Raw genomic sequence first — 60,948 nt, 5'->3', positions numbered from 1 at the left:
GCTTCAAATTCTCCTTCATGGCTCATGATGTATAAAAACTGACCAAACAGCAGGTTCACTCCTCCTCTTTTCACCGTGCATTAGTTTGTGTTTAATTGAGTGCTTAAGTTCTTGTACTGTTAATTATGAGACATCCACTCAATCTGATCCTTTGTAATCTGGGCAGTTCAGTTTGTCAAAATTAATCCACTAGTCCAGTTGTTCAATTGTTAAGATTAATTAGCACCACCTAGTGCCAGAACTGTCAGTGGTAGAAAACGGTGACCAAACTGCAATCATCTCACCAACAAAAGCAAAACAACATCTGCACCAAACTATAGCAGCTCATAAAATTTTGTAAATATTACTTTGGGCTAAATAGACAACATCAGCAAGTAAGTCAATGTATACAGAGCCTAGACCAACAATACAACAGCGAGAGGCTGTCTAGTAGTTTTTGGCAATTTAGTTAACTGTGCAAGAACTTGAACCACTCAATGTAAACTACAATCACCTATTGGAATGGCTGTTTACCCTCATGGTACATATTTCTAAATAAAGTGGCAGTTTATATATATAAAAAAACAGGTAAATCCTGCCCTCCATCATGTTACTCTGGTGGTGACTGTAGGTATGATTTCCTGTTTTTAGTCCCCATGAAGAGTATCTATGATGGACATCCATGGTGGGCCAGAATTGGACAAAAGTTGCATCTTCCATACGTCATTATTGTCGCCTCTTTTCACTGCATGGCAGTCTAATAAATCAAAAATGTTTATAGAAATAAAGTCTGTAAAAAATAAATAAATAAAATAAAATGACTTGATTTCCGTAGCCAGCGATGCGTTCTCGCTGAGTCTCTGGCTGTTCACATTATAATTCACACCTGGCACTCCTTGGGTGTCAAAATCGTGCCACAACTTTAACATCCAGACCCCCTGCACCACCTGCACCAGAACTCTGAGCCTGCTGTGGTCCCTGGTCCACCTGGATATGATGAACGCCATTGTTAAAGCTGGCACACAACAGATTGCTGGAATCACTCGGTGCCAACGAAACCAGTGGACCGGCACCTTCCAGAGACAGCGTCCCTAAACAAACTAAACAGAGGACAGGAGAGACAAGGTTGCAGCAAAGCCAGCACAGAGATAAAAAAAGGCAGAGTGGTTTTTCATTATTTATTTTGTGTTGAAATGGTTTCATCAGTGAGTAGAGGTGTTACCTGCTGTATGTTGATCCCAGATTTTGACAGAGCTGTCATGGGAGGATGTTCCCACTCGAGCTGTGCCACCAGGATGCATGGGGAGAAACACACTGCAGGCTGTGGTTTGGAGGTGGCCTCTGTACTCCACAACTTTGCAGCCAGGCTGACGCAGGTCCCAGAGCTAGTAACCCACAGACACAAGTCCACCCATCACAAATCTCAGTGTTTTATGTTCCAAAAGCATCGGCAAAATCAGTGGAGTGTTTGAGATACTGTGAAAAAAATAATCTGATCCATTTTTCATGAGGGCAAAACCTCAACCTATATTACTTTGTATTATACTCACTCTAAATCTCTATATTAAATTGGAAGTTGGAAGTGAAGCCCGCAAGAAAATCAGTCAAAGACAACAAACACACAAAACAAATTGTGCTGCATCAGTTCATAATTTTAAACTGGCAGAGCAAAAGAAATTGTTCATTCCAATTAGTGTGTCTTTCACACCAACGTAATACAACCCAGACAATAAATAACCTAATGACAGCCTCAATCTACCCAATATCTGTGCATTTAGAGCTTTACAGACAACAACAAACACATATCTCCAGAGGTCTTACTGTGGCTTCACACCCCTGTCCTCCAAAGCCATTGCTACTGGACACCAAGTAGTTTCCATTTGGAGAGACATCACAGTGGGTCTGGATGTACTGCTTAGCTGGAAAAGTATTGGTCACCTGCCATACACGGCTGTCCCACACCCTGTATACATAAGCAAACCATTACTAAAGAAGGACATTTAACACACGTGTAAGAAAATGCTGTGTTTACACATGAGAGTGCATGTCCTTAGGGTCTTCTACTTTTCAGGGTGAATTTTCCAAATAAATCGCAACACATGCTGATTATCCCCAGAACACATCCTAAGTCTCTAAATGTCTTAACTGCATCAAATGCTTAGGGTTCAACATGATCAAGGGGTCATGGATGTGTTATCTAAGTGTTAGGCTCTGTAATCACTTTACTCTCCCAGGATCTTGAACAGTAAAAACTCCAAAAATGTTGGCTTTGGTTTAAAACATTTTCTAAATCCCTTGATTATACATTATATATGACTCACATTTATAGCCTTACTAAAATAAAAAAACAAAACAAAACAAAAAAAAAAACAAGCAGTATTGCTTTGTGTGAGTTTAGGTTCAATGCCGAGGCTTAATACTGTCTCTGGTGCTCTAATTGGCTGCTGCAGCTACGTTTTGGCTGACTTTATGTGGACAACAGCAGTAAGTCCTTCAGCATTAAATAACAGGATAACAAGGGTTGCATAAGTTCATGTTAAGGTTTGTGTTACTGTCTGATTTGCTGTCTTGGTGTACTCACAATATTATCTTTTTTCTTCTATGGCATTTCAAAGGCAGAAAGCGTGTTAGCTCCCAAAGACACGAGGTATTTTTGAATTTCAGCAATAATTTAGAGATGGGGTCAGGTCACGGACAGGAAAAGTGCTACAAAGTAAAAACTAGGTGAACGGTTTAATTTCCCAATCCAAATTTTACCACCAAATGGGACTTGAACTCACCTTTGACTGATTGAACAGTCAGACATGATACTGACTTAGCAGAGAAAATAGGGAAGGCATAACTGAATCTATTTTTTGTGCCACATAATTCAATAATAAAAGCTGTAGATTGACATCAAGTATATCTTTTTCAGTGTTACCGAATGAGAAACATCCCACTCCTGCTATTAATTACACATAAAAAATCTGCACTCATTTGAGATTTAAACAAATCATCATATTTTACAGCATACAAAATTTATTTCCACTGAATTTCAATAATAATACAGCAAAAGAAAATCCTTCTGTGCCTTATAGTCTTATCCTCGGAGGTCTGGACAATAGAGGAGCTGGCTGGAACCCAGCATACATGAGTCACCTGGAAAGAGACACAGGAAAGTGGAAAAATCTACACCCTGCGGACAAAGGATCTAAAAGTCTGATTAAGTAGCTTGGTGATCTAATTATTTCTCTCATGTGCTCAGGTGTTTATCTAAAGCAGCCCAGTATGCTTAGTACGCAGATGTGAACACATAAAAATATAATACTGTTACTCTTACCAGGTTTCTAGATATGTTGTGTCTCTGTTCACATTTTGCAGATTCTATATCCCACAGGCACATCCAGTTGTCACGAGAGCCAGTGCACAGCTTTCTTCCATCTACCGACCATAAAAGAAACACTTATATTTGGTGCAAATCGTTAACCTGAAATAGATGTTGGTGTGCAGCCAGAAGTGAAAATAAAAACTCTTACTTCCAATAAAATGAGAAAATCCGACATTCCAGGTAGTGCTAACTTTCTACTAATTAAGGCAAATTATTCAGTCAAGTTGAGAATAGCCATTTATCATACCACAGGACACGCAGAAGAAATACTTCAACTATTATAGCTGCTATATGAATATGGGTTCACTTCAGGGATATTTCATCTTTCAGTATGATTTGGTTTGCTAAGAAGTCACATTTCACACAACACACGCATGAAAGCTGTGGTCAAAAGTTTACATGGAAATGACTGTCATGGTAATTTTGGTCTTTTAATTATTCCAGGTTGAATCATTGTACAGCATACATGTTTAATGATTTTTATAAAACAAGCATTGGGTGCACAAGTTTGAACTTATTTTGGATTTTCTCTAATGCACACAGAGTCAAAGATACGAATACACCCCCACTAACATTTAGTTAAATGTCCCTTGGAAAGTGCACTTTGACCAGACACTTTTGGCAGCCATCAACAAGCTTCTGGCTGGATATTTGACCACTCGTCTCGGCAGAAATGGTAAAGTTCTTTGAAACTGGTTGATTTCCTGGCACAGACTCAGCTTTTAAGCGTAGTCCATAAATTTTCAATAGGGTTAAGTTCGTGAGGGCCATTCCAGAAGCTTAATGAGCCGTTCCCAAATAACAGCAGGTTCCAGGATCATCAGATCAACAATTATACATAAGTTACTAAGATGTATTACAACTTTGCCATCGTCTAGAAGAAGACCCAGACTTTCAGCCTAAGATGAGAGGAATTTGGTTAGGATGTTTTGGAACACAATTTGGGTATCTCCAAATTCAAATTGCACCCAATTCTTTTTTAAAGTTAATAAAGATGTATATTGTACAATCACTCGACCCTGGAAAAACAGTTCATCAACAGATCATTAAAAGCCCAAACTTATCATGACATTGACGCCATGACTGTAAGTTTGACCAGACCTTTACAGATGAAATGTGCTTATTTTTGTTTATACATTTATAGTAAAAGTGTTCAAAAAGTGAACAACAGAAAAGACCAAAAACAATACTAAAACTGATAAAAATGTATCCAAAACTAAACATTTTCAAACAATAAAAACTAAACTGAAATGAGCTAATTCATTCTGCAAGTTACCTCTAATTAAACTGAACTGGTAACAAAAACTAGAGCTAATTAGGTTTTATTTTGTTTTTGTCTGTTTTGTTGTTGTTTTGTTGTTGTTGTTGTTTTTGTGAGGGGGGGTTGCCTTTGTTTTTGTTTTAATTACACCAATTCTGCTTTTTATTTCATGCTTATGAAATGTCTTCTGAGGTACCTTTGTTTTTCTTGAATTGATTGTCTGCAACTGCAAAAAAAATACTTGGGGATAAATAAGAAGCTATCTGTACAAAGATATGACAGAATACACTTACTAATTGTGTTTTATCATGCACTTTAACATACTAGAAATCAGAGACTGGTACATTTACCTTAAGCAATATAACCTTTAAGACAACACTTAAAACATTTACTCACGTCTGAGGAGATTCATTGTGTGTGAGTGCCTGTGTGTATGTACCAGGACTGATAGCTAGTCCATTGACCACCAACTCATGCCCACAGAATTCCTGAATAGGTTCGTCTCCCTGGTTGAGGTCCCACATCAGTACAGTTTTGTCCCGTGAGGCACTAAAGATCCATGTACTACCTGGATAACAAATCACCTGGTAGAGGACAGAATTCACAGGAGATAAGAGGAGACTGGGGAACGTGAAATGTGTCACACGTTTAAGGCGTCATTCCTTTATCAGTTTGTGCGCACACGGTATTGATGTTACCTTGGTAACCTCTCGGTTGTGGCCCTGGAAAGACTGACACATCCGGCCTTGTTTCCAGTCATACACCACCACAGCCTACAGAGGTAGAGATGCTAATCACACCATGTTTAAGTGTAGTTTTCACAAAATCTATACCCTTAATTCATGGGTTTCTAATATAACCTGTATCATACCTTAGATCCAATATTGTGAGTCTTTTTTGAATTGGGCATTTTACTCTGTGAGCTCTATGATTTAAAATCACTTAAAACCATGATAAAGTTCAATTTGTGGCTTGAACATTTATAATATTTAAAGAGACTTAATAATCAGTACAACAGTTCAATTTTTGGCTTTACCTGGTCACTCCCGCCAGAAACACACAGGTCTGGACTGAGAGTGGTCACTGTGTTAATGGACCCATGATGTGCAGGCTCATACTGCACCACCTGACTGTCAAAGGTATTATCTGTCTTCTCTGCCTGAGATGCCCTGTACACACACACACACACACACATAAAAATACACACATACATAAAATTGCAAAAACTTTAATATGTAATAATATATATAATACAGACACACACACACACACACACAGAGAGAGAGAAGGCCTAGCACAAGTCTCACCTGTAGAGCTCAGACCTCTTGCGGAACTTGCTCTGTAGTTTGCCCATGTCTGCCTAGGAACCTGCAGTCACACTGACACACACAGAGAAATGCCATCAAACTGAAAAATCACGCTTCATAACAACTAAACGCACATGTTGTGGTAGTAACGATGAGGGATAACTACTCGGACTTCACTACAACCCTACAGTTCACTTAGTGATTGTCTATCCCAGAGCAGTGCTTAATGCAATAGCTACATTAGGCACACACTTTCTGTGCTTCTCTTGCAGCTAAAAGAACAACAACAACTAACTACTTTGTCTGTTTTTAGTGAGTTAGAAGCCTTGTGTGACATTTTGGTGGAAATCATTCAGCAAACAGAATACAAACAGTACTTTCTCACACACGCACAGCTACGCCCCACCCTCGTTATCCCGGTGTACTCCACTCCACAAACAAGCGACAGGAAGGAGAGGGCTCAAATCCTATTACAGCGGCATCATTACTGTCACAAGGTATTAGTCACTGGAAAACACCTGCTAAGAACTTTGCTGGCGATCATTATGCAACGGTACTCGGTGGATTTTAACCGTAGTTAATAAAGCTGAAAAATGGATGATGACTCGCGCACACTTGTAGTGCACAGAAGCAGGGTTTCTTACCTGTCACTGGCAGGTGTCGTCGCTGGGTGATGCAGAGGCTGAGGAGCTAGCTTGCTAGCATGCTAACTAATCTTTATCTGTCATTCTAAGAAAGATCAATGCATTAGTGGCAGTAGAACATAGACGGGCACGCGTTAAAGCTTGGAAAAGTTGTTATTTTAACAAAAGCGAACCGTTTCCCACACACTGCCATGACAGACCGCTGTCCTAACTGCGTGGGAAAGTGCACAAAAGTGTCTTTTTAACTGCAAAACACCCATCCCTCCCTCCGTAGCGACCAGGGAGCGACGCTTTCTCGTAACCAGGCGAGGACGAGGTCACGTGAGAAACAGAAGGAAGTAACCGGAAACTTACAAAAATAAAAGCCTGTTCACTGTTTGTTTCTATAACTGGACAAACGTGAACACAAATGAACACAAAAAAACACAATTTTTTAGGAATGTTTGTTTTTTCAGGAGTAATCCAGGTGAATGTACTGGCTTTTGGGTATATTTCACCACAGGGTAGCTTACTAAAATCCTCTTTGTTCACTGCAGTGTATCCATTGCCCAAGCTCATCATGTGCACCAAAAAATGCAAAACACTGCCTAGAGGGAACATTTTCTTTTCCAAAACCAGGACTTAAACTACAGTGGTATAGACCTATGGTGGACCCTAATAATTTTATTTTCACATTAAAGCAAAAGCAAAGATGGCTTTTTTCTTATTCTTTTCCCCATGTATCCCCAGAGGCATTGGTTGAATTGCAAATCCTAAATGAAGATATTATAAAGTGTATATAACACACACTTAACTAGCGACAGCATACGACTCCTCTCAGTCCCCCCCCCCCCCCCCAAACAAAAAAACAAAAAAAAAAAACAAAACAAAACAAAAAAAGCAAAAAACAAAATTCCATCCAAAATACAAGTTTGCATGTTTTTAGTGGAGGAATTAACACTGGTGAAGCATTATGGTTTGGCAGCATGGAACATGGTTTGTTTTAAGTGAAATCTCCTCATTAAAATCAATTAAACTTGACAGGTTAGAAAGTCACTGACCTGTGGATGACTCTCCCTTTAGAGGGCCGGTTTGTAGACATTTATTATAGGCACAGGCTGAATAAACTCCCCAAGCTGCAAATCTGGGACACCTCAGACAGGTCTCTGGACACATAACATTAATTCTACTACTTGAAACAGTTCTCCTCTTTACATCTTTTATTCAGGTTCTTCTTCAGTCCTTTCTTTCCCAGTTGCAGTGAGAAAAGATAAGATCAGCGAGGCTTCATAAACTAGATTTGAACAAATACATCACATGCAATTAACCACTGAGTCACTGGCACGCCCCCATTTAAACGGTCTAAATAGGCCACTTAGTTAGGTTACAATCAACACTGCTCAATACCTATGTGAGATGACCTCAATTCTAACTTTTTTTGCTTGCAGCAAAAGGCTTAATTGTGTATAAATATAGTTACACTTTTACAATATAACAAATAATCCATGTTACTCCAATGTTTAAGAGTTTTCTAGTATGAATGTGTATATTTTTTCTCTTACTTTGTTCTCTAAAGAGCCATTATCTTTGTATATACGGAGATCACAACCAAACGTTGCTATTACATGTATTTTCATATTTAAAAAATGTTTCGAGGATTCCTTAGCTTCCTTAGAAATTCTTCCTTTGAAGTTCCTTAGCTCACATGTACTATAATTGCTTTAATGTGTTAGTGGAGTAAGGCAAAATTTTAAAAACGCATAAGGTGGCTTCACTTTGCTATAATCCCTAACTCAGACTTGATGGTGCAAGGCCCATTTGCTTCACCCATGTTACGCATTGCTGAAAGCATTAGGAGTGTACTGTACAGTTCTTTTTATGAGGCAGTTAAAAAGTCACAAAATCTCGGCAAAACGGCCACTCATGCTTTCCATTTTAAGGTTTTAGATAATGATAGTGGCATGTGACTACATGGCTCAAATTAAGAAGTAAAATGGAAACAATGCAGAAAAGAGATTTAGGCTCAAGATCTTGATCATTGTAATGCTTGAGACCTCAATTCTAAACCCATTCTCATAGGCAGAATAATAAAAAGTCTCCTGTATGCTCAGGAGCTACTTAAATGACAAAATTCAGTTACTGGAGATATCGTTCATTTATAGCATTGAGAGAATAGTTTTGTTGCTCAATAGTAAATGGACTGGTTCTTATAAAGCAGTTTTCTACTCTTTGTGAGCACACAAAGTGCTTTACACAACTCGCCTTATTCACCCATTCACACCCATTCATACAAGCACTTTTTCCTATGCTTTTTCTTTTTCTTTTCAATGTGACAGCTTTTGAAGGTGCTCCTGGTTTTGATGTCTAATTGCACATGATTCACATGTGTGCTTTTCATATGTCTTTACTAAATGCCAGCTGAATTTGTTTATTTACTTATGTTGTTTTTATTACAGCTTCTACTATCCTCTTGGCCAGGTCTCTCTTCAAAGAAAGATTAGAAAAAGGATATAACAAATGAAAATACAGAAAAAATAACACCTGCTGCATAACTCTCCAGATTGTTTGAGGTATATACAAGGGCTTGATTTAATATAAAAATTTGTTTGGTGATCTGAAAAACGCAAGTGTAACAAATATGCAAAGAAAAAAAAGAAATCAGGAAGGGATCCTTCATATTCAAAGTGGTGGACATGAAGGATCTAACATGTCGAAAAGCGCTATATAAATGCAATCCATTAAATACTGCAGACAGGCCTGGTTTCCTTTGAATTTAGTGAAGTTTTAGACTAAGATTGACACTATTGTTCTTAGCAAGGGATTAGACCTAGAATTGATATAATAATGGCTGTAGGTCAAGAGGTAGAGCTAATAATTGGAAGATTGGTGGTTCGATTCTAGGCTGCATGCCAAAGTATCCATGGGCATGACCAAGTTGTGTTCACTGGAGTGTGAAGTTACATTGAAAGCACTTGGAAGAAAAAAAAGGTTTTGTGTAAATGAGGAAATTTGTATTAAGTATTTTCAGCCCTCAAGTAGAGTATACTCTATGCTACAGTATGTATACAATATGTTTTTGATAGACTGTAAGTCAAAGCTTGGGAAAAAAGAAATGTACCACAATTACACCACACCACAAGAAGACAATATTGAACAAAACACAAATGTAACCCTCCAGTTGACTTAAAGGTTAGCTGGAGATCGCTCTAAAGCGTAGTGATGGTGTGACGGACCATTAGTTTTAGACAGGTATAAATATGTGAATAAAAACTGCATTTTAATGACGGTGTCAAAGAAGCTCATAAAGAGCAAAGAGTCTAACAGCTAAGTTAAGTTAACGCCTCAGTGCCTCGCCAAAAATAGCACAAAATGACCTTCAGAGTTTACTGCAGTGCCGTTTGATTGCATACTGTGTAACTATATTATGTCCACTGAAACACAATCAGAGTGTGCAAGGTTAACTTCCACTAGGCGCTCATCACGCAATCACTAAAACATAAACTGTACTTCCTATGGCTCTCCATAAGGACCTCCTCCCACCCAGTGAGAGCACACACACACACACACAAGAAAAAAGAAAAGAAAAAACAGGATTGAAATGGAAACTGTACAACAGAGATATGAAGTCCCAAAATATCCCGTCATACGCATTTTCTATTCCACAGGTTGGTGTATAAATGACTTGTGTGGCGCTTGTTTGACGTGACACTCCCCCTTGGTCGATGGGAGGCCGACGTCACCCTGCCAGCGGAGGAGTGGATGGCCTGTGCAATAAAAATACATGAAGAGAATTGAGGAAAAGGAGAAGATTGGCCGGGGGAAAAGCAACAACACGGCTGTTATTCATTTCTTTACGTTCCGCTCGTGAACCGTGGACTTGAGCTCCCTTCTGAGGCGCACTGGGATGTTTTTTCGCCTCTCTATCAAGAGCTCGGGCAGAAATGCTGTGTTATGTGCGGCTTTCTTGGCTTTTTGAGCGCACCGAGAGAGATAACTGTACTGTATCCCAGCCTAGCGGATTGGAGTGAAAGTCCGCCATATTCTGCCTTACCACGCCCGGGAGTCGAGCCATTGGAAAATAAACGGACAGCCTTATTCATGCGTTTTTCTTGTTGCCCTTATCCGCAGACGGTAACCTGAACGCGAGGGATTTCGTTTAATGAAAAATATCAACATTGACGACTTTGAAGAGAGGGTGGCCCGGCTCGGATGACAATGCTTAACGAGATCACACTGAGCAGTACGGAGGATGTGTCTTAAAAGGATCTGTTGATCATATTGAGACGGGAAAGCAGATTACACCTATTAAGATTGCACAGATATTCCACCGAAACCGCTTTGGACTGTTGTTTTGAAGCTGTCGGGAGGCCCCAGATAAGCGAAGCAGGGGGAGGGGGTGGGGGGGTCAATAATTTCTCAAATATCTAATTTTCCTTTCCACCACAATCTGTGCGCTGTTGGGACTCACTATAAGGGCGTCCACGCGTTATTTCACCACCAGTAGGCCTGTATGAGGACGTTATTTGGCATTCACAGGCCTGTTTTTTTTTTTCTTTCTTTTCCTTTCTTTCCTTCTGCCCCTGAAATCTGGATGAATCACTAAGAGGGGAAAGGAGTGCGAGTTTTACAAAAGGAGAGAGAATGACCCTGGAATCCATAATGGCGTGTTGCCTCAGCGAGGAGGCGAAAGAAGCCAGGCGGATCAACGACGAGATCGAAAGGCAGCTCCGCCGGGATAAGAGGGACGCACGCCGGGAGCTGAAACTGTTGCTTCTCGGTAAGCTCGACGGGGAGAGCAATGCCAAGCCCGCATTCCTCTCTCACTAAAAATGCCTTTGTCGGCTGTAGGGAGTGGGGGTTAATGGGGTTTCCCCACCTGAGTGAAGTTTGGGTGGTAGGGTAGAACTATCTCGGTGTTATGAGTCGAGTGCACAGATTGGCAGGTCAGCAGAGGGAGGAGATGCTGCCCAGCAAGGCCTGCATGGCTTCCACTATATTAAAAAAACCACCTGATTTGAATAACTGTGACTGGCTAGTGTCGAGGAAACAAATGAGCGCTAGCTCTCCATTGACTCCTCCATGCTCTTTACAGGTTTGACAACAACCTGTGCAGCCAGATCTTAAGGAGCCCATCCAGGCGGTGTGCTTATAAGAGTGCGGCTGGGCCAAAGTCTGCGCTTTATTGGGCACAATCAAGACAGTTTTGCAGCTTAACACATAACCCTGGCAATCATTATATCCCAGATATCGATGTAGAGTGAAAGCTTGGCCACTTGATGTCCTATAATATGTGTAAACCTGTGTGTGATGGTATGCTCCTGCATATTATATTGTGGAATATTAAATTTCCAGACTAACAGCAGTATTCGGTGCAATACAGTGAGTAATGCATCGTGGTTTTAATAGTAACATTCTAAATTGTTATTTAAATTCTTTAAAAAAAAAACCTAAATAATGACATTCGTAACTGTCTTTGCAGTGTTTGGTTGTAAATGGGGGAGAAGGGGGCAGATCCTGTTAAGCAGCATTAGTCATACTGAAGAAATGTGAGGAAAACAAGTCATCTACTTACCATCCCGGTTTTAATTAGGTTTTCAACAAAAAGCCCATTAGATGTGATGACTGTGGTCCTGGTGAGTGGTGCCAGAAACCTCGCTTCCTGATCTGCTGCTCTCCTCACTTAGTTCCTTAGAAAATGCAAGAAGGCAATGGTCTAAAGTACATTTAGGCCCTTAGATCGCAACATTGCCTCCCGAGTGATGCTTAAGAGGGACTGGATGAGAGAAGTTTACACCTTTGGCTGCTGGTTAAAACAAAACAATGACATGAATCCTTCTTAAATGGATTTGAAGGAGCTCACTGCCACCACCCTTGTTAAATAACTGTGCTGCTGTTGCCCCTTAATCTCTCATAATACACCACAAGTTCATTGTGCAAATTCATAAGCAGTCAGTGACCTTAAACAACAAAGTGTGTGCTATTTGAGGGCAGCTGTTTCTAATAATCTTGTATTTATTTAATCTTTAGTCAGTAATGTGTGAAAATTTGTCAGCCCAAAGTGAAAGGGTAGGCTGTTGTATTTCAGAGGGATTTACTTTACTTTAAAAAGATATAAAGTGAAATGGAGCATGATTATATAGAGACAGGAAAACAAGAAACAGCAGCACAGATTTTAGACGGTAGTAAAGACTTTTTTCTGCTGTGTGGCTTTTTCCGGAGTTATAAGAAACATCTAAGGTTTGAGCATGGAGAGGCCGATTAGAGTATGAATAGGAAATGCGTTATGCTCAAGGCTAACCTAGGACAATAGACCTTATTAATCCTTGTAGAAAGTAGCGGCATTCATAAATACAATAGGCAGGCATATGCTTGAGCATCTAAAGCAATCCTGGATAAATTAACCATTTTATTTTTGGACCTGATTCAGTATATCAGCTCATATGCAGGGCTCTCAGTTCACAATGATTGTTTATTTATTTATTTATTTGCGTGTGTGTTAATGCACACAAATACCACTTCTATTACAAGTGGTCAAGTGAAACAGAGGAAGTTGTGCATATGTGAAGATGTGTGCTCTATATGACTGTGTCACCACAGATGCTCTGTGAACTATTATACAGTGACAGGATACGGGTATTCAGTTTTTCAAGCTTGCTAATTGCTTAATTTCCCCGATGGATTTGACCACTAAACTCTCCAAGTCAAGTTCACTAGTTTTCAGGATGACCATCAGTGGGCTTTTCAGAAATCATCTTGGCTTTTAAAACATCACTTATAATCTTTCAAAACCACTAATTGCTTTGTGTCTACTGGGATCGTGTATGTTGAAACGCAGGCTACACAGCAAATGAGAAGATTGCAAGTTTTTAATCCATTCCTCAAGTATCTCATGTCCATTAAGAGCTAACCGGATAATGGGAATGTTCTGAAATTAACACTCATTTAACCTTATTGGATGACTGAGAATACATTAGCAGCAACAGTGTAGATGAGTTGATTCAGTGGGAGAAGGGCTTGATATGTTTCTCTTAAAAGCTGTCAAGTATAGATGTTGTTTAATGATAGGTCAAATACTGGAGAAACCGATGGTTTCTCTCATATAAGTGACTAATAAAGACTCTCTAGTTAACAAAACATTGAGATATATATATTGTGCCTGAATATTTCATCCATACATCTATCAATCAATTTATCCATATCCATTCCCTGCTGCTTATCTGGGTTCAGGTTATAGGAACAACTGTCTAAGCAGAGAAGTCCAGACCCTCTCTCCCTCCAACCGCTTCCTTCAGCTTAGCCTGGGGGACAGAGATATAATCTCTATGTCCCCCAGGCTGAGTTGCTCTGAAACCTCTCGGTAGTACGTGCCTGAAACACCATACTTAGGAAGCGCCGAGGAGGTAATTTAGTCAGATGCCCGAACCTCCTCAATTGGCTCCTTGTGGTGTGGAGGAGTACCGGTAGCAGCTCTACTACTCAACCTGTTCTGAATGACTGAGCTCCACATCTTTATCTAAGGAGAGCCCAGCTACTCTTTGGAGAAACCTAGTTTCTTCTGCTACCATCTCATCTACAGTCTCATTCTTTAGCTCATGACCGTAGGAGAGGGTAGAGACATAAATCAGCAGTTTTGCTTTCAAACTCAGCTCTCTCTTCACCACTACAGACTGTCACGGCATCCACATCGCTGCAGACATGACCCCAATCCGCATTTTAGTTTCCCCAATCAACTCTCGCCTCACTAGTGAACAAAATCCTGAGATACTTAAACTCATCCACTTTCCAGCAATTTGTCCCTGATTCAGAGTTGTCATTCTTTTCTGGTTGAGAACCATTGCATCGGACTTGGAAATGCTAATTCTCATTCCTGCTGCTTCACAAGATCTCATCTTTAAGCCACTCAAGCAGAAACTATCCATCACTTGACTATGCCTTGAAATTGTGTCTATAAAGGTTACAGTTAGTTACAAAAGTTAGAGTTATTGGCAAAGTCCAGCAGTCGACCGGGATGGAGTCCAGTTTATTAGCTGGTATTATACATCGAGTCTTTGCACTGCAACTGGTATTTTTCAAAATCTACAGTTTTTACTTTGACAGCAAATGGTTTCCATTTATGGCTTCTGTTGCACTTTTCACAGTTTCTCTACAAGTTGGAGAGTAGCTGGAGAGTATTTTTAGACAGGTCTGCCTTTTTATGCAAACTACAGGTAACCGCAGCAGTATGCTACCAATCAAAGTAATCATGTTTTTGCCAACTGGTTGGGGAGTACATGACCCATCTGTTCCCTAGAAAAAGGTGGGTCCTGTGAAAAAATGAGGGTCACTGTCTATTTCTAGATTCTAGGCCTGTAAGAGTGGGCCTTTTAGCAATCATTTAATCAGCGACTGCTATCAACCTCATGCAACCACTTTAAGCCACCTGATGAGTTCTCATTTTTTATCTTAATAACTATTAGTTGCCATGGACCAGTCTCTAAGCCTGTGTGACTAGGACCTTATTCACTTTAGCCTATATAGTCATCACAATTGTCATACAGCCAATATGGCTTACTAGTTAATGTCATGTGCTTAGTGGTCTTGGCTGTGTATACCTCAATAGTCAAAACGGGATTTAGTTTTGACTATTGCTAAAAATGTTTTGTTGAGTTCAGAGGAGAATGACCAGACTGTTTCAAACTGTTAAGAAGACAACAGAAACTTAAATAACCTCTCGGTACAACCAAGGTGTGCAGATGAGAATCATTGAATGGTCTACAACAGCAGAAGACCGCACCACGTGTCACTCCTGTCAGCAAAGAACAGGAAAGCCTATGATTCACATAGACTCACCAAAGCTGGTTAACAGAATATTGGAAAAACATTGCCTTGTCTGAGTGTTTTTCTGTTGCAACAGTCAGCTGTCAGTTAGAATTTGACTTTAACATGAACTTATGGATCCATCCTGCCTTGTATCAGGCTTGGTAGTGTAATGGTCTGGGTGATATTTTATTGGCATTGAACATGAATGAACTCACTGTATTCAAACGGTTTCTGTATCCCAATCCAATAGAACACCCTTTGGATGTGGTGGAAAAGGAGATTGAGATCATGGATATGCAGCTGACAAATCTCAGGTCAATAAGGACCAAAATCTCTGAGGAATGTTTCCATCACCTTGTTCATTCTATGTCAGGATAAGTTAAGGCAGTTCTGAAGGCAAAAGGGGGCCCAACCCAGTAGTAAAGACTTTAGCATCATTTTATGGAAGGGGGCAAGATTAGTGCCACGCATTTAGCGTCTGATCCAGTATGAAATATGATCACATTCTACTCTTTCGTTCTGTTATTGTTTTTAAATAATGGCCAGTTGGCCTTTGAACTGCTGGATATATCATGTCATCTTTTTTTTTTTAGCTTTGTACTCTATTAGATATTTTAGGAAATTGTCTTAATTGGCACATAAACTCTTGAATTATGGCAGGAGCAAAAACCTGTTTTGCGTTACATTGCTGGTTTAAGGTCAAAGACAAATTGTTATCAGCTCCTCCCAGAGTCCAAGTGGCCAAATTTGAAGAAACCCATTCAAAACTCTTGGGCTGTTGTGGGAATCTAGCCATATTTACTTTATCTAGAAAATAATTTGTAGATTAATAATAGATACCACTAATAATAGGCAATTCTTGTTTTATCATTGAGGTCTGAAGCGTCTGTTGACTCTGAAATGGGTTAAACATGACTAATTATTGGGCTTGTCTACATTTGCTAAATTAATTTAAAATTGCTCAATTACAAAAATGGCACGACCCAGCTCCAATCCTTAAGGGACCATTGAACCTAGTTTTTGGTGCTTGTCCCCCTTTACACACTTTCACATGCATGCCGAAAATTAATTTGTAGACAAGTGGGATGGACTCGAAACACAAGATGCCTTTACAACTTAGGTTATAGATTTACCTCAACAAACACAAAAGATATATTCTACAATGTCCATTTTGAACAAATAATTTTGAAAATCATTGCATCAGTGCTGGTGTGACTGGGTGAATGAGGCAATTTGCGTAAAGCGCTTTGAGTGCTCAGAGTAGAAAAGCTCTCTGTAAGAAATGGTCCGTTTACCATGTTGTGTCATGGCTATGACTGAACAAAGTCCAGCCCTACTTATAGCGACTCTTTCACCAGCACATGGTTGTTATTGTTAGAGGAATGCCTAAAGGTGGCTTATGTTTTGATTAACGTATCAATCAGTGTTTAAGTCATTTTTATTCATTTCAAAGTCATTGTTTAGCTTCCAGATTTTATGATAGTTGGGTCCACTTTTGGACAATTTTTCAAAATTTTGCCTCCAAAATAGATTTTTAAGTTAACGTGGATGTGATTGAAGGGCAAAATTTCTACTTGAGATCAAGCGACTGACTTGGCCATTGAAGAATATCCCATTTCTTTGCCTTGAGAAACCTTTGGGTTGCTTTTGCAGTATGTTTTGGGTTATTTTCCATTTGCACTGTGCCCGATCAGTATTGCACCATCTGATTGAATCTGAGGAGATAGTATAGCCCTGCACACTTCACATTTCATCCTGTTGCTTCTATCAGGAGTCTCAATAAATCAATAAATACTTGTGACAGAGTCAACAAAGTCTATTCAGTGAGACAAAGACTTCAGTGAGACTGATTGTTCTTGAGTTAGTCAGAAGTTGTATCGTAATCAAGGAAAAAATGCAGTCATGCACTTTATTTGTTTTCTGTGGTCTTTCAGGTCTCTTGGTGTATCTGAGCTTGTCAGTTACGCTTTTTGACTTAAAAGTATTTGCAATGCAAAAGTGCTGAAGAAATTGAGAATATGGTTTAATACGGCACCTTGATACACCCCAGCAGTTCTACTGAATTTGCCTTTCTATGGAGTGTTTTGGCTCTTTTCAGTCTCTGCCATTAACACCAAATTGATCCGACTCCTATAGGAGTGATTTTCTTTGGAACCGTTAAAATATAAATATATCTGTTTATTGTTCAAGAGTTTTAAATTCTCTTAATAAAGTAAGGTTTATTTTATGTACTTTCCTGTCATCCAGTTAAGATTGTTAAACACAGTGAAATCCCTGGTCTGCAGTGGTAGTCCTACTTACAGCAGTGGTCAGTTATGCACATGTATAACTGACCTTAGTCAGTCATAAGGAACTAAATAATGAACTAAATATTCACTTATCATTTCCTGAAAGTATTTACTCTCTTGCATTTAGTGTTAATGTATATTTTGAATACAAGATGCTGTTAAAATTAGGGAGCTTCTGTTATTTGGTTAGTCAAATAAATGAAATGTAAAAGCTCCTATCAAAGTAACTGAGAGGGAGAAGATTGAAATCCAAGTCTGTCACTCTTGTAACTGTACAACAGCTGAATAGTTTTCGCTTTCAAATTTAGGACCAAAGAGCGTCTGAGTTTTGTTAAACTCTCATTAGTAGCAAGGCTGAAAATCAAGGTCCAATAATCTATGCCGATGAGGAACAAATCGAAAGTATTTGTAAAAGTGAAACTGGCACTCAGCCTTCGTGTCTTAACTCTACTTAAGGTGCTGCTAAGAACTTGGAAGTGAGTGACTTTCTTTTTCACTCATAGAGTCAGTTTAAAATGAGGTACGTTCTTAAAATGTCTGCGCACTGCAGACAGTAATGGAGTTTGGCGAGTCTTGAAAGCACAAAGTTCAAGACGTCATTTGGCCAGTGAACAGGAGAACTTTTAATTATCCTTTTGATACACTTAACCCAAATAATAAGCACATCTTAAGTGTGAGTGCTGAGTATCTTCAAGTCAAGTTTTAAATGTCCAGGGTATTTAATAATTAAAGGAAAAGGAAGACTGAGCAGCTTGTTTTTTTTTCCTTTGGTCTTTTGTCATATTGTGCTTTTGCTTCTGAGTCAGACAACTTTCATAGAACCCGTGCCATGGCAGATGTAATGCTGATCCATAGACACCATTACAAACTTGGGTTAATCTGGGGTCGCTTCATCGATTGGAAACGTGACTCAGCAGCCACTAATGGCCAGAAGACAGTCATACAGAGCATATTTGCTGTCTCCCTATCTTTTTCAGTGCCTGTTATACTCATTGGTATAATGGAAAAGATCCATTAAGACAGAGATGCGGTCAAGCGATTATGATTTCTTTTCGAGTAATTGTGTACAAATCTATGAAGTAATGTGTGTAAAAATATAGCATTCTTGTAGGAGAGTACTTTTTTTCTGTGACAACCAGGATGATGTCATCGGCATCCATCCATTTTGCTACCACTCATATGGATCCAGCTAGGCATGCTAGGAAAAGCTGCCAAGACCTCACTACTCTCCACCACTAAAGTTCTTTGGGGGCTTTCCCATGCAGGCAGGCCGGGCAGGGTCTCCACCCAAAGCATCTTACCAAGGAGGTACTGAGAGTGTATACTAGACCAAGCCTGGCGATTGGGATCCTCACCCAGAGCATCCACTCTACCCACCTCAGACTCTGAGGTGCTAATTCTGTCACCCACTTCACTGGTGTTAGGAAAAAATGTTTTGAATGTATTATTTCTTAAAATTAGTTAAAGAATTACTACCCATTATTTAGGTTATTGTAATTGTTAACTCCCAGTCATTAACTGGAACAACAAGGTAAATAACACTATGCTGTTTGGGCAGCAAATACAAATCCAAGTCTAAATCATGAAGCATAGGCTTGTATGAGTTTTGCCTTTCACCCAATTACAGCTTAGATGGGCTTCAGCCTCCAGTTGTGACCCTGACCTGGATAAGCAGTTGAGAAAATGGATAAATGGACAGATGTGGTTTTCTTTGCTTTGTTTAGTGGAAAAGAAACCATATGCATTGTGGTATTCATCAAATTAAGTTGAATATGCATGGAAAAACAATGTATTCTAATACCTTTCCTCAAAGCGACATTTATTAATTTGGAGAATGATTGCTACCTCCCTGCAAGCTTCTATTGGACTACACTAGAAAGCCTGCTTTGGCTTCACTTTTGTTACAAAGAAGTGCAGCATATTCAGACTTCTATAAGAGAGACGCTCAGTTAATATGCACTGCAGCACACATGCAAAACATACATGTGCACTCCTTTCTCTTGAAGTTATCCAAGAGGTACTAGTCAAGACTGCTTCACTGGTCTGCCAAGATTCTCAATGAACCAAAGGGAAATCACACCCCCAGTTCTTCACACCCAAATAGTTCCTGTCACCGCTGAGAGGACAGAGATGTTGTTCTTGGTCTATCACCAGACTAAGCAAACAGGCTGGGAGGAAGAGTAACCAGCACATAATATCATATGTGTGAGTGCATGAGTGGATGCGTTCATATGTGTATGTCCGTGTGCATGTACTGTTCATCTGGGTGTATAAATGTTTATTCCAAGACAGGATGTTGTTGCAAAAAGCCACGATTCATCTTAGGATAGGAAATATCCCTATACACATATTTATGTTTGTAATTCTGCAAGAATCCCTTTCATTCACCATAGTTACTTTAATCAGCTTTTCATCATTAACAATGGACCCAATTACTGGGCAGTGTAAAAGGGGTTGCTAATAGCTTTGTACCCATAAGAAAATCATGGGTGGATACTGAACATGGACATTTGGCTTTGATATTAAGCAGTTTATAAACTACATAGTAAAAAGGTTTTACCATCTGGTTGTGTCCATATCAAAGTAGAGCAGTCAGTAGTTGGTAAACTTAAAGCAAATGAAGCAGGTTATCTCTTACTGTCTGCTATACTGGGAAAGAGGTAATTTCAGACAGTATCCGACTTGATTCCTCCAGCACTGTCTGAAGTTTGAGGACTGAGGACTCCTTAATATGCAACACGAGTATGGATATCGTCTTCAACCAGCAGTTTGTGTTGCTCCATGTCAGGCTGTCTCTGTTACAATTTTATAAAGTAATCCTGCCTGTTTGCTTGTTCAATCTTTGTCCGTGATGTGAAATATAATAATGCAGCTTGAATAAAAAAGGCTGTTAGACAGCGGCGCTTCGGCGTTTTTAAAAACGTTTTTATTTCTTACTGTGGGTGGATTGCTGTGGGGTACAGGTAATTATGGAATGTGAATGGAAGCGTGTAGTTTAAAAAACGAATTTAATGCCAACATCACAAGTTTGTTTTTGTCATTTTCAATGAAAACAAATGCTACACTGCAGAAGTCTATATGGATTTTTTTTCTTTTCTTCTCTTGAAACGCTCTGACAGCCAAGTAAGGATCTTGCAGGGTCCCTTCTTTTTTTTTTTTTTGCTTTGGTTTATAGCAGCTAATTATGATCTGTACTTGGATTTCAGCTCTGCCCCTATAAATGGGGCAAATGCAGTGCAATCAAATTTATTTTCTATCCATACAGCTATGGCAATCTCATGGTAAGGACGTTGTACAATCAGTGCCGCCTATGTTCTGTATTTAGACCACTGGCTGTGCAAGAAGCCTCCCCTGCAAGGTTTTAATGCCTTTTTCTCTAGTTAACAGCAGTGGATTAATTTTTAACAGTGAAAATAGTCTGAATGTCCATTTAAGAAGCATGACTGCCGACACAGGAGACGACACGCGTCGTCTGGTTAAATGACACTTTGCACAAACCTACTGTATAAATAAACTCTGTGTTCCCTTTTCCTGTGTACTTTCTCAGGCACTGGGGAAAGTGGGAAGAGCACATTTATCAAACAGATGAGGATTATCCACGGAGCCGGTTACTCTGATGAGGACAAAAGGGGCTTCACCAAGCTGGTCTATCAGAACATCTTCACGTCCATGCAGGCCATGATCCGAGCCATGGAGACGCTCAAGATCCCCTACAAGTATGAGCACAACAAGGTAAATGGATTCTTTCACTCCAGCTTTTCACGTTCTCCAACTTAAATGGCAGTTGATGGTGTCAAACAATTAGAGAAAGAGAGAGAGCGAGACTCTACGATGTGTTACATTGTGCTTGAGTATTTTTAGAGTGCCGTCTATCTTATTTGTAACAGCCATCCATAATCATTTCCTGTCCTTTTATAGACTTCCTGTGTCCTTAAAACACTCAAGTACTCATCACGCCCTTTTGAGTATTTGTGTTTGCATATTTCCTTGAAATCCACACATGCATATGTGCACACCATCCCTGCTTCTACACTACTACCATACCCCACACTACTCGCTCAAATTTCACCTTGCTCTCTGTACTTAACACTTCAGCAGAGCCTCTTTGTTGTAGAGGAGTTACCCTGGTGTTCACAGCTTTGGGAACTGGTACAGGGAGTTTTTGCTCAAAGTTTCTTCCATGTGAAAGTGACAAATTAAAGGAAATGATGCTTAGGAGTCCACACCTTGGCACAGCTACTGTGGTCTTCAGTTTCTCTGTGTCAGACTACAGTCCAGGCTGATGTTTAATGAAAGCCTTTTTTAGAGATGTTGTGTTTGTTATGTCAGTGTTAAAATCAGGTGTTTTATTCATAATGCACAAAACCAAATGTGCACTTTAATGTGAGAGCATTTTTGGTCTGTCCCATTTTATCAGCGTTGTCATTTCCCTAAAATACATGTGCAAGTAGACCACGGGATCCCATTCATTCCATTAGAGGGGTGCAAAGTTGTTCCAATGCATTCTTTTTGGGAACCGCTTTAAGCGTTGCATAATTAATACTGATCTGGACAGCTTAGAACTTTTTGACTGATTGCACAGTTGCATCATTTATTTGTATTTTAAAGTGAGATGTGTTCACCCAGGTAAGAGGGTTCCACTACGTGTTGTTCAATTATGTTGGCGGTTTTCAAATAGCACGGAAATCTTCGAAAGTCTGAATAACAATGCTATTCTAAAGACATTAAATTCGTAGTGCAAAACAACACATCTTTTCCCCAGACATGCAGACTGTAACGAGCGAGGAGCCCAGCCACTGCTGTCGACCAAGCGCACATTATATGACAATCAGTGCAACCTGCGAGATTTAAAATGACATCGCAGCCGTGCATGTTTATGCAGATGTGGTGCACGGCTGTTTTCACTTCCCGTCTCGTGTGTGCATTTTCATGAGGAATGAAACTGATTGTGGTATATCAGTTATGCATTTTCACCATTATTTTGCCCACTTTAAACACTATAATTCAGAATATGCTGAATAAATATAATGCTTTTATGATCTATTTTTATGAAACTAAATGCAGGTGGGTTTCTGCTTCAAAATTTCTTCCTAAGCTTTTGGTTCATTGTACAGTTCTCATTCCAGTTTACCACCATGTCTTGCACACTGCACATCCGCCATCTAATTTATAGTAACAGTCAATTTGAGGTTGATGTAAAAGTCTTTTAGGACCTGTACTAAAGGGTAGAACTGACTGTCTAATGAAATCAGAGCTATGTGCACAATGGAACCGTGTAACCTGTCATAATTTGTACCCAACATCCCTCTACTCTCATATACATACGGGTAAAATGGGAAGTATTTTATCCTTGACAAAAGAATTGACTGACATCACAAGGGAAGTGAAAATGAAAGCCATCAATTGTGTTTACAGTGTCTTTCTGGGCTTTTATAGTAAATGTCACTCTCACAGTCTTTCAGGCCCACCCTTTTAAATAGGCCTCAATCTTCAGACCCCAGTCTTCACATGTCCGATGTATGCACGTCTCAGTCATGTACTGTAACTCTGTCTCACACTAGGTGATCCACACTAAAAACAGAAACTGTGTTTGTGCTGGACTTCAAGGCTTGTAGTGGCAGGTTAAGAAAAAGGTCATGCTGTGTCTGCATGTAGACGGTCACTGATTTGTAAAGGTTCAGCACGAGTGGTTAATCTGCTGGTAAAAAGACTTGTTCTGTGGCTTTATTTATGTTTTCAATCTGCCAGTTCTACAGTCAATCACACAATCGCTGTAAGCAAGGACACTATTTTCTGATTGTGTCCAAGTACTGTTTACCCTTATCTTCATGAGTATCACGTGCAGTTTATTGACAGGCATTCTTGTGTGTCTGCTACTGCACAAACTTTTTTTTTTTTTTTTTTCACAATCAGGAATTCAGTCTTCAGTTAGAATGCACTGACTCATATCTGTGTCATCACAAAAGATTTACTCAGCCATATTAGATTTAGGAACTTGCTGAATGGTTTTATCCAAATAAATATGACAACTGCAAAGTTAAAAGTAAATCTATTCTTTACATCACTGGTGGGGCTAAAGCCACTGTAGACAATATAATTGATGAACATGTGTCCCACTTTGAAGCCTCTGGATGACCTTCTTTTGTAGTCTCCATTTGGTTTAGAAACTGAATTTTAAGGAGCGAGTCTGAAACTGACTGATTGTCAGTCATGAGTTGTTAGCCAGTGAGTATATCCCAGAAAATCCTTATTTCCAAAACACAATATGACCAAAATTTACAAAATGGACAAATTTTTTGATTTTAATGTGACCTGAAATAAATGATTGCGGCTGTAAACCGGAAAAGTGCTTACAGAGCTCGAGTCGGAGAGCTGTTCTTTATGAGACCAGAAAAGTATTTGCAATCACACGCCTCGCCCCCTGGTGGCCATTGAGAAAAATGCAGTTTTAAGGCACTACTGCTTTAATTGAGCTCCCTTGTTTAAAAGACGTCTAACCCCACTTCTTTTATGGAGGTTTTTGTCCATATTACATATGGAAAAACAATACAATTTAAATTTAGAAAAATGGATTCCTCCCATGTACCTCAGAGTGGTTTGTTCTGTTATTTTTACCCTGTTTACAGTTAGTAAAGTAAAAAAGGAAATGTGAGGCACTGATATTTACATTTACCACACAGTAAAATTAAACAAATTTAATATCTTGTATTACAAGCATTTATTAGCACATTGCATCACCATCTTGAGTGGGATCTGGCAACCTCCAGTTGCTTGAGGAAAATGTGCATCAAGTCCTAACTCACGTTGATGGAGGCAGAAGGTCTGTTCATCTTAAAATCTGAATAGTTTTTAAGTTTTTTGTTTCTGTATTTCACTTATGATTGAATTTTCAGATTCAATGCCTCCCCATTTCACACTTATGGAAGCACCCATGCATGACATACACAATGCAAACATTACGTATCCGTCCTAATCATCAGGAGTAGCTGTGCTGCACTGTTGCTCAACACTTCAACATTCAGTCACGTGTTGATCTCTTGCCATAGGACACAACTCTGCTGTGGGAATCTGGGCCCACAAAACTTTCCGCTTAATAGGCCCAGTGGGATTTGTGCTTCAGATATTAGGTCCATGCTGAGCCCCGGGGTGCTAAGAAATTTCTGCATATAGAATAAGCGAGTGAGAGCAGAAAATACACCAGTGATAATTAGGACTGTGTAACCTGTGCAGTGATTAATTTGTGTGTCTCTGTGTGTATGTGTGAGAGATACTGAATGCTTGATAAAGTTTTGATAAGTTTCTGTTTTCCACCAGGCTCACGCCAACATAGTGAGAGAGGTAGATGTAGAGAAGATCAACAAGCTTGAGAATCCCTACGTCGATGCAATCAAGAGCTTATGGAACGACCCGGGCATCCAGGAGTGTTACGATCGAAGGCGGGAATACCAGCTCTCGGACTCTACTAAATAGTGAGTACAGCCGACAGCAGTTCAGGAAACGGGCGTCAAACTGTTCAACAGATTTCTAAAAGATCTCAGGAAAGAGATTTCTAGTGTCTGTGAGGTGCTGGATTGTTTTTACTGCCTGCCTCCTCAGTTACCTGAACGCACTGGATCGGATCGCTGAGCCAGCCTACCTTCCCACCCAGCAGGATGTGTTGAGGGTTCGAGTTCCAACCACAGGCATTATTGAATACCCATTTGACCTGCAGAGTGTCATATTCAGGTGAGATCGGATTGTTATTTAAAAAGTGAAAATGCAGTGCTGTGTCATTATGTATAACAAAAGCACAACCACTGTTCACTGAAATGGTGTTGTGTGACTTTGTTAGAATATCTTAATAACTTGATGGAGCTATCAGCTGACCTCAGGAAAGGAAATGAAAGTAAACAAAGTGTTTTCGAGATGGGCTCTCAATGCAGCGAGAATACATGAGTGCACTCACTCTGTGAGAGTTTGAAGATGCTCAAGTAACCTGTGGACTCTACTGCCTTTAGAAAGAGGTGCACATCATCTGATGGTTATACTTACAAGTAAGACTGGGGATTAATATTTTATATGCAAGGAGTTAGATAAGCTTATAAAATATTTAAAAAGAATATTGTGCTTTGTTAATGCAGGTATTAAACTATACTCGATACGTAATGGACTCGCAGGTTTGCCTTTTAAGTTTATCAGATGTTTTCCTGATTATTTTATGTTAATAATCTGATTGAAATCCACTGAATATCTGATTCAGAAGTGGTCAATGGCATCATCACATTTGATTTGTCTTGGGCTTTCCCTTTATTAAACAACCTGCATCAAGGGGATTAAGTCAAAAGGACAACCACACAGACACTCCCTGTGCTTACGGTGACGTTGTTCTCTCTCCTGCCATGGCAGGATGGTGGATGTCGGAGGTCAGAGGTCAGAGAGGAGGAAGTGGATCCACTGCTTTGAGAACGTCACGTCAATCATGTTCTTGGTAGCCCTCAGCGAGTACGACCAAGTTTTGGTGGAGTCGGATAACGAGGTGATTTGTCCTTTTATTTTATTTTTTTAGAAAGACCAAGAGAAATTTCACCAAACTACCGAGAGATTAAATGGTTTAAAGGATGCTCTCATAAATTCCCATTTGAAAATCCTTATTTCATGTGACATAGGAGATTAGTTGTTTGTAAAGATAAAAGCTTTCCCTATTTAAAACAATGGAAATCAGGTTCTCGGGCTGCTCGGTGGTGCTCCAGCTCTTTTTCCCTTGTAAATGATCAGCCAGCTGTTTTGAATGCCGCCTAAGGCCACGTCTCTTTCTTAAGAGGAATCGATGTGTCAGGGTTTTTTTTTAAGTGTATTAATGAGCAGGTGTGCGTTCATATGTGTGTTGCTGTTTTGTTTTTTTTCTCGCGCCCATCTGTTTTCCTCCTTTTTTTTTGCCTGCATATTGTGAAAGTAGAAGACTGACCAGCTTCACGACCTTTATAATCCAATAGCATTAGATAGTTTTTATTATATAATATAAAATAAGGCATTCTGCTTTGTGCTTTTGATAAACAGCAGCACTGAGAGGTGTAAGACTCGCTATGAGAAGGGTTGCTTGAAATGAAGCGCGAGGGAGAAATTAAAAACATGATTGCCCTACTCTCTCATCTTTACTGCTCTCCCTCTGGTGCCGTGAAACGGTTATTAAAATCTGCACTTAATCAGGTTGAAGGACTGGTTTTTAATTAAGAGACTAACTATCTCTCTGTTTTCTTTCTTTATTTCTGTCCTTCTGCCCCCTCCCATTCACATATACTCTGTGTAGAACCGGATGGAGGAGAGTAAAGCTCTGTTTAGGACAATAATCACATACCCCTGGTTCCAAAACTCCTCAGTCATTCTGTTCCTCAACAAGAAGGACCTGTTGGAGGAGAAGATTATGTACTCTCATCTGGTTGACTACTTCCCAGAGTATGATGGTGAGTGTTGAATGATTGAAGAGTGCTCGTACCAAAACACTGACAGAGCTTACACGAAGCCCCAAAATCAAGACTGTCGAGGTGTTTTTGAGTAAAGACGTCATGTTTTGTTTAACTCTGAAACATGTTCACAGATCACCTGCTGTGCCATTATTTTTGTTAGGCTTCAGTCACGCAGCAACTTCCAGTCAGGATGGAAAGATGTGAAGTCCCCGACTGGATGGTGAGAAGTGGCGGAGGTAGCTAGGGGCCCTGTTGATTGTGTCGGTCAATAACAGATGTTCGTAGATGTAGAAACACTTGCAGAGCGGTCGTAAAACTTGGAAACAAGTGTGATTCAAACTGGGAATAGAGGCTGTTAGTCTCCAAAGTAAAAGTGCCTCATCACTGCAACCAACTTGCTTTCAGACTTTTACTTTGAAGGCAAACAGTCTTGATTTCCTGTCTGAGCTGTGCTCATAGTTTCAGTATCACTCAGCAAGTAAATGCCAAGCTTTTGCAGATAAGTCGGCGTCCTCTATGAATACTACGGACGGCCGTGGAAACCTGCAAAGCAATGACAAGGTTTTCGGTATAACATCTACACCTCATTACGACCGTTTTCACCTAGCCACTGCTAGTAACTGCTCACCACCCAGTGACCGGTGGTTGTCAAGGGGGGTCATTGACAGCTCTCCATGCCAGTGTGACTGGGGGTCCATTAGAACTAGTTTGTAGAGCTGACAGGTTAACCATGGCAGGAAATTTCTGCTTACAGTATAATATCTGATACACAGCTTTTAATGTATCAGAGTAATCTCTGCTATTTTTGTCTTTTTTTTTTTTATTACACATATTTGATTTAAGGAAATAAATGCCGAAAAAATATTTCAAACTCGATATCAAGTGATGCAGATTTCAAGTGCTTTAAAGTGGCCCTTTTGTGCTAATGACAAGGTCATAATTTTATTTCTGGAGTGCACTAGAACAGATTTAATATGTAATTCTTGCTCCACATTAGTTCCTGTCTATTTAAAGGCCAGCTATGATTGGTCACAATGACAAAAGCATTGAGTGTTTCTCACGTACTGCATCATTGGTGCTATTTCTAACTCTGTATCTGGAAGATCGTTCTAACTGTAAATGGAACTTTGAGCACGAACATTTGTAAATGGGGATTTTTAACAGATTACAACGTCTTGGATCAAATATAAGACTTCAAGCAGTGCGGAGAGTTGATGGAAAAATGCCTTCAGCGTGACAGCTTGTTTACATTAGTCATACATAATTTGACAGCATTACAGCAAACAGTGTACTACGCTACCACATTTGCCATGCACTGTGCACCATGGACTAATTGTATCGGTATTTTACTGTTGTGGGGACATGATAAAAGTACATAAAGAAAGTGTTACAGCATTCAAAGCTCATAGCTTTGGTATTTTAAAGTGTGCAGCTTTAGAAAGAAAAGAAAATGATGTTAGACTGAAGCTTAACTGGTTGCCCCATGATATTCTCTTTCTTATGTATATCTGTTAGTTTTGGGTGAGCCAAATAATTAAGCCACAGAAGAGAGGTGTTGACTATAAGTGAAGCATTCCGTGCAAACATTTCTTCTGGGAAAATGTAACAGTATTTGCTTTGAATTTTGCCCTTTGTAGTTTTTTGCACCAGAAACTTACTTATAAGATCAGTAATTTGCGCTCCTGCCATTGACTCAGCATCACTCACATACATGTAGAGCTTAAAAAAAACAAAGTGTACCAATTAACACATAATGTGAAATGTGCACAGGTAGACATTTGAGGGCACGTCGCTATACTGCAGTGAGTAAAGTTTTCTAAGTACTACCTGAAGCTCCACAATGTTTTTAGCTTGAGCTCTAGGGCAAATAAAAATCTTCGGCTGGCAGACCTGAGATACAGTCGTGGTGCGTAAATTGGAATGATCCGACAAGTATGGCAGGGAAAAACCATGAAAACAAAACATGGAGGATCTCTACACTGATATTATGAATGATAAACAAGCTGTAGTAATTTATAGCTGTGCATATATACTGATCCACGATATTCCCCCATGCAGGTCCGCAGAGGGATGCCCAAGCAGGGCGAGAGTTTATCCTCAAGATGTTTGTGGACCTGAATCCAGACAGCGACAAGATCATCTACTCTCACTTCACCTGCGCCACTGACACAGAGAACATCCGTTTCGTCTTTGCAGCCGTCAAAGACACCATCCTGCAGCTCAACCTAAAGGAGTACAACCTGGTGTAGAGCAGGGAAGAGCAGGGTGTTCCGACTGCAGGCCCTCAGCACACACTGACTGACGCAATCTGTGAAAAGATAGATCATATATACACACACACATTTAAAAAAGAAAATATAATGGTTGCATAATACTAATTTATTTGCTGTCTGCTGATCTCTTGACTCCTCGAGGGGTGAGCGAAGTAAATGTTATCTTGCTATTTAAGAAGTGATGAAAAAGTGGGGACAGGATATTCGCGAGGGTTGGGTGGAAGGCGCTCAAATGAATGCAGTGTGTTTCTGTCCCTCCTGCCTTTTTTATAAAAAAAAAGAAGAAGAGAAAAAAAAGTTTGAATTCCTTTTTTTAGCCTTCTTCCTTACCTGTTGTTTCATTCTGAAGCTTCATCACGGGCGTTTACCTGTTTGCCCAGCAGGGAGTGATGAGTTAGATGGCTTCATTTTTTAATTTATTTTTTTAATCTGATAGACTGATTGGCAAGTCTTTTGATGAGTAGGCAGAATTTGTGATCTCTTTTCAAATGATTTAAGATTCATTTAATATATGCGAGTGGCTTAGATCTTTATTAATCTTACTTTGCATTGGCTTTTGGTGCCATTCAGTGAGTCGAGCATGTGTTTGGAGGGAACAACCCAAGTCGTGTGTCAAGTGACGGTCGTGTCATGGGTTTTCAGCTGTCGATAGAACCGTTCAGTTGAGAAATGTGAGTGAAAAAGGCTTTGAAAATTAAAAAAAAAAAGAAGGAAAAAAAGCTTTGAGCAACAAAGTGGGGAAGCACACAGGGACTTCTGCTTTGTCGTGTAAAGATGAACCATGGCAGCGGTCACTTTACACAAACTGAAGGGAGCCGAGGAGGTAATAATTTATCAGACGATATGTTTAAATGATTATGTTCAACTGTGCCACATTAACGCTTTTTATTATGGTAACATGTATATTTATTACCAAATGCCAAAAAAAAGAGTGAATGAGTGAGAGGGACAGAGGCCCAGACTCCACAGCTGTTCACTGAAATGAAAAGTGTTGCAGACAGGAAAGAGCAGGGCTAACAAACACTGACTCTACCGACCCGACGTATCGACCCTGGAGGTTTTCTTTTCTTTCTTTTTTTTTAAAATACATTTATTTCATATTTTTTTGAAGTGTTCAACACAATCTGCGGTATTCTTCCCACCCCCGACACACCGACCCAGCATGGACTGACCTGAGCTACAGCGAGCTCGTGGGTTCTGAAAGAAGGGGCAGCTACACCGGCGCAGCTAAACCCGGCGCGTTGAACTGCCTAAAATTATCCAATCACAACCTTGCGCCGTGGGCTGCAGGCCCCTCCCTCCAAGCCCGCGCCAGCCTGCAGACTTATCGAGTCGCATTTTAGCTGTATCTTTGTAATTGTCCAATCACAGCCCGGCTGTCTTGACTGTTGTAGTTGAATAGCAGTGGAGAGTAAATCTGGCTAGTTCCTGTGTGAAAGGTAAAGTCTCGACGTTCAGTTGTACCAAAGTGAGTCCTTCTTGTTTCTAATTGGCATTTCTGATTTGCAATCCTTCATTCCCCGACTTACTTTGAGTACTTTTTTTATTTTTATTTCTTTCGTAACACTTCCCTAGATTATAAGCCTGTAATTAACATTTATTGAGGCATAGTGCAATTATGAATGCTATAATCATTGTACATACATCTCTCTCTATATATATATTGCAGCATCTTTGTTGGCTTTTTAATCATTACTTTTTTTGTTGTTGTTTTTATTTGTTTTGTTTGTTTGTTTTTTGGCAGATTGAATGTGCGGTATTGAAAATATGTATCTATGTAATTGTATTGTATGTCTAATGGCTAATTCGTTTTTGGAAGGAAAACAAAGTTATTTACATGTTTGTTTTGATTGTTTTTTGTAAGAGGAGAATGTAAATTTTGTGTTATGGCAGTTTGATTTCTCAGCGACGAAACATCGTTCAGCTTCAGAACTGCAAAAAGAGGAATATTATTATCCGAGAACAGATCAATTGGTGTGCCAGTACTAGCAGTTTTGTTAAATTGATTTTTATATGGGAAAAACACACAAAAAACCCCAACTGCAAACTGAATCTAATCTACAGGGCTAATTGTAATAGTTTAGTTCTTAACTGGCTTCAGGAACAGAGCGCTCGTCACATACGTGTAATGACGTCTTCTCTCGCCCATGTCTTTTACGTTTCGTTTCTTTTCACCGCTTTTCAACCAGTATTGATTAACAAGCCTTGCACTTCCTGCACACTTCTCATCCCCACTTCCACTTCCACCACCACCAAAACCAACCTGCCTCCATTTGTAGCCAAACTGTTTTGTAGTGCAGGAGCAGGAGGTGCGGGCAGGCAATCTGTCGCTTTGTGTCTGATTTTTTGATAAGAAAAAAAAAACTGTTACGAAGTTGTAATTATCTTTTTGTTTATGTTAATGGGAATGCCAACATGTTGTTGTTGTTGTTGTTGTTGTTTTTCCCCTATTCTCCCAGATACTGTTAAAAACTCAGTACTAAGTCCGTGTACACAAAAGTGCAAGAAATGACTTAACCAGTTGGCCTGATTAGCAAGGTGCTTTGTTTCATTTTTACTTGTATTATTATTAATTTTTTTTTACTTCATTTCCACCTTTGATTGCCACAGTTTCACCAGAATGTACAGTATTATTTTAGACTTTATTTATGAAACGACAGCATAAGAGAAAAATACAGTTCATGTGTACATATTGCCTTACTGAATAAGCTGTGCCTCTGACGTCCCATGTGAGGCACCTGTGTTTTTTCGAGAAGTAAAGCTAGTGCAGCCGATATTGTCCTGTTGTGCAGCTGGAGGATTGTTCGGGGTGTTTTTTTTTTTGGCTCGGTGGTCTTTTCCACCGTCACTCTGTGCTGAAAAGAAACAGCTTTGAAGTGTAGCTCTCATGTAGCTAATGTCACATAAATACATGATATTTTAAGCACATTGTGACTGAGTTGTAATCAGAACATGCTTTCTGTTGATTTCATGATGTTGTCACATCAGATTCTTGTCTTAAAACCCACAGCAGGGTGCGTCTTAAGGCACTGAGCTGCCAGATTAAAGCAGCATTTGCTCCTACGCATCAGGATGTGTAGAATGTGCTTGAAAAGGTGTCACAATCTGGACTCAACCGACCGGCGGCCACCTGCTGGGTGTTGTGTTTTTTTTCCACATTTGGCTGTGTTTTGGCGTCTGCCAGCCACTCTGGCAGGTTACCAGCCCTCGTTTGGAGGTCCTGTTGTTTTCAGGTATTTCAGCTGGCTGGTGAAATTCACACATGGATGGTTGAGTTTGGCAGGTGACAAGTTAATTTTCAGTCCAGTCCTCGGTGTACTTGAATTCAGTGAAGATCTTACAGTAACCACTTATCAACAGCCAGGCCTAACAGGACTGATATTTGGGGCCAGTTTGTGTCAGATGTTGCCAGGGATGAATGTTTTGAAGCTGAACTAAGATTTCAGCTTCATCAGTGCTAATGATCTTCAATTATAGATTTGCAGTGATATCTGATTTTGTTTCCCTGCTGTCAAAAGGTGGCTGTTCACACAAACCCTGCTACTTAAAGGGACAATCCTTGCTTCAAAAATAAACTAAAATAAATAAAAATAAACCACATTTTGCTTTCAGCATACAGAACAGCAACTGCACGCTTATGCGAGCCTTAAAAAAGGATCTCGGATCAGCTGAGATTTCAGCTGATCCGAGATCTCACGTTAACGTTTAGATTTTGTCAGACAGTGAATAAGAAATATATCTCAACTTGCAGAAATGCACATTACGGGCTTTGTCATAAATGTGAGCCACGCAGGACTTGTTTCCAAGCTTTGCGAGGGTTGGCGCTCCTGTCATTGTTTGGAGTGAGCACACGTGAGCTATGCTGAGCCTGGATTTTCCCCTTTAAGAGAGCCAAGACTCCAGCTGACGTTGACATGGTGACACACATTGTCGGCCACCTCCGCTGCTGTTCAGAGTTCATGCAGTATGTTCAAGAGCAGTCCAGTGTTGTGTACAGTACACTGAGAACTACATGGTGGGAGGTGGGAGTGAGAGTGGGGGAAAGCAACCCATAAACTCTTCTTTTACTGAAGTGTCAGACACATCATTTTTATTGCTTTCAGCTCTGTTTTTTTTCTTTTGGGTTTATTTGCATCCAAATCCTTTAATATATGAAGTTTGATGACCATTTTTGAAATAGTGTTATGATGATCTCCAATCATAATTGTGTAAAATTGTTTCCTGTATTCATAAATTCGCACTCCTTCAACTTGTTTCTGAATGAAGCAACATATTTCTTTTCAACTCTTGTCGACTGTGATTTTTAAAAACCTTTTTCCTGTGATCACCTCTACACTGTAGTTTCATTTCGATGTTTTTGAATACGTTTGATCAGGTCACCCGAGTGGTTTTGAATTTTAAATACAGTTTGTATTACAAACTTCTGCAAGCACCAAGAGCGTAGTTTAAGTGAATCTTGTAAAGTAGAACTAAACCCTACAAAGGCCAGTTTAATGGACCGAAGATACTGTAAGCCTCACCACTGAAAGGATGAAATATGAGGTCTTTTTCTCTGTCAGATGGTTAAAAAAGATAGACGGGGAGAAAAAATCAGATGTGGTCTTAATTCACAATCTTCATTTTAAATGGGAGCGAAAACTTTGTTCTAAACTGTTCCCACTACATGCTCAGCTTTGATGATAAATGGAGAGTAAACTGCCTGAAGACTGCTTGTGATTTTTTTTTTTTTTATCTAACACTAATTTACAACTTTAGTTGTTTAGTTTTCAACTTTTTCTGAGAAAAAGAAAAGGGTTGGTTAAGTTCAGGGTAATGTTTTCAGAGAATGCTGTTTTATGATTATTAATTATAATCTGGGGCCATCGTGGCTCCACGTGTGTGTGTGTGTGTGTGTGTGTGTGTGTGTGTGTGAGAGAGAGAGAGAGAGTGTGTGAGAGTGAATGAATAGTGGAATTGTAAAGTGCTTTGAGGGTCCCGAAAAGTGCTATATAAATACAATCTATTATTATTATTATTATTATTATTATTATTATTAATATTAATGAGACCCAAAGAGCGAGAAGTGTTTACTGGCTCTGTTTCGGGGAGAAACTTGCTTCTTTTAAAAGCACCACTTGAAGGGTAGAACACACTTATTTAACTTCATATCCACAGTCTTAGTACTTCTTTCTTTGTGAACTGGAAAAAGTTTTCCAGAGATCTTAAAGTAAAAAAAAAAATCCTCATATTTTAATTAGTCGTTATATATGTGAACTTTTCGCTACTTGTGATCATTCGACATATATACTGCCACCACTGACTGCTTATACTGTGGATAAATGCTGTGATTACCTCGCTTATATTCTCAAAAACCCTGCTGCAAGATCACAAAACGGGTGCAAAACACTCATTCCTTCACTGTTGGCCTTCCCGCCCTCTAGCGGGCGTGAAGGCCAGCCAGAGGGGCCCTCCCTCCTCCCTGCTGCCGAACTGCTAAATGCGTTTCCTGTCCCTGGATCTCATGAATTACGAGTGTGATATTATAGAAACTTCCAAGGAAAGCGAGCACAGCGTGGAGCACTTCTAAGAATGAGCCATGGCACTCCATGTCCGATTAAAACTCATCTACAGGTGAATTCCTCATCGCTCACCGTTTCCACTGTTGTGGCAGCGAACTTCCCATTTTATCCTTTTCTATTTGTAGCCGGTGCCACGCCCTCCCGATTCGTCAGGATAAAGCTGAAGTGTCGTCCAGGTAGAGTATAACTGCAGCACTTTGTCCAATAGGAACAGCTCGTGGTGCACCTTGTTGTACACCTCGATGCTTAAGAAAATCAGAGAGAGAGAGCTTTGGACTTACCCCTGAAATCTAGCACTTTATATTTTAGCAGCAAACTTTTCTGTTTCTGTGGAAGTCAAAGGCGCAGTTTTGAAGATGCTCTGTGCCTTTTTGCGTCTGAAGTTGTGAAGTGCAAGAGGGGGCAAAGGAGCATTTTTTTTTTTAACACGTCTGAGTTTCCTTTTTTTTTCTGTCTTTAATCAAAGCCTGCGACATTTTTACAGCCGAGTGGTCGTTGGAGAGCAACCTGGTGACTTTCAGCGATGGCTGGATGCTGTGTTTCAGCGGAGGAGAGAGAGAACCAGAGGATCAACGAGGAGATTGAGAAGCAGCTGCGGAGGGACAAGAAGGACTCTCGCAGGGAGCTCAAGTTGCTGCTTTTAGGTGAGCATCACTAACCTGAACACCAGCTCGGAGGGTAACTGACTTCACGGAGTCCTCCTCATTCTCCTCATGCTCTCAAATACCATGCTGTAAATCATTCAAAGGTTTGATCTTGATTGTAGTCATAGATGTTCTTTTCCGGGCAAACGAAAAGCTTTAAAACATTTGCTCTTAAAGTTGTTCCTCTAGCGGAAGGATCCAGGCGTTTTCATTTTCAGTTGTGGGGGATTTTGGAGACGGCTCGGCAATTGCCATTTCACCGCTTCCTGGCCACACCTGGCCACGGGTATCATGGCAGGTGGGACAGAGCTCTGACGCCTGTCGACTAGTATTCATTTAGTCATATGTAAGAAGAATGCACACTTTAGAAGGGAAAGGAGTGGGTATTATATCCAGCACGCTACATTTTGTCATTGACACGTGTGTCTACATGAGAGGATTCAAGTCATGAGCAGCGTTTCACAGTTGAGGCGCACTGGCTTTCCGAGAACATCCAGGGTATGCGCAGCCGCGCGCCATGGCGCTGCCATTGATTTTACGCGTGGTCGGGGGTTTGAATCCTTGAGTACTTTTTGTCTGCTGGGGTTGCTAAGTTTCCACCTGGCCACAGAAATGCCGAAAATGGACACACACAGACAGACAGACAGGGAGAAAACGGATCGTTCAAAATGATATCCGTTTCTTTCCTTTACAACACTTTTACACAGTCCTGTTCGTGATGACCTGTGGAAAGCGTTAAGGCGTGGTAATAGAGCCTTAACCTCACCCCACACACACACACACTCTTCCTGAATATAGGGGGGTTGCCCTGTTCTAGGGTTATATAAGTTTATGGAAGCGGCTTCCCGATCCAGAGGAAACTTGCTGAACATGTATCAGGCGCATTTTACTGCAGCAGTGTGGGAGCACTTCAGGAACGCAGTCGCCATCCACGCCTCGGTCAGTGGTGTGTTTGAAAGCCATAACTAGCTGCTGCGGGCGCATTTCATGCAAACGTCATGCAAATGCATCACGGAGCACGAGCTATTGGTTTTTACCTGTTCTTTTAGCAGATCATTTCACTCAAAACACAGCGTTATGTTTCTGCCTGCAAGCCAACATTCATTTGCTTTAAAAGAAAACCATTTTCTCAGCTCACTGAAGGCTGTTACAGACAGCTGGACTGCAGCAGTTTTGTTTAACACATCACAAAGGTAGTTGAGAGAAGTCAAAAAGTGGAGTGAAACAACTTTCCAGAAAAAAGGATGACCCTGGAGTCTCTGTTCAGGCTGAAGGAGTGTCAAACATAAGGCCCAGGGCCCAGAACCTGGCCGTCAAAGAGCCCAACTCGGCTCCCTAAATAACTTTGGATAATGTGGTAAATGCAAAAAAGAAGGACATAAATGTTATCATTCAAAGTGTATTTTTTTAAAGCTTTTTTAGTGACAAAGACACCAACTGCCCGGTCATGCTGCACCAAAGTCAGTCTGCAGGATAAAGTCTGGGAAATAAACTGCTTCTTTCTGTCATTTTTAAGCATTTCATCATCATTCTCCTTTCTTAAAGTGGGAGAACAAAGAGTCACGTTGGAGTGTTTCTGTTGCTTTCTGAGGTACTTAATGTATTCTTAAATGTCTTTACACAGACAGAAGAAGGAATGATTTGGAGGGTTTTCTTTTCCAGGTAATAAATCTACTGCTCCAGCCCACTAAGATCAAACAGGGCTCTGTGTGGGCCACAGTGTAAAAGGAGTATGACAGCCATGATCTAGAAAGTAACCTTTTGTTACCTGGTCAGAGTGACTCAGCTCTCAGTGGATTTCATTAGGATGGTCAGAGTCAGGTCTACTGAGAGTGCAAGAGATTATATTATAATATTTATACTATATATGCATATAAACATGTATAAATGCACATGCGCACACTTACAAATATGGATATATGCCCTCGATATATCGATATATACCCTCAAATATCTATACATACATTTACATATATAGACACTGAAATACTGTTTGGTTCTTCTTTTTGGAAGAAGTGTTGTTTTTTTCTGTTACTTTTAACTGGAAGATGTTTGAATGTAGCAGTAGATCTGCTGGATCTCTTTTTTTGTTGTTGTTTTTAAAAGTCAAATTTTGCAGATTAGTGACTTCTCATGTTTTTTGTTTTGTGCCTCTGCACAGTCGCTGCCTGGCAGGTACATTTCAGTTGTGAAAAAAAGGGACAGGGCAGAGTTTGACAGGTGGTAGTAGCCGTTATCTCATGACACTAACACCACATTCATTCACACGGGCACCATCACCTCGTGTTACAGCGTTCCCCGATCGAGGAAGTGTGCAGATATGAAACTGTGTTTGGGCTTGTGGTCAAATCTGTTATATGTGTGTAGCTATTTCATGTTGGCCGCCGGTCTGTGGAGACTTCTGTAGCCGGCATTAATCGGTCACAAGGAAATTGTAAAACCTGACTCTGCACCACGCACACACGCACGTGTCCAGGAATCAAGATAAGTCAAGAGTCCAGCTCAAGACGTCTTTTCAGCTTTATTGACAGATACAGTGAAGAAATGACAGGAAAGTGGGGGGAGGGAGAGAAAGAGAGGGGAAGACAAATGGCTAAAGGGCCATGGGTCAGACTTGAACCTTGGCCGGCCATTCTCAGCCTTATGGTTGCCTGCTCAACGCACTGAGCTAAACTGGCACGTACTATAAGATATCTTGGACATCCCAGACTGCAACGTGAATGACATTTTTTGTGATTGGTGTTTCAAACCTTTTTGTATCTGACAGACTATTTGAATTGAAAATCATTCATGGGGTCAGTTGTCACAGTTTATATCTACTGTAGCTTCTACCGGTGGCGTCTGAGGAAGAACATTCTGCAGGGACAGTGAAGTGATTCGTCAGTTTTTATAGCTTGACTATCCTTTAATTTAATCCTCTTTGAAATCAGCACCATTTCACTAAAACAAATTCAAATGGTAAAAGAAATTTGACTGATTGGCAAGTTAATCAAGAATGATATTGACAAATAGAGAACTATCAAAAGTTCATTCTAGAGACGATGATGGCAAAGATTTGTCACAGATCAAGGGCAAAGATTAACTGAATAATGTGACATGAATACATGCAGTCTGAGCTTGTTAACCTCCCTCCTTGAGGTCCAGCCTGATTTGCCTCCAATCTGAGCACCTGCCTCTCCTTCTTCTCCAAAATGATCTCATCTCCGAGAAACTTGACTTGTAAACAAGGTGCATGCAAATGCACACAATTTGTCTAAGATTTGTTTGTTAAGATGTAAAGATGATGACATGCAAAACAGCTGGGAACCAAGGAGCTGACACACACACGCACACAACAAATGCCCACAAGGTGAAACTCCCCACCCATCCCTGCATAAATCCACACATACACAAACACAGCAACCTCCAATATTCAGGTCTGTTAACAAACACATTTGTTAACGAAATCGGCTGTGCATCATGTGATCTCAGTGAGAATATTACGAGCTTTTGCTGTAAGAGCTGAAGAGTAACATGGCAGAAAGGGACTGTGTGTGTGTGTGTGTGTGTGTGTGTGTGTGTGTGTGTGTGTGTGTGTGTGGTTTGCATACCTTTTAATAAGAACAAGTAAAGTATGTTTTAGTGAAATATAAGTTAATCGAAAGACCTTTTAGATGGAGAGCTTGAGTCCAAATACACACCGAGTCTCTGAGTTATTAAGCGTGCATCTGATCCTGTCACTCAGGAAAGGTTTCAGGGTGAAAAAGTGCACCGTTCTTGTTGAATTAATTATTGGAAGTTAGGAGGGCTTTTGTTTTATTTATTTTTCCATCTGACCAAAGGAAGGTCATTTTTCAGAAGCAAATTAAGCAAGGTTGACTAAAATATTTTATTCAACCAGGTGAAACTAAAGCTATGAATGATATGTTGAATTTTATTTCGGGCAATTTGTGATATTTAAACTTCCTGTTCTCGGATATTGGCGAGTGTCCCTTTGGCAGTCAAATATACATTCAAATCGTTCAGCTTGCGTCCCTGCGTGGACAAGCTGGGTATTGAGAGTTGTCACAGAACTTGTTTTTATTTCTTTTAACTTATCTCTTAGTAAAAAGTTGTTCATAAAAAGACAGATGGGTCTTTAATGTAGCTGCCAGGCAGCTGCCAGCTGGCATACAGTATGCAACACCTGTGCAACATCACACGTAATAATTCAAATTTGGGTCTTTTTTAATGTAAATATCATAAATATTGAGTTGCAGTAATAACTCACCAGGATGCAGCTCAGTAATATTTTAAAGTATATATAAACTTTATGCTCTTGCAGAAGGGGCATGGATGCATGACACTGGGCAGGGGTACATTTTACTGTATCGTAGACAACTTCAAGTTTAAAATTGTCACTGTAAGGAGGGATAGAGACTCCCATGACTTTTTTTGTTTGTGTCTTTGCAGCAGAGAGCTAAATTTGCTTGCTTGCAGTGGCCATAATATCTTCTCTTGGGATAAATGAAGAGTAGAAAATTAGGCTCGTCTTTTATCTTTAACCTGGACCAGATACCACCAGCAAGCTCTGATCAGCTGACCTCAAAGATCTCGTATTTGCATATGAATGTAGTAATTTACTAATACATGGAGGCAACTGACCATAGTAAACTGGAAATAAACCAGTCCATTTCCAATTTAATTAGCACAATTAAAGGTCAAACATCTAGCTAGCACTGACCACACACAACAACTCAATGTTCAGTATCTTTCTCCAGGATAGTTTGGCATGCAGAGCGGAGCAGCCGCGGATCAAACCACCAGCCTTACAACAGGTAAATGACCTGCTCTAGCTCTTGAGGCACAGCCTCTCCGTTAAATGGTTCAGACCCAAAGTGATCACTAAAATCTTGGAAGTGAGCCTAAAGAAGACAGAATGGCTGTTTCACAGTGTTGGGCAAGTTACTTTGAAAAAGTAATTAATTATAGTTACTAGTTAGTTCTTCAAAAAAGTAATTGAGTTAGTAACTGAGTTACAAGATTCTAAAAGTAATTAATTACTTGAAAAGCAACTATTGCGTTACTTTAAAAAAAAGTTTAATTGGCCATGTTTGACTACTTCTGATGTTTCCTCTACATTTCACCTTTAAAAACAGTTTATTTGCCTTGTTTAGTATCATTCTTTTCAGCACAACCTCCTGTGTCTGAATTTACAGTTATGTTTTCATTTTGACATACTGTATTAGCACAATTTATCTAAAATCAGACAAAAAAAAAACATAAAATCAGAGTAGAAAGTTATATTTTTTACTGTAACAAATGGTAAATGGCCTGTATTTGTATAGCACTTTACTTAGTCCCTAAGGACCCCAAAGTGCGTTACACATCCAGTCATCCACCCATTCACACACACATTCACACACTGTTGATGGCAAGCTACATTGTAGCCACAGCCACCCTGGGGCGCACTGACAGAGGCGAGGCTGTGTCCGGCAGCCTCGCCTCTGTCAGTGCGCAAAGAACAAAGTTATTTGCATCCATTTACCTTTTACCCCTTTTTTACAATAATCATTTCAAACTATTTACATAACAATCAGCTGTTCTGCATTCAATAAGATGCCACACAAATTATTTGTGCCACTCCAAATATTTCTGTCCACTATAAAGGAGAACATCACTGCCTGACACCTGCAGGTCTGACAGCAGCAGGTGTATCACTCCTCCTGTTTTTTTTTTTTGTTTTGTTTTTTTACACCTTGAGACGGCAGTCGCCTCATTGTTTTGACACACAACACAAAACTATCCACAACACCACACACTAACTACACAGGACAACACATTAACTACACACTCCAAACACGCTAAACGTCACAAATCTCTCACATCTACAAACTCGCTCTCTCTCTTTTTCTGTTGTCTGTCTTTCTCGCCGTCACTCCTAAAACTTCCCCCTCTTCCTAAACTTTTTTTGCTCATAAGCAGAGAGTGCTTATGTTAAGTTTAGACAGTAAACTTGGAGAAACTATTCAGGGAAAAACACCGCGTATATATTGTTTATCATGACTCTGGTTTTACGTGGCCTATCAACACAATTTAAACACTGGTATATATCACCTTGTTGCTTGTTGCCCATCACTGGTGTCACATGGGACCTTTTAAGGACCTGTTGAGCAGCCTCACAGCCACATTCTGGACCGTTTGCAGGGCTTCTGGGGTTGATTTGCTCAGGCAGGGAACAAAGGCAAATAATTATAGAGGCATGACAAAATAAAACATCCCTCCACCACTCAAAGTATTATACTATAGGGCAATTGAATTTATCTAGTAAGTGTGTGCATATCAATACGTTTAATAAAACATTATCTATGTAGCTCTCAGCAGCACACATATGAGCTCCATATCAACCTGCACATAAGTGATGCTTACACATTTCAGTATTTATACTATAATGATATAATCTGCTTGTACAATAAGTACTCTAATTTTCTTATACTTAACATTTATTTTCTTCCTCTTTATAGCTGTAGTTAGACTAATGTTATTACTGGTGGTTTTGATACTTAAATACTTCTAGGTACTATGAGAACCTGTTGTCTGGCATCAAAATCAAGACAATGAAAGCAGTCGTAACTGACTCATCAGCATGATTTCTTTAAAATTCAGAAACATGACAATTAAAATGGTCAAATCCTGCACCGATGAGCACTGCTGAGAAACAGGCTGTCACGTGAATGCAGATTTTTAAAAACAGACCTTAGACATAAAACTGCATTCCCGTCTGCTCACGCAGCCAGCAGATGTTTACTTTGGTTTGATTTGCAGAATGTTAATTTGCAACGAGGCAAAAAATTGTAGACCAAATAAATCTATTATTGAGTTTAATCCTCAATGTGTCTCACAGGCACTGGAGAGAGTGGAAAGAGCACCTTTATCAAACAAATGAGGATTATCCATGGAGGAGGATATACAGACGAGGACAAAAGGAGCTATGCCAAGCTGGTGTACCAGAACATCTACACGTCCATGCAGACAATGGTCCGAGCTATGGAGGCTCTTGGTATATCTTTCACTGATCCCCAGAACCAGGTACAGGCAGACTGACTCTGTTCCAGTCCTTTACAATAAAGACTTGATGGATGGTTACCTCATTGTTACCTCACTGTCTTTTTGTCTTCTCGGTGTGTCCATAGAGCCATGCCAGCGCAGTCCTGGAGGTGGAGGTGGATAAGGTGGAGGACTTAGATAGCAACCTCGCCATGGCTGTCAAGAGTCTGTGGGATGATCCTGGAATACAGGAGTGCTATGATCGGCGCAGGGAGTACCAGCTGTCCGACTCCACCAAATAGTGAGAATTAGGCATTTATGATCTTTAACAGTGTGCGCAGATCAAATTATATTGACAGGATTATTAAATGAGTATAATATTCATGCAGAAGGAGGAGTCCCTTCTGACCACATAGATGAGTGCCTGCTGATAGAAGAACAAAAATCTTGCTGAATATAGTCTCTGTCACTGCCACGAACGATGGCAATAAAAAGAGAAGAGCTTTTTTTCGGCTTGCTGTTTTTACTATTTTGGGAAATGCAAATTTGATCGAAGCTAAAACAAAAAGTATTTGTTCTCTTGCATTGGAGCAAAGTCTTCATCTCCCTTGAGAGTCCCACCAGTGAGTGAACTCTCATGTAGCTACATGCATTTGGTTTACATTTTAAGTTTTCTACGCGTTTTCTGTATTTTTCCTTTCTTAGTGTTTTTTTTTCTCCCTGCATATTTTTCTTTTTAGCTATCTCACAGATCTGGATCGGATTTCACAGCCCTCATACATACCTGACCTTCAGGACATCCTCAGAGTCCGAGTCCCAACCACTGGTATCATTGAATACCCCTTTGACATGGAGAATGTCATTTTCAGGTGAGGTGCATATTGACATCTTCTGAGTTTCAGTTCAATTCAGTTCAGTTGAATTTATATAGCATCAAATGACAACAGCAGTCGCCTCAAGGTGCTTTATATCTTAAGGTAGACACCTTACATGTGTATAAGGTAAGTGAAGAAGAAACACTCAGTGCTTCATGGGAAGCCAATGCAGCCTAGACCTATTGTAGCATAACTAACAGATCACCTGATCCAGCCCTAACTATATGCTTTATCAAAACGCAAAGTTTTAAATCTAATCTTAAAAGTAGAGAGGCTGTCTGTATCCCAAATCCAAACTGGGAGCTGGTTCCACAGAAGAGGGGCCTGAAAGCTGAAGGCTCTGCCTCCCATTCTACTTTGAAATACTCTATGAACCAAAATAATAGCAGCAGCACTGGAACTGGCCACAGGCATGGCACCGACCTCGAAGGTGGCGTGACTTTTCTTGGCTGCTTTTATGACAGGATGGTTGATGTGGGTGGTCAAAGATCAGAGCGGAGAAAGTGGATCCACTGCTTTGAGAACGTCACCTCCATCATTTTCTTGGTGGCACTCAGCGAATACGATCAGGTCCTGGCTGAGTGCGACAATGAGGTGAGAATTTAACGACACAGCAAATGATGATTTCAGTTTACATCCTCCTGGAGTTTTACATGTGTTTGATCCCTTTAAACATCTCAGAACCGCATGGAGGAGAGCAAGGCCCTGTTCAAGACCATCATCACCTACCCCTGGTTCCAGCGCTCATCTGTCATACTTTTCCTCAACAAGACTGACATCCTCAAGGAGAAGATCTTGTACTCTCACTTATCCACCTACTTCCCTGAATTCACAGGTTAGACTGAGTGAATGCTCATCTTGATTTCAGCTCTTATTCCACCACAAGATTTGTAATTACTTAGCTGATCTAATTAAGTCCTTCATCATACAATCGCTGCACGGTACTCATTTTTATGGAAGTGTTGAAATAGACTAAAAATACTCAACTGACACTATATTAGGTACACTGTGCTGGTACCAGGTTGAACCTCCTTTACCATCAGAATTGGTTTAATTCTTCATGGCTGAGATTTAAAAGGGAGCTGAAAACATTCAGCAGGAATTTTGGTCCACATTGGCAATCATTAGTCTAAGCTCCGCCCCTCCCTCCTTGATACAAGCCCACAAAAAAAGTCACCAAATTTGTTCTGCATTAAAAACCCATAATTTGTTCAAAATAAAATAACTGATTGTTTTTTTTTTTTAAACACATTTTTAATCTTTAAGTATCAAGACTTAGAATTTCAGTTTTGGTTTGGTGTTTTTGGCTGACAAGAGGTGAAACCATGTGTGGTCTTCTGCTGCTGTAGACCATCTGCTTCAGAAGATGCTCTTCTGCATACCTTGGTTGAAATGAGTAGTTAATTACCATTAGTTACTATATCATCACGTCTGGCCATTCTCCTCTGACCTCTGTGAGGACTGCTACTCACAGATCAGAATCAGAATCAGAATCAGAATACTTTATTGATCCCTGGGGGAAATTATTTTTTGTTACAGTGCTCCATTTTAAACCAACATTAAGACAAGACAGACAATACGCTAACTAAGAATAGTACAATATATACATATATATACATACATACATACATAAGTCACTTATAAATAAATATTTGGAAAAGAAACATGTGTAGTTGTAGCAGCAAACAGTGTGTTAAGTGGATGCGTTGTACAGGGAGATGGCCACAGGCAGGAATGATTTCCTGTGTCGTTCAGTGGTGCTTTTCGGTAATCTCAGTCTCTCACTGAACGAGCTCCTGTGACTGACCAACATGTCATGGAGTGGGTGGGAGGTGTTATCCAACATTGTCTTTATCTTGGACAGCATCCGCCTCTCCGACACCACCTTGAGGGAGTCCAGCTCCATCCCCACAACATTGCTGGCCTTACAGATTAGTTTATTGAGTCTGTTGGCATCTGTGACCCTCAGCCTGCTCCCCCAGCATGCAACAGCATAGAGGATCGCACTGGCCACAACAGACTCATAGAAAATCCTCAGCATTTTCTGGCAGATGTTGAAGGACCTCAGTCGCCTCAAAAAATAGAGACGACTCTGGCCCTTCCTGTAAAGTGCTGTGGTGTTTTTAGCCCAGTCCAGTTTATTGTCAATGTGTACTCCAAGGTATTTATAGTCCTCCACAATGTCAACACTGACCCCCTGGATTGAAACAGGGGTCAAGTGTTTCCTGGTCTTCCTGAAGTCCACGATCAGTTCCTTGGTCTTTGCCACGTTGAGCTGCAGATGATTCTGCTCACACCACGTGACAAAGGAGTCGACCACAGCCCGGTACTCTGTCTCATCATCCCTGCTGATGCATCCAACCACCGCAGAGTCATCAGAAAACTTCTGAAGATGGCAGGTCTCTGTGCAGTGGCTGAAGTCTGTGGTGTAGAGGGTGAAGAGGAAGGGGGAGAGGACTGTCCCCTGTGGTGCCCCTGTGTTGCTAATCACCTTGTCAGACACACACTGTGGGAGACGTACATATTGTGGTCTTCCTGTCAGGTAATCAACAATCCAGGACACCAGAGAAGCATCCACCTGCATCGCTGCTAACTTATCACCCAGGAGGGTCGGCCTGATGGTGTTGAAAGCACTGGAAAAGTCAAAAAACATGACCCTCACAGTGCTCGCCGGCTGGTCCAGATGGGTGTAGACACGATTGAGCAGGTAGATGATGGCGTCCTCTGTTCCGAGACGAGGCTGATAAGCGAACTGAAGGGGATCCAGATGTGGTCTTACTATGGGTCGCAGCTGGTCCAGGATGAGCCTTTCCAGGGTCTTCATGATGTGGGAGGTCAGTGCCACGGGCCTGTAATCCTGGGGGCCACTGGGACGAGGCGTCTTTGGTACAGGGACGAGGCATGATGTCTTCCACATCACTGGGACCCTCTGCAGACTCAGACTCAGCATAAACAGTTTATGAAAGACTCCACACAGCTGGGGGGCACAGGTCTTGAGGACAAGGGGACTCACTCCGTCTGGTCCAGCAGACTTGCCTGAGTGAAGTCTCCTCATTTGCATCTCAACCTGGTATTGAGTGAAGGTGATGGGTGGGGGAGGGGTGTCAGGAATCTCACAGGAGGCAACATGTGAAGAGAGAGGCTGGCACAGTGGTGTGGCTCTGGATTCCAGGCTGACTGCAGGTGAGGTTGTGGGGGTGGGAGCAGACACTGTGGTGTCGAATCTATTGAAAAACAGATTCAACTCGTCGGCTCTATTCTCACCTCCCTCAGCTCCCCTGCTGTTGGTTGGCCTGAATCCAGTGATGGTCTTCATGCCCCTCCACACCTCTCTCATGCTGTTCTGCTGGAGTTTCCACTCCAGCTTCCTCCTGTAATTGTCCTTAGCCTCTCTGATCTTGTCCTTTAGTAACACCTGGACCTTCCTCACCTCCTCTTTGTTGCCCCCTCTGAAAGCCCTCTTCTTGTTGTTGAGGAGGGCTTTGATGTCCTTAGTCACCCACGGCTTGTTATTTGGGTAACAATGAACAGTCTGAGCTGGAACAATGGAGTCGGTGCAGAAAGTTATGTAGTCTGTGATACACTCAGTAAGCCCATTGATGTCCTCGGCGTGAGGCTCACAGAGTGTTTCCCAGTCGGTCACCTCGAAACAGCCCTGTAGTTCCGCTATTGCCTCCTCTGACCACCTCCTAACAGTCCTGGTGGTCACAGGTTCCCTCCTCACAATTGGCACATAGCGGGGGGTGAGGTGAATCAGGTTATGATCTGACCTACCAAGTGGGGGGAGGGAGGAGGAGCTGTATGCATCCTTGACGTTAGCATACAGTAAGTCTAAAGTTTTCTCTCCCCTGGTGGGACAGTCCACATATTGTTTGAATGTTGGTAGTGTATTGTCCAGTGATACATGGTTGAAGTCACCCGAGATCACAATAAAGGCACTCGGGTGCTGAGTCTGTAGCCGAGTTATGGCAGAGTGGATAGTGTCACATGCAGCTGTGGGGTTAGCAGAGGGGGGTACATAAACAGCCACCAAGATGACGTGAGAGAATTCCCTGGGTAAATAATACGGCCTGAGTCCAACAGCACACAGTTCAGTGTCCGGGCAACAAATCCTTTCTTTGATTGTTATGTTGGCAGGGTTACACCACCGGTTGTTAACTAAAACAGCAAGCCCACCTCCTTTACGCTTACCGCTAGCGATGCTGTCCCTGTCCGCCCGAACAGTGTGGAAGCCTTCCACGGAAGCATTCTCATCGGGAATGACCTGGTGCAGCCATGATTCGGTGAAACACATCAGGCTACACTCTCGGTATTCCCTCTGACTCCGTACCAGTGCTGAGAGCTCGTCGATTTTAATTGCCAACGATCGCACATTTCCCATCACGATAGACGGCAGACACGGTTTAAACCTCCTCCTCGCTTCGAGCCTCCGCTGTCTCACCGTCACCTTTTTTCCTCTCTTCTGTCCTTGACCTCTGCATCCCCAATGTGTTTTCCTCCAAATTTCAGCTGGCACTTCTGCGGGCCTGGCCAGCGAGCCGGCCGGCATCAGGGCGATCAGCTGATCTCTGGAGTAAACAGTCCGTGCGTGTAGGAGATGTGCCGCGGTCCCGTTCCATGATAAAAGTAACAGTTCCACGGCCACCAGAAGAACAAAAACTCTCTCAATCCACATGATTGAGTAAGAGATAGAAAACGGAGGAAAATACAAGTCAGAAAAAAAAGAATACGTAAGAAAAAAGAGCTAAACTAAGAGAAAAGCAGGAGCGACTGTAACAGGCTGCACGCTGGTTGGCGCATGCGCACTTAATCATCTTTTCACTTTCAGACTATTCACTGTAAACACTACAGATGGTTGTGTCTCAGTAAATTTGAAATACTCAGACCAGCCTGTTTGGTACCAACATTTAAAGTCACTTAAATCACTTTTCTTCCCCATTCTGATGCTCAGTTTGAACTTCAGCAGGTCGTAAAATGCATTGAGTTCCTGTCATGTAATTGGCAGATTAGATATTTGCATTAACAAGCAGTTGAACAAGTCTACCCAATCAAGTGTCTGGTGAGCGTATGTTGAATTTACTGACATATTTAAATAATATCAACCCTGAATTGCAGGACCTCAGCAGGATCAAGTAGCAGCTCAAGAATTCATCCTAAAAATGTACCAAGAACAAAACCCGGAGAAGGACAAGACGTTGTATTCTCACTTCACCTGCGCCACAGACACAGAAAACATCCGCTTTGTCTTCGTGGCCGTCAAAGACACCATCCTCAGGCACAACCTCAAGGAGTTCAACCTGGTGTAGAAAGGTTGCATACAGCACAGGAGCAAATGCATACAAGAGAAGACCTGAGGAAAGCCGAAATAGAAAAGAATCTAATTATCAATCAAGCTTAAACCAAAAAAGAAGCAATTTGAAATTGTTTCATTTCTAACAAGGGAGATCCAAAAAAGAGAGAATACAAACATCCTGTACCAGACATACTAACATGAAATTGTGTTTAGATGCTTTAGTTTCCCTTGTAGTTTTTTAGTATTTGCTGTAAATGATACATTACAGTGGAAATGAGAAAGTGAAAATTAGTAGCAAGTAACTGACCTGTTGTGTGAACTACTTATTTAAATAGACATATGATCTGAGTGCTTTAATGTATGTAAATGTATCCCCATGTAATAGTTTGATAAGGATGCTCTTTAGCCCGGTTTTGTGATTTCATAATGTTTAGAAATGGTTGCTCTAACACTGAGACGCATGTAAGTGCCTTATTTACTCAGGACAGTCAGCAGAGCCACAGAGTTCATAGAGTGTCAGATGTAAATAGTCTGAGATGTGCTTTAGGAAAAAAAATACAACTGTTTCTTCTATTTATGGTTATTTTCAATAAAGAGATAATTATTTAATAAAGAGTACAAGTCAGGTGCCTGACGTTTTCTTGGTGCGAGGAATAAATGAAGACCGCTTTGAATTCAAAAAAACGTTTATTTTTATTGAAAAAAAAAAAAAGCCAGCGCAGTGAATATTTCGTTCCCCGAAAACAAAACTACGTTAATGGCAGCAGAAAGTATTTAGTAATATTAAACTGATGCGCCCAAGACCATGTTTGGCATTGCATATATGTGGTATAAAAACATAAAAATCACAAAATTTCATACTGCAAGTTCCTCATAAAGTCTGATGCGAGGATGGATATATACAGATAGACATCATATTAGGTCATATACAGCAAACTGATGCATGTAAGTACAGTATAAAAATAGCATGCATCTCTGACTCACACACTCAACAGTCTTTATTCTGCAATGTATAAAAATAGGAAAAAGAAGAACTTTAAGGATGCACATTTTTTGAATTATGTGTACTATAAAGCCATACTAATTCATATTAGCATGCCTTTTATATAATCCAGTAAAAGAAACAGTGTGCAACATTAAATGTGCTACAACAATTACAGTTAATTTGGCCTCAGTGATACTCGAGGGATTTTTTTCCCCCCCTACCAGTCACTGTTAAGATTGACATTTCTACACCCAAATCCTCCTTTACATCCAGAAATGAAAGTTAAACTCAATCTCTAAAGCTACGGTAGGCAAAAATATTTTTGGTAGCATGCAGTAAAGAAAAAAAGGCACTGGCACACACAGAGCTCGTGTGTTTAGCATTTCTCAATCTTCAGAGTCAGTACTTGGGTAAACTCTCTCTTGCATCCTCCAATTTGGTGAGAACCCACTGAAAATAAATAATGACCAAAGTTAGAACTAATTATTTTCACTAGTCGTGTATCCCAACTGAAAGGAAATATCAGCTTGAGTCCAAATTGCAAACTTACTTTGGCTATCTCTGGAGTTTTGAAGTTTATTATCTTCCCAAACTCTTTGGCATGAAAGACTAACTTCACTCTCTCCTGCAGTGGAAGGCGAGGTTCAGTGCAGAAGTAATAATAATAATAATAATAATAATGAAAAATTTAACTTTTAAACAAAGACAGCAGCAGTGGAAATGCTCATCTCCAGGATTCAAAACAGGGCTCCACAAAGCAACAGCTGACACCAGGGCTGCTACATCCAAGTTTTATACAGTCTGTGTTAAGCTGTGGGCTGCAGCCCCCTGGTGGGCAATGAAGGTACTGCATGTGAGAGGTATGAAGTCAAATCTTTACATTAGTTACAATTTAATTTGAATGTAACGCTGTTAATAGAGAGTCAAGTACAAGAAGTACAGCAGAAGATTAAAACAAATGAATGAAAACAAAGGACAACTCAGGGCATAAACAAATTCAAACAGGACCTATCTGATTACACACTGATGTGGCAAGTGCACAATCACATAGCACAGACAGAAATAACTGTACCTCTTGATCCCTTGGAAAGTGCTGCTGGCCATGTCAATAATGCCTCCTGTTGGTCGAGCTACTGCACCAACCAAACCTTTTCCAACACCTTTAAAAAAGCCCGCTGCCCCCTCTTTCTGGGCCCCTGCATAATAACACAAACACTGCAGCTTAAGTTCAAAGATCTTCACGGCCAAATGTCAAGTGTTCAATGGAAACACACTAACAGAACACGTAGTTTTTTTATGCCCTTATTTTATTGGACTAACATGTTTATACTTGACTAACAGAACACGTAGTTTTTTTATGCCCTTATTTTATTGGACTAACATGTTTATACTTGTGGTCAGACTCATCTTACCTTTAATAGGTTTGGTAACGATCCCTGTGATCCCACTGACAAATCCCTGTGGGAAAAGGAAGATAACACTGCAGAATAAATGACTCATTACAGCCGTGCATTTTCTTTCAGACTAGTTTGCAGTGTTGTTGTTGCTAGTCTTACTACTTCCTACATCCTGCATTAACTGCGTGTTTCCTGCTGATAAACAGAGAGGAGCAACTTAAAAACCAAACAGTTTTACATACAGACACCAGTCCTTTTCCACCCCTGGTCAGCCCCTCTCTCAGACCGCTGGGCTGTTTGTTCATAGCTTCTCGTCTCTTCTGCTGGTACTCTTCATCCATTGTCATCGCTGCGACACCCTTTGCCATGGCACCTGTTATCCTGGAGGCTGCACCTGCAATACCGCCTGAATAACAAACATGATTTCTTACCTGAGAATATTTTTTAATATATCTTAAATGTTCATGTCAAAATTGTGTCAGTGAAAATCTGAAATCTTAAGGGCTCCAACATGTTGCTAAAAAGTCTCAGATGTGTAATGAAACAGCCACAGTTCACTGTTAAAGGCAATATAATGCTGAAATTTAACAGATATAACACTATATTAAAAACACATGCAGTAAAACGACAAATGCTCAGTTATTACACTGTTCAAATTACAGCCCTATATAGCAGCCATGAACCCATCCCAGTCAATCAACGTGTATAATGACAGCAGATAAAGTGAGGACAGCGTGCAGGGCTGTACAAACTCTTTAACGACCTTCATTTCTTTTTATTTATTTTTTTCATGTGGTGATGAGCGATAATTCTCTGAGCTTTATTAAGTTTTTTGTTGGACATTTACTGCTTTTTAACTCATTTTCAATCTAGTTTCACATTATTTTCACAGGATTATTTTTAACATCTGATAAACTTCTTAACACTGATGTCAAGCATATAATGACACCAGGCTAAAGGGATGAATCATTATTGTTTCTACACATTATGGACACTTTCAATTAAATTTTATTTTTAACCAGTTTGTTACCAGCAGCCTCTCACAAAAAGCAAATGATTTGCTCAATCTATGAAACATGGCAATGATAACACAGTTTGACAGACATAAAATAGCTGAAAACAAGTGAAGGAAACTGGACAGTTGGGAGGGACAAAGAAAGAAGTGGCAGGTCTAAAAGGCATGCCTCCACTTAGGTGAAGCAGTGCTCAGACTCAACATAAGTGAAGCAGTGTGGGATCATCTTTACAGAAAACAGAACAAAAGACAACCAGCATCTAAGGAAGAGCTTTGAATGTCCTTCTAGAAGCCTGGAGAACTATTCCTGAAGACAAGGAAGCTGAGTAAGAGAGTTCAGGATGTGATAAAGAATTGTAAAAACTGTTTTTGCTGTACATACTGTATTTCAAAATACAAAGAAATGAGTGCAAGACTTTTGCACAACACTGTACTTAAATTTAAAATAAAAGATAAATTAAACATAATTAATTTTTGAATTAGAAATTCCAGTGATTATTTAGCAGTTTTGACCTGATCCTGTTGAGCTAAGGCTGACTCTGTATTACCCCTTTAACACCATTTCATGCTTACCTACAGCTCCTCCCACCAGCGCCTTAACCCCAAGAGCCATTCCTTCAACAAACTCCTCAGGGCCCTGGATGGCTCCCTAGAAGAAAAAAAAAAGAACAGTTATTGTGAATGTTAACCTGAATCCAATGTGGCCATATTTTCTAAATTACACAACGTAACTATTCACAGGTTTTATAACGCACTTCAAAGCTAAAAGACCCAGTTGAACTTGTCAATAATTTTATTGGATATCATTACCTGATAGGGCTCATAAAAGAAAGCCTCCACCCCTTCTGACAATCCTCTGATCAGTCCAAATGGGTTTCCAAGAACATCGAGGCCCAGCACCAGCACATACATCTGCTTAATAGCCTTGAGATACACATAGGTGGAAAATCAAAATATCAAAACAAAAGAAGACAAGACAAATTGCCACTTGTCTGGTTTCATTGTGCTTGTATGTATTACCTGCTTAGAATAATGTCTGAGGACCTCCCACTGGAGCTGCTGAGTGGTGTAGAACTGGTAGGTCAATTCAAAAAAGGCCAGCCTGAAATAAATGTCACATTCAGCCAAGAAGCAGGGTTGGAATCACCAAGAACAAGTCACATGGAAGTAATTTAATGCTAATGGATGGCACATGCATGCTGTCTATTTGAGCCTTTTTCTGTATTCATACTTGAAGACAACATCCTGCACGTCAGTGAGCTGATACTCTTCAGCAACAAATTGAGCAACTGCACAGGGTTCAGTTCCGATCTCTCTTCTGTGTCAAGCCATCCTCTCCGCCTGAGCTCAGAGAGAAACTCAGGTGCAGCTGACAAAACAAAAACACAAAAACATCAGCAGGCATTAGTATGGCAACAAAGAAATTGCAGAGATCAGTTCAGACACTATTTGTTTGACAGAAACTGCATTCGCACACACCTTAATGGGGGAAATGTGGAAGTACTCGTAGAGGCTGATGGGAGATTTGTCAGCAGCAGAGACATGGTTCAGTTCTGTCTTTATGTTCGTTATGTCCTTTTCAAACAGTTCCACCTGAAGCATCAGGAGAAAGGCACAACAGCTGTTGAGTTAACTGAATTATAATCATAACGCAATCTGAACAGAAAGGTAACTTTGTGTGTGTGTCAAGGCGTGTAGCCAAAATCAAATAAAAAAATAAAAAAATCGAATCAAAATTTATTTATAAGCACATTGAAAAACAACATGGGTTGAGCCAAATTGATGTACATAGTAGAGATAACATAGTAAACATACATAGTAATTACTATAAAAGACTAGTCATAATTGAAAGCTAGAGAGTACAATTGTGTTTTCAACTGGGTTTTAAAAATGCTGAGTGTTGGGAAGACCTAAATGAAGGGGCAGACTGTTCCAGAGTTTGGGTGCAGTGATCACAAAAGCTTGTTCACCTCTGTCAAAAGGAACTTATCTGCAGACCTAAGTATGGAACGCCAGGACTGACATAATGAATTAATTAAATGTCCGTAATTACAGAAAATAAAACATTTAAAATACACAAACCTCCTGAGCTGACATCCAGGAGGGCCTAAATAGTCCTTTATGGCCTTCTTTCTCACTTATTTCTTCTCTTTGAACAATATTTTCTCCATGTGTGGAGCTGACCGCGAGCTGCAGCATGCAGACGCCATGTGCGCTAGCATAAAGTGGCTGAGTGGAGACCCAAACTGCAAACAACTGAACCCTCGATACTTCACCACCAGAGGGTGCAAAAGAGCAAAATCTGGACATAAAGCTCAACAAAACATAAAATGCAAAAGACCGTTACACTCCCACCAATCACTTGTGATTTAAAGAATAAAGTATTGCCTATGAACTAATGAATGGCTTTTAAATGAACTATTATGAATTATATTTAAGCAGAGTGCGGTGGAGAATCTTCTTCCCCTCCCATCAAAATGACTGTCTTCTGAATGGGTCTTTCCAGGTGAACAGGTTTGGAGGTACGTTTTCATTCTTTATCCAGGGTTGGATCACTCAGCAGCAATTTCACCTTGGTCACTCTTCCATCCTTTCCAGGGTACACTTCAATGATCCTTGCCAACTTCCACTGGTTGCGTGGAGTTATCTCATCCTTCAGACGATCATTGATCTTAGCATGTCTGTGCTCTTTGGTCCACTTCTGTCTGCCTTGAAGATTTAACAAATACTCTTTTTTTTTCCTTTTTTTTTTTTTGTGTGTCCCGTTTGGATCTTTAGCCATCAGAATTGTTGTCTTAAGGCCAAGAAAGATGCCAAGCGGATTTATTTTACCAAGTGGATCATCATGGCCTTGCCATATTGGTCCATTTGATTGACCTTTATTATAATTATGAATTTATTTTATTTTCAGTTGCTACAAACGGGACAGACATGACTGGGGGATAGGACAGGGAGAAAGAATGAAAGAAAGAGAGGGAGAGAAAGAAAACCAAAGGGGAGACGAGACGGTGAGAAGGGGGGGAAGAAAGAAAAAAAAAACAAAAAAAAAAAAAACACCTGGGTCACCTGTATGGAGAAAAAAAACAGAAGAGAGAGCAAACAACAAAGAGCAACATAAAAAAAAAAACAAAAAAACGGCACCATCACAATAAACTAGCTAGCAGTAGATATCAGTAGATACTAAATAATAAACGATATTGTGCAGCACGCAAGATAGACAGCGCACAATGTGCTTTGAGGCAGCAGCCAAGAAAGCTGTAGTCCGCGTCTGTGAATACCCGTGTGTACACCTGTGTGCATACCTGTGTGGATCAGCATGCTTGCATTCCAAAGGTTTCTCCATGTAACGATCTGCTAGGGAGTGTGGGGAGCCACAGCCCCGTCCTCCAAGGTATGAAGCAGGTATGGAGGAGATCAAAACTCCAGACATCCAGAGGCCCCCAGAACACAAGAGACCAAGGAAGACCAACAGAGGGGCAGCCGCGCCACTGTCCCAGTAAGAGCTGAGGAGAGTCCCAGATGAGGGCTCACTCAGCAGCCGCGGAGCAGAAGCCAGGGGGAGTTGCAGTGACGCGCCCGTGAGCTCCGCCGGCAGCCAGCTGTGCCTGAGTGACCGAGCCCCAGGCCGAGAGGCCGGGGGCACCCCACCTCCGAAGTGGCCCGAGCGAGCCCCAGGCTCCAGGCCCCGATAAGCGGCCGCCAAGGAGTGAGCCGGTGTGTACCCAGACGCCCACCCCCAGACACAAAGAACCACCAACGCACTGACACCTGAGGGAGTCCGCCACTGGCAGGGGAAGTGGTGGTGGGTGGAGATAGGCCTCCAAACCTTGGAGGGCCTGAGATGTTCATTGATCTTAGCATTTCTGTGCTCTTTGGTCCACTTCTGTCTGCCTTGAAGATTTAACAAATACTCTTTTTTCCACCTTGTCCAGAAAGTGTTGGCGAGTAGTTGAACACGACGCCACCTCTTACGGAGATAAAGATCTTCCTTCACAAACCGTCCTGGAGGTGGGGAGATGATTGTGGACTTCATGGTTAGTATGTGGTTCGGTGTTAAAGGTTCTGGGTTTGATGGATCACATAGCTGGTCAGTAGTCAATGGTCTGCTATTAATCACTGCCATGACTTCATACAGGAATGTCCTTAGAGAGGAGCTCTAAGGAAGAGTTGTCTGGCTGATTTTTCCAGAATGAGAACACTTCTTATGGTGCGAATTTGTCTTTCCCAGACACCACCCATGTGACTAGATGCTGGGGTGTTCATGAGAAACTCGCAGTCCAGTTTCCCTATCTTGGCTTGATCCATCTCCTTAAAAGCTTAAATATACTCATTTCTAGTGCTGACAAAATTCGTGCCTTGATCGCATCTTATCTGTACCTATGGCTTAATCTAATGGCTATGAACGGACGTAAGGACTTGATGAGGGAATCCGTAGAGAGGTCGTCAAGCATTTCAAGATGCACTGCTCTGGAGCACATGCAAGTGATTAGCAAGCCATAACGCTTTAGCTCCTTGTAGCCTTCTTTTACATAAAAAGGACCGAAGCAGTCCATCCCGCAGTAGGTGAATGGCGGTGTTGTCTCCATCCGATCCTCTGGGAGGTCTACCATCTTCTGCTGCTCTGTGTGCCTTCTGAACCTTCTGCATTTTACACATTTATAGATGTAAAATGACACAATCTTGCTGCATCCAAGAATCCAGAATCCGTTAGCTCGAAGTTCGTTCATGGTGATGCCTTGTCCTTGATGGTATGTCTTCTCGTGGTAATGTTTGACCAGTAATGCTGACACGTGACTGTCTCTTGGCAGGATTGCAGGATGCTTGACATTGGGATGCAAAGCTGCATGTGTTAAACGTCCACCTACCCCAAGAATGTCTTGGTCATCAAGGAATGGGCATAACTTGTGTAATTTGTTAACCTTGTCTTTGAACTGCATCCCATCGTGATGTTGCAAGGTTTTTATTTCCTGAGCAAAGGCTGTTTCTTGAACCATCTTTATGATTGTTAACGCTGCTTCCTTTCTTTCTTGTAGGTTACTGATGTCGTGTGATCTACTCTAGTGAACTTTTGCTTCTTTCACATAGCGCTTGAGTCTAGCAACTGCCTTAATCATTCTCCACCAGTCGGTAAACTTGTGTAGGTGATCTAACAGAGACCCTTGTTCCTCCACTTGTATCTTGTGAACTTGAACCTTCTTAACCTCTGCGTCACTGGTTGATAACTCTCCCACCTTAATTTCACAACTGGGTATGACTTTCTGCCAAAGGAGGTCTGGGCCTTTGAACCAGTTTGATGTTACAAGTTGTTCTGCTGTGATGCCTCTTGAGGCGTGGTCCGCCGGATTATCTTCGGAAGTTACTCCATTGGGTTGAATCTGTACTTTGTTTGATGCGTTCCACTCGGTTTGCAACAAACACATGAAATCTTCTGGCTTCATTGCTGAGGTATCCAAGTATCACCTTTGAGTCAGTCAAATACCTTTCTTCTGAAATTTTCATTTCCAATTCCTTTTTCAGCATGTCACCAGTGCACACAGCAACAATGGCCACTGACAACTCAAGCCAAGGTATAGTTGTGACTTTGGTTGTTGGAACTCTCGATCTTCCCATCACCAATGAGCACTGAACTTCACCAGATGTGCTTACTGCTCGAAGTTTGTAGTGCTGTGCCTTGAAGTTCGAAGGAATGTAGCATCTGCGAACCTTTACGTCTGCAAGGTTTCCCAGGTCACGCAACCAAGACTCCCACTGAGGTTGAAGACTGTCAGGTAAGGTCTCATCCCAGCTGAGTTTTTCTGGACACATTTGTTGCAAGATCTGCTTTCACAGCAGAATGAAAGGTGACACAAACCCAAGTGGATCGAACACAGAGGCGACTGTGGCCAATACTCCTCTTCAGGTGAGTGGTTTTTCCTTAACAACTACTCTCAACTGAAATTGATCTGATGCGACACACCATTGTACGCCAAGCGCTCTTTCCATATGTACTTCACCGAGTGCCATGTCTAGATCCTTGGCAGCTGCAGCACATTCTTCCTTCGGAAGTGAAGCTAGAACTTGGGTGCGGTTTGAGATTAACTTGTGCAACCGAAGTTTGACATGCTGCAGAGTTTCCGTGCTTCATTAACAAGCTGTATTGCCTGATCTTCAGTGTCAACACTTGCTAGTCCATCGTCAACATAGAAGTTGGTTTTGATGAACTTAATGGTTTCTTCATCAAAACTTCCTTCTCCTTCAGCTGCAAGATGCTTGAGGCTGTAGTTGGTGCAACCTGGAGAAGATGCTGCTCCAAATAGGTGTACCTTCATCCTATAGACAGTGAATGGAGTTTCAAGGTTACCGTTCTCCCACCACAAGAACCATAGGTAATCTTGGTCGCAAGCATGCACATGGAATTGGTGGAACATGCATTCGATATCACACATGAAAGCCACTGGACCTCTTCGGAAGTGACACAAGACTCCGAGCAAGGTGTTTGTTAGCTCTGGACCAGTCAGGAGATGGTCATTTGGAACTTGGCAGAGGCATCGAAGACGACACAAATCTTTCCGGGTTTTTGTGGATGATACACGCCATGGTGTGGGATGTACCAAACTGGTGTTTTGTCAATGTGTTGCTCTGGGACCTTTTCGGCATCTCCATGGGCTAGGCTCTCATCCATGAATTTCTTATAGTCCATGTAGTTCTGCTTGTTCCTCTTGAGGTTTTTTTCTAAACATTTGAGATGATGAATAGCACATGCCTTGACTAATGCCAGTCTTCATCTTTGTTAGAAATTTGAGATCTTCTTGAGAGACCTTTGTATCTTCTGGTGCTTTCTCAACAAAGTCAGACTCCAACATCTTTTGGACCTCTGTGGGAGAGGTCATTTCCTTTATTTGAGTTCTGTAGACATAGTGAACCTTGTTGGTGAGGTTTGAAGAGGGCTGAATGTCAGGCATTACTTACTTCACAATGACTTGGTGACTTACTCCAAAGGCATCTCCATAATCGAGACATGGATTGCCATAACCTACAATACTCCATCCCAGATCAATTCTTTGTGCGAACGGCTGATTTTCCTTTCCAGACACAACCTCATGAGGAAAAAATGCTTGGGGGCAGTTGTACCCAATCAGCAGACCAACATCACAGCTTTGAAGTGGAACGATCTCACTTGCAATGCATTCGAGATGAGGCCATGCCTTGGCTGTTCCAGGCGTTGTAATGTAATCTCAGTTTGCAGGTATAAAATCTCTGGCATAATTGGCAAAAGTTGGCCTACCTATTACTGGCTGAGGTTTTAGTAGAGTTGTGGCTGAACTAGGGCTGCACAATTTTGCATAAAATGAGAATCACGATTTTTTGGCTTAGAATTGAGATCACGATTCTCTCACGATTTTCTTTTCCAGTATAAATATTTATTGCACTTATTAACTGCACATCAACTTCGTAACAGTTGAGACTGAACATAAAAACAATAAATAAACATAAAAACAACAAATGTCTTACGTTTTGTTGTTGCCGCAAAATGTTGTACTGCTTGAAATTCCGTCTCCACCGTTGCTCAACGCTGCGTGTATAGAGCAGGTAGTGCAACAATAGAAAAATAGTTGCAGGACGGCACTGTGTAGCGTTTGTCTAGGGTGTTGATCATTTTCCTAAATCCCTCGCTTTGCACAGTGTTGATGGGAGCCATATCTTTGGTCAGGTGATAAGTGATAGCCTCTGTAATTTCTTTGAGTTTGACGGGTATAGGGAAGCGCTGTATAAGGTTCCCGTTATTGGTGTTTGGGTGGTTGACCGGAACGGATTTTCTCCTGTCACTTTCTTGTCATCCCTGACGTGCTCTCCGTTGTTTTTTCCCTGCTAATTTTAGTATCACACGGCACAGCTTCTGTAATACGTGGTATAAGGCTCCGCCCTTGTCATTTGTTGAGCAGGAAGAGTGAGCGCTTGTTTTCATGCAGAGTACGTCCCGGATCAAAATGCGGTACAATTGTCGTCGTCGTTTTTTTTTTTTTTTTTTTTAAATCATTGTAATTTGGAAATGAGATCGCACATAAGTATGAATCGAGATTGCGATTTTCTAACGATTAATCGTGCAGCCCTAGGCTGAACCACATAAAAATATATCATTAATTTTAATCTCCCCAATCAATTATAATGTTATGTTGGAATGTTGTTAAAGAGGGTCAAAAATGTTTCAACCCAGTTTGTTTTGCAAATTCTGTATAGCAGCTTTAATATAGGGAGGACACAACTTCCAGATTGTGTGAGTAAAATCAGGCTTTTTCTCTTTAAACTGTCAGTTTAACAGTTTCTGTTGTGCCTGTCACTGTTCCCTGTCTGTTTTCTTACCTGGTTCTTCCTGCAGGAAGGTCATGACCTTGTACTTTCTCCTCACATTCCCCTCTTTCCTCTCTCCCTTTTTGGACTGACAATCATACACAAATAGATTCAATTAGATGAAAAATTACATCAATATGAAAAAAAAAACACTATTAAGCTCACTAACAAAAAGTCCTCTCTCAGTGTACTTTCAACCAAAAGGCAAATAACCAAACCACATGAACATCTAATAAAACACTGATCCAACATTATTCTTGATTGACAGATCATTTTTACCTGAATGTGGCTCCTTTTTTTGAAAAACCTTCCTTATATCCATTATGAACCTGGCTGTCTCTCTGTACACACACACACACACACACACACACACACACACACGGAGTTATAAGGTTAATGGGCATTCAGTCAGTTAGCTAGTTAGTATCCATTTCAAACAGGACAGTGGTAACAACAGTAGGCTACGGACAATTTTAAGTTTTAGATTTTAAATAGGCTATATAAATTT

At 40.8% G+C, this 60,948-nt stretch overlaps 4 protein-coding genes across 4 annotated transcripts; 2 read left to right on the top strand and 2 right to left on the bottom strand.

Moving 5' to 3' along the window:
• Nucleotides 1–831: 831 nt before the first annotated feature.
• On the bottom strand, nucleotides 832–5,961 carry wdr31 (WD repeat domain 31). Its single transcript, XM_085368338.1, has 9 exons — nucleotides 5,915–5,961; nucleotides 5,644–5,776; nucleotides 5,306–5,380; nucleotides 5,047–5,191; nucleotides 3,299–3,399; nucleotides 3,050–3,117; nucleotides 1,801–1,942; nucleotides 1,202–1,364; nucleotides 832–1,079 (listed from the first exon to the last, which is right to left on the bottom strand). The coding sequence occupies exons 1-9, from the start codon at nucleotides 5,959–5,961 to the stop codon at nucleotides 883–885; spliced, it is 1,071 nt and encodes a 356-aa protein (XP_085224464.1). The 3' UTR covers nucleotides 832–882.
• A 5,022-nt stretch (nucleotides 5,962–10,983) lies between these two features.
• LOC146621333 (guanine nucleotide-binding protein G(q) subunit alpha) lies at nucleotides 10,984–30,936 on the top strand. The gene is made up of 7 exons (XM_085367347.1): nucleotides 10,984–11,314; nucleotides 21,172–21,356; nucleotides 24,939–25,093; nucleotides 25,221–25,349; nucleotides 26,010–26,139; nucleotides 26,911–27,064; nucleotides 29,126–30,936. The coding sequence occupies exons 1-7, from the start codon at nucleotides 11,179–11,181 to the stop codon at nucleotides 29,314–29,316; spliced, it is 1,080 nt and encodes a 359-aa protein (XP_085223473.1). The 5' UTR covers nucleotides 10,984–11,178; the 3' UTR covers nucleotides 29,317–30,936.
• Nucleotides 30,937–35,418: 4,482 nt separating this feature from the next.
• On the top strand, nucleotides 35,419–48,728 carry LOC146621332 (guanine nucleotide-binding protein subunit alpha-14-like). The gene is made up of 7 exons (XM_085368336.1): nucleotides 35,419–35,542; nucleotides 42,405–42,589; nucleotides 42,694–42,848; nucleotides 43,288–43,416; nucleotides 43,887–44,016; nucleotides 44,104–44,257; nucleotides 48,538–48,728. Exons 1-7 carry the CDS (start codon nucleotides 35,422–35,424, stop codon nucleotides 48,726–48,728), a joined length of 1,065 nt encoding a protein of 354 aa, XP_085224462.1. The 5' UTR covers nucleotides 35,419–35,421.
• Nucleotides 48,729–50,492: 1,764 nt separating this feature from the next.
• LOC146621331 (intermembrane lipid transfer protein VPS13A-like) lies at nucleotides 50,493–53,357 on the bottom strand. Its single transcript, XM_085368539.1, has 8 exons — nucleotides 53,344–53,357; nucleotides 53,133–53,214; nucleotides 52,923–53,036; nucleotides 52,686–52,761; nucleotides 51,340–51,503; nucleotides 51,113–51,158; nucleotides 50,773–50,896; nucleotides 50,493–50,547 (listed from the first exon to the last, which is right to left on the bottom strand). The coding sequence occupies exons 3-8, from the start codon at nucleotides 53,022–53,024 to the stop codon at nucleotides 50,493–50,495; spliced, it is 567 nt and encodes a 188-aa protein (XP_085224665.1). The 5' UTR covers nucleotides 53,025–53,036; nucleotides 53,133–53,214; nucleotides 53,344–53,357.
• Between the last annotated feature and the right edge of the window lie 7,591 nt (nucleotides 53,358–60,948).

The sequence above is a fragment of the Diplotaxodon limnothrissa genome, linkage group LG12, assembly GCF_057381915.1.
Source record: "Diplotaxodon limnothrissa isolate DT_005_m linkage group LG12, D_limnothrissa_male_GT1.1, whole genome shotgun sequence".
Taxonomy (NCBI): domain Eukaryota; kingdom Metazoa; phylum Chordata; class Actinopteri; order Cichliformes; family Cichlidae; genus Diplotaxodon; species Diplotaxodon limnothrissa.
The sequence above is the reverse complement of the archived record's forward strand: the minus strand, read 5'-3'. Positions and strand labels throughout refer to the sequence as shown.

What these genes read in the sequence shown, in the direction of transcription:
- wdr31 (XM_085368338.1), bottom strand. Translation starts at nt 5,961, where the DNA reads ATGGGCAAACTACAGAGCAAGTTCCGCAAGAGGTCTGAGCTCTACAG. An exon ending in ACAACCGAGAGGTTACCAAG is followed by an intron (nt 5,192 to 5,305) that starts GTAACATCAATA and finishes GTCCTCTACCAG; the next exon opens with GTGATTTGTTATCCAGGTAG. An exon ending in GACAGGGGTGTGAAGCCACA is followed by an intron (nt 1,365 to 1,800) that starts GTAAGACCTCTG and finishes GTGGGTTACTAG; the next exon opens with CTCTGGGACCTGCGTCAGCC.
- LOC146621331 (XM_085368539.1), bottom strand. Translation starts at nt 53,024, where the DNA reads ATGTATGTGCTGGTGCTGGGCCTCGATGTTCTTGGAAACCCATTTGGA. An exon ending in GCTGGTGGGAGGAGCTGTAG is followed by an intron (nt 51,504 to 52,685) that starts GTAAGCATGAAA and finishes TTTGTTATTCAG; the next exon opens with GCGGTATTGCAGGTGCAGCC. An exon ending in CGTTACCAAACCTATTAAAG is followed by an intron (nt 50,897 to 51,112) that starts GTAAGATGAGTC and finishes GTTATTATGCAG; the next exon opens with GGGCCCAGAAAGAGGGGGCA.
- LOC146621333 (XM_085367347.1), top strand. Translation starts at nt 11,179, where the DNA reads ATGACCCTGGAATCCATAATGGCGTGTTGCCTCAGCGAGGAGGCGAAA. An exon ending in GCTGAAACTGTTGCTTCTCG is followed by an intron (nt 11,315 to 21,171) that starts GTAAGCTCGACG and finishes GTACTTTCTCAG; the next exon opens with GCACTGGGGAAAGTGGGAAG. An exon ending in CTCTCGGACTCTACTAAATA is followed by an intron (nt 25,094 to 25,220) that starts GTGAGTACAGCC and finishes CTGCCTCCTCAG; the next exon opens with TTACCTGAACGCACTGGATC.
- LOC146621332 (XM_085368336.1), top strand. Translation starts at nt 35,422, where the DNA reads ATGGCTGGATGCTGTGTTTCAGCGGAGGAGAGAGAGAACCAGAGGATC. An exon ending in GCTCAAGTTGCTGCTTTTAG is followed by an intron (nt 35,543 to 42,404) that starts GTGAGCATCACT and finishes TGTGTCTCACAG; the next exon opens with GCACTGGAGAGAGTGGAAAG. An exon ending in CTGTCCGACTCCACCAAATA is followed by an intron (nt 42,849 to 43,287) that starts GTGAGAATTAGG and finishes TTTTCTTTTTAG; the next exon opens with CTATCTCACAGATCTGGATC.